Here is a 54640-nt window from a genome sequence, read left to right as displayed (position 1 = left end):
ACTTGTATTGTCTATTACCATCACCTCTTCTTTTTGTTGTGTTCCATACTTCCATATTGTTTTTGTCTTACACTAAAAAATTCCAAATCGAGTAAGTTTAGTTTTAAAATGGAATTACATGTTATTCCTTTTTTTTTTAAGGAAAAACGTCGAGTTAGTGCATTAATTAACATATAAAGCATCTGTGAGTACATATGGGCTAATGTCCGAGGAAAAGTGATTAACCCACACTTGTCACAACCAAACAACACTAACTTAGCAAGATGATGGGCTATAAAATTGTCCTCTTTCTTAACACGAGACCAAGAAAGTGAATTAAAAGCACTACTACAAGAGTGAATATCTCCAAGAACTATATCAAAATCTGTAAAATAAATTACAACGTTCGACAGCCTATTCACGAGCACCTTTAAAATAACTTCGAATTAGACCTATAAAGTACTTATGTAACTTTAGTTCATTTCTTTTAAAATAAAATGTAAATTTGTAAATTTAAAAAATATTAAATACATGTTTAGCTCAACGTTTTGAAATAACTTCAAATTAGACCTACAAGGGACTTTCTATTTTAGAAGTTACAAATTTGATAAAGATGTGGAGACTAATAAAGAACATAGTTTTTTTTTTTTTTTTCAAAAACTTTTGTATATACCCGGTTTATAATAATTTTAATGTACACCGAGCAGTGTTTGGCTAACTTTTAGCAGATTTTGGGTAACTTTTACCAAATTTTGGATAACTTTTAGCCCATTTGGGGTAACTTCAAAATTTATGCGGTTTTAATATAAATAGGCACCGGGATAAATTTTATAAGGGTAATGTAATTACTTATTATTTAATCTCAACCACTGTGATGTGATTTCAAGTCATGTGTAATTTTATCTCAATAAAACATATGTAACTTTTATATATAAGGGTAACTTTTATTCATTTCAAGAGTAACTTTTGATCATCTAAGAGAAACTTTACAACGGATGTACAATATATTTATTATACACCCGATTTTTATAAAAGTTTGTCATACACATAAAAAGAACATATAATTCTACCCTATGGTTTGTAGGAAAAATAATTAATTAACTTGTAAAATTAAAAAATAATTTTGGTTTGAATTTTCAAATTTGAAATATTTTCAAACAAATATTAAGAGTCTTACCCAACATTGTAACAAAGCATTTAATTGGAAATAAAACATGGAACACCCTATAAAACAAAAAAAAAATAGAAAAATGAATAAAACAAAAACAATATTTAGGGCTACTAGGACCAAAAACAACGTAGGGGGGTGTGTAGGATAAGAGGAGAGAGGAAAAGGTACACCACAGGCGCGCATGGAAGAATAAGCTCCTACTGTGGGAACGATGACACTTAAAAAATTGGAAACTAATTTTGTTTTTATCTATTAATCTCATTTTTATTTGTTCCCTTTATACCTTACTTTTGCTAGATTACGCCACTCTTGTACTGTGCTGATGCGCACCTTTCGAAATTATTTCTGGAAATTCAACCAATGGCAACGCGAGTATTCTTATTGGATTAATACTCCTTCAGTTAACAAATGTTTTATTTTCTTTTTAAGTTGTCCACTTTCTCTAGTTTCCTCTTTTATCACATGCAATTCTATATACCATCTCTGCTAAATATTATGTGTAACTTTTGTCATTTCGCGATGATCAGAATTATGTGCAACTACCTGTTTTCTTTCTATTTTTAGTAAACAAAAACCCTAAAAATTACATATTTACCCTTACTTAAAAAATTTAATTTTTTTAATTTTACCCTTATGTTAGTTTAATCACATTAATCTAAAACTAATCATATTACCCTAATTTAACTACTCCATCCATTTATTATCCCATTTCCCCCCGACTACTTACAATCACTCCCAATCCCAACCACCAACAATTAATGTGATGGCTGGTATTACTCTTTCGTTCTTCAGAATATTCCAGATGATCCCTAGTTCATGTTCATCCTCTTCGTCTTCCTCTCTCCTCTTCGTCCTTCATTTTCTCCAAACTCACTCTCTAGATCTAAACTTCAAACATTAGATCTTTGAAAAATCGAGTCCCATAACACCGTGTTAACCTTGATCCATTGCATGATGCGTATATTGCCACTAACGACAACGGGGAGGGGAAGTTGATTATCTCCCTCGTTCAATCCTTTGAGACTGGATCTCCATTTCCTCGCCAATTCTATGAGTCTGGTGAGGTCGGTCCTTACTGTAGTTCGATCACCTACAAAGCTTTAGGCAAGGTGCTTGAAAGCGTTGAGGATGAGGGGCGCGTGGAGAGGGCTGAGGGTTAGGGTGAGTCTCGTGGGAAGAAATCGCTAGATTTCAGTGTTGTGGCTGTAGATCCAACTTGTGATAGTGGTGAGGGTGATTTTATGCCCACCAAAAAGCCCAGATCTAAGAGGGCTAGGCCACCCACAAAGATCTGGGCTAGAAGGAAGACGACGTTGGTGGCTCATAGGCAGATCTATGGGTTGCCGGATCAAGAGTGGGTTATTTGTCCTCTATTCCTCTAACGATGAGCCTGACAAGGCGGAGACTTCATCGCCTCCTCCAAAGAAGGCTGCTTCAGGTGTCCCTCCATTTGAAGATGATGAAGTGAGGCGGATGAACCCTAAGGTTCAACCCTCCAAATGACTGCTTACGTAACGATTCCTAACCCTAACCCTAACTTATTTATTTTTTAATTTGAGTCCCATGTTCTCTGCTTAACTGACTGGTGCCGTTGTTTGATCTATGTTACGGTGATAAGGAGTCCCTTTTCTTGTCACGATTAGTGCTAGCTTGTTGGATATGTCTTCATGAGTGTGTTGCCTGATGATTTTTTTTTGGTGTTGTTGTTTAGTGATGGTTATGGTTGGTTACTGTTAGTTATTGTTGTTAGCATGTTGGAAGTCCCATGTTGCATGTCTTGGTTTACATCAGCTTCTTGTGTACCCTGCTGCCCATTGTCTGTCTCTTGTTCTTGTTCTTGCATATTTTCATTTTCTGATTCATATTGTTGGAGTTCTTCATCTTGCATTTCTTATTTGATCACATTAGAGGTCTGCCAGAGCTTGTAATTTGGTTGCTGCTGTTGTTTGCTCTATGTTGTGGTGATAAACAGTCCCTCTCCCTGTCATGATTGGTGTTGGCTTGTTGATTCTGCTTGCCTGATAGTGCTGATCGTTGGTTATTGTTTGTTGATGTTGGTTAGTTATGGTGAATGTTGGTTACTGGTGGTTATTGTTGTTGGCATGTTGGATATGTCTTCTTGATTAGGGGAATGTGATTGATGAGGCTACTTTGTGATATGGTTTGCAAGGGCTACAATTTCAGTCCCTTGGTGATGTTTAAAATAAGGAGTCCCAATTGGTTTTGTTTTGATACACTCAAGTTGTGAGTCCCCCATCTATGTTTTCCTAATACTTGAGTGTTGTTTTATAATCCAAATGATGAAGGGACTCCATTGAATTTCACTTCACACTAGAATTTTGCTCCAACAATTTCTTGTTTGAGATGGTTGTTGAGGTACCTTTGGTATGAAGTGTTGTATTCAACAATGTGATAAACTCTCCTGATGGATAAATTGGCCAGACATCAAAAGTCATTTTCATTTTCATTCCATTTTTGAATGTGGGTACAAAAGAACTTACATCTGACTGCCTTACATGGTTTCATAATCATAATCAACAAAATACACCTAACCACCTATTCATGCACATAAATTTTTTTTAAAAAAAACATAACAGAAATCAGATAAGTGGTTATGTGTGGCAGTCCATGTTGTTCATCTTCCTTGGGTTGGTTTGATGAGTCCCCTAGTCTGCATCTACCTCCATGTCTTATGCTGCATCCTGAGTCTCTTGACTGGCTAGCCTAAACATAGTGTTTAGGTACTCAACAACTTCCACCACAACTTCCTTCCTCACTTCTACTTGATCTGGGAGAATGCCCAGATTTTCAAGTTTCTTTTTGTTCATGTGTGGTATTTTGTACTTGTTCCCTCCTTGTGCCTTGAGAATTTTGATCATGCATCTCTGCAAAGTTACCCAAATGTACTTGTTCACTTGAGGCTTGAATGTGTTATAAGACTCAATCACTTTCTCCACAAGCTCATCTAGGTTCTTAGGGAAAGATTGATATTGTAAAGACTGAATTGACCTAAATAAGCCTAAATCCAACACATTTAAATAAGGTGACTATGCTGGTTGAAAGACAAGTTGAATATTGAACCCATTTGCTATTGTTGCTACAATAAACTCTTCATCCTTAGGAACTTGGTGAGGCCTTGCATTGTCCCATTGAATGATGACTTTTTTTGGCAGACTTTCTGGCCATTTAGATTAAATTGCTGGTATGACCTTTGTGAGCAACATCTCCCTAATAACCTCTCTGTTCACATTCTGGAGTGCCTTGGTTACCAATGTGCCAACTGGTCTGTTTTTGCTTGCTTTCTTTGCTAACTCTTTCACTGTGAATGGGAATATGTCATACTTCCCATCATGGAGTAGTTCCCCATTTGTGTCATACAATGGCTTCCCAATTAAGGCCATAAACATTGCCTTTAGCTTGAATCTTTTTTACTGTTGTGCCATATATGGATCTTCCTCACTTGGAAAGAGATAAAATCTTCTCTTGTCAGGATTGAGATCGAACCATTTCTCATCTATGTGCATGACATGGTTCATGTCAACAAAAGTGGTCCTCATTTGCTGTGGTTGGATTTATATGTGACAACACCCATTTCAGTCTAGCAACCTTGTGGTATGATGTGAAAGCAGGCTTGTTAATGCTTGTATGTAGCCTGACCCTTTTCTTCAAATTGTGTAGAGTTACATGAGAAATCTACAGGGCAGCTGCATAAATTCTCTCAGTCTGCCTAAGATACAGAGGGACTGATTTTAGGAATTCATCTGAAAATTCCCTTGGCTTTGGACCTGTTCTGCCATACTTCTTAGTCCTGACATCAATCGTATTCCCTTGTGCCATCTGCTTTTTAATGTCATTGAAAATTCTACTGATTGTTGACTTGTGAACTCTGAATTGGATAGATAATTGTTTCCTGTGTTCCTTAGGTATCTTGCCATCTTTCATTGTAACCAGCATTGCATCAACAATCTCCCTTTTCTTTTGCAAAGTCAACTGTTTTCTACCGGCAGTGTTAGTCCCATGTTCTGTCCCATGTTGCATGTCTTGGTTTGCATTAGCTTCTTGTGTGCCCTGCTGCCCATTGTCTGTCCTATGTTGCATGTCTTGGTTTGCATCAACTTCTTGTGTGCCTTGCTGCCCATTGTTTGTCCCATGTTGCATGTCTTGGTTTGCATCAGCTTCTTGTGTGCCCTGCTGCCAATCGTTTGCCTCTTGGTCTTCTTCTTGCATATTTTCATTTTTTGATTCATATAGCTCGAAATCTTCATCTTGCATTTCTTCATATTGATTACAAAAGAGTTTTGCAAGTGCTTCCTCGGTCAACTGTTGGTCAACATCAAAAAACAATCCTTCATCAAAATCTGCCATGTTTTCTGTTTTTTATGTGTTTGTTCAGATTTAAGAAGATGAAAAAGAGTTGGATGTTGATTTTTTTGGGAGAAGGAGCTTCCCCATGTGAAGATGTGGTCAATGGAGGTTGATTTCTAATGAAGACTGAAGATGTGCAACACTAATTGTAGTTTAGGGGCATTTTTTGTGAAGAAATCAGATTAGGAAGTGCTCGAAATTATGGTTAATCAACACCTTTTTTTGGATAAACTTTTGGTTTGTAAACATTGAATGCTTTGTGTTTTGGAGGCTGTATTTTATAGGCCTCATAAATGGTGTATGTCAACTATAAATGCCTCTTTAAAGGGGACTAAATTCAGGTTTGAATTTGGCAGAAAATTCAAAAAAAACAATTCAAATTTTGGTGAAATTTTAGTGAAAATATGAGAGGGAAAACAGGCTGCCCTCCATTTTCTGATTTCCCACCAGAAATTATTTGTGGGGGGTCCTACTTTCTCTCTCCTTCATTACTTTAATTACTATCCAACACTTTCTCTAATCTTTGCCCCTTATCTTTTGCATTGGCAACCGCACTCCTCCATTTTGTTGCACATAACATTTAACGGAGGTAGTATTTCTCTCTATTTAATACTCACAAATAAATTTTGCCTAAGAGTCTATATCAAGACCTAACGCATTATAGCATTAATACAAGAAAAATTTGAGCGAATGAAGAGCGAAAATGAGCGTCGAGCGCAAGGGCTATCAAGTGAGGAAAATGATCTTCTGAGAAGATCAAACAAGAAATTTTAGAGAAATTCTTCTGAGATTTCTCCAACTGAACAATCCCCTGACGATGAGATGGATTCTTTTGTGGCTGATTCAATGGAACAGGAGGCGAATAAGCCTCCAGAGGCCCCCATTTCATATATTCAGGCGGCCAAGGGTGGTCGAAAAGGGTTTGGAAATGATGTGGAGTAAAGGGAATTGGAAGAAGAAGAGGAATTTGATGATGATATTCCTCTTGATTGTGATTCTGATGATGAGAGTTGCCCAACAATTCTACTGACGAAGGAAGAGAAGAAACGGATGCGTGCCCCTTGGAAAAATGCCCTAATTGTCAAAATGTTTTACAAGAGAATGATCTATGAAGTTCTGATTAAGAGACTAAGGCTGAAATGGAATCTCAAGGGAGATATTGCTTTAACTGATGTTGGTCATGCATATTATGTTGTTCGTTTTAACAATATGGATGATTATGATTAGGTTTTAACTCAAGGACCATGAATGATTGGGATAGTTGTTTAACGATCCGTAAATGGGAGCCGAATTTTTTGGCGGGTGAAGCTCCGATTAAGAAATTAAATGCGTGGGTTCTTATACCGCAACTGTCAGTAGAATACTTCGATAAGCAATTTCTATCAAAAATTGGATCAAAGATTGGAAGGGTTATTAAAATTGATAGGAATACAAAATCAATGGATAGGGGTTAGTGTATCAGGTTTTGCATAGAGTAGATTTGTCTAAACCTTTGTTATCAAAATTTAGATTGAATGGGCGTGTGTGGAAAATACAATATGAAGGACTTCGTCAAATTTGCTTCAAATGTGGCCATTTGGGACACAAAGAGGATGGTTGAAACCTATTTGCAGTAGTAGCAAACTCAGGGGATGTCATTGTTCGAGAGCCAGCAGGGGATAGTGGGGTCAAAGACGCTTGTTTCAGGGTTTTCTGATGTCCTGCGGGAGAGTTACAATTCTGAGACTGGAACCGGACGCTTGTACCTGCAAAACAAACGGATGCTCCGGACGATTGGAGATCCGCCTCCGACGGTCAAGTTAGTACTTGATTAAGGAGTAATTAATGCGGAAATAAAAGTAATTGGGTCTCTCTAGGTGAGAGTGTTAAATGTGCGTAATCTCTCTTAATGAGGATTAATGGGCATATTTATATGCCTTGGGATGCGTGCCAGTACTAGGTTTAGGTTAAACCTAAGGCTGACTGGGCCTCCCACAATGATTGGGCCTTATTGGCCGGTTTTCCCATTTGGCATGGGTGGACACGTGTCACATTGCAATTGGTCCAAGGAGGACGAATCTCTTGATGACACGTGGTAGGCTCCTATTGGCCTACATGAAGGACACGTGGCGAAACCTGGTTGGCCCACGTGTCGGATGCTAATTGGTGGATAAAAATCCCCTAATCATTTGCCCCTCACAGGTGGCACGTGACTGGTCACGTGTTACCTGTGACAGGTGTCGCACCGTGACAGGCGACGGCCTGCTACAGGTGTCACTCGGTGAAAGGCCGAGAGATTCTCCCGCCCAAATTTTGAATTTTGGAAGTGACCCTTTGCCTTCTCACTTTGCCTATATAAGGGTGTGTTGACTTCAGTCATTTTCACACTTGAGAACTTTTTAGAGAGAACATTCGGACCCCTGAACTTGCTCTGACATTCCGGACTCTTTCTGCCTACCGCCTGCTCTAACAAGCCGGCTACTCAGGATTTTCAGAACTCCGTCAACTTCACTCGTTCAGGTAACTGTCGGTTCTCTTACTCTTAATTTGCTCTTTATTTTATTCTTTTTTGAAATGGCACCACGGAAGCACACGACACGACCTAGGTTAGTGATCAGCCGGTCACCGGGGACGGCTGAATCTAGGACTAGGAGTGCCGCCTGAGTGTGGCGAAAGTTTCTCGGAGGTCCGACAGATGATCTATCTGAAGCTTAGACTTGACAATCATATCATCAATGTATGCCTCGACGTTTCTCCCAATCTGATCAATGAACACAGTGTTTATCATTCGCTGGAAGGTGGCCGGGGCATTCTTAAGACCAAACGGCATGACCGTGTAACAGTATAACCCTTGATCAGTGACGAAGGTCGTCTTCTCCTGATCTTTCTTCCATAAAGGAATTTGATGGAAACCAGAGTAGGCGTCCATAAAGCTCATCAAAGCATGGCCGGCTGTTGAGTCGACCAGGTTATCAATTTTAGGCAGAGGGTAACTGTCTTTGGGGCACGCCTTGTTTAAGTCTGTGTAGTCTACACACATTTGCCAGGTGCCATTCGGCTTTTTAACAAGCACCACATTTGCAACCCAGTCTGGGAAGTAACATTGCCGAATGAACCCTGCATCAAGTAATTTTTTAACTTCGGCGCTGCCGCCTGACTTCTTTCTTCGCCATGGTTCCGCTTCTTCTGCCTTACCGGCTTCTTTTTCGGATCCACAGTCAGTTTATGTACCGCCAGGTCAGGACTAATGCCTGGCATTTCGTGGACTTCGAATGCAAAGATGTCCTTGTATTCTTTCAATAGTTTGTGAAAGTCGTCACCCAGGACTCTCAGAGCAGTCGTCCCAACTTTGACTGTTCGGTCAGGACGCGAGTCGTCTAATATCAGGTCCGTATGCTCACCAGCCGGCTGAGGGCGGAATTCATCCGACCGCTCCTCTGCCAATGATTGTTATTTTTTCTGTCTTTTCTTGCGGCCCCCGTCTGGGCTGCCTTTCTCTTCTTGCCGCCTGCTTCTTGAAAAAGCGCACTCTCCTTGACATTGTCAAAGTCTGTTTTTCCACCACTTGACCTAGCGGCCATAACAGTGGGCTTGATATCCGAGAGATAGAACTCTCGGGCCATCCTCTGATCTCCCCTTAGGGACCCGACTGTTCCATCATCCCTTTCAAACTTGAGCAACATAAGAGATGGGATTATAACAGCCTTGGAATTATTCAGGGTTGGTCGTCCCAGAATCATGTTGTAGGCCAAGAGTTCTTCTACTACCAGGAACCGGACTACCATGTGTCGTCCTTCCCCTTTTTCACCCAGGCGGATGGGTAAATCCACTCGTCCCACTGGGTGGACGACTCCTCCTCCAAACCCTACTAAAGGGTGGTATGCCGGATGTATGCAATCAGTCTGATATTTGAGTTTTGACAGACATTTGCTACTGATAAGATCTGAGGAGCTTCTGGTATCTATAAGGATTCGGCCAACTCTCTGGTTGGCCACTTTACATTCAATAACGATAGGGTCGTCATGCGGCCCCCTTACCCCTCCTAGATCTTCTTCAGTGATGACAATCTCAGGAAATGAATATTTGGAGGGCCGTTCTTGGTGAACGGAATTTATGTCTAGCCGCCTGATATTGTCTTTGTTGCCCCTAATAATGGGGCCGCCTCCTGAGAAGCCGTCTGCAATGGTGTAGACGACTGCATCATCTGTATCAGAGCTGTCGGCCTGTTGACTCTTTTTGGCCGACTGCTTTTTCGAGGAAGTGTTCCCCGTAGATTTCTTGACATAAGAGTCAAGATCGCGTTGCTCAGCCAGGCGGTCCAGATACCGCATGAGACTGATGCATTCGTTGGTGTGATGACCAACATCTTCATGATAATCACATAATTTTTCTTGGTTCCGGTTGCTTGCAGAACCCTTCATGGGGGTCGGCTTCTCAATTGAGATCCGTCCCTTGATTTCCTTTAGGATAGCTTGGCTATCCTTGTTAAACGCATACTTTGGGGAGTATGGTTTGAATTCTTTCCTCTTCTTCTGGGCCGGCTGTTTAGAGGAATCAGCCGCCCAGACCTTTTTTCTCTTCTTCTCATCTTTGTTCGACGACTGTTTCTGTCGTCCTTCTCTTTTGTCGAACCTTTTCCCGTCCGACTGTTTTCCCGTACTACAAAGATCAGTCGCCTGTATATAGGCTTCCGCTTCAATCAAGGCCTCTTGAAGAGTCGCCACCCTCTTTCGAACCAAATCAAATTTGAATGTCGACCCGTCTTTGAGGCCTCTGAAAAAGTCAGTATAGGCTACCTCATCCGGTAACCCTTGAATCTGTATTCTCATCAGGTTAAACCGCCTGATGTAAGAACGAAGCCCCTCCTTCTCGCCCTGCTGAATCGTTCCTAAATCAAGGGTCGTCTTCTTCGTAGGTATGTTCATGGCAAAGTTGGAGGTGAATAAGTAAGCAAGCGTCCTGAAGTTATTCACACAACCAGTCGGCAGGTTGCCAAACCATTGTTGTGTGATTCCTTTGAGAGTCGCTGGAAAACACTTGCACCAAGTGGGATCATCCAACCCTTGAAGGTACATCAGGTTGGTGAATGCCATCAAATGGTCTTCTGGGTTAGTAGTGCCGTCATAGGCGCCTACTAATACATTTTTCACTTTGGCCGGCTGAGCGGCTTCAGTAATTTCCTTGGAGAAGGCCGACGGCTGTTCCCCAAGTCTAAGCAACCGTAGCTGCCAGTCCATAGGTTGGACATTCTTTGCTGCATGCCCTCCAAACAGAGGTGGCTGCAAAAAATATTGTTGTTGCGGTACAAATGGTAAGTTTGGTACCGCCTGGTCACTATGAAAGCCGGACTGACGGGAGGTACCGCCTGACTGACTCTCATGATGCGATTGAGTATACCTCATCGAGGTATTACGTAGACTGTCTTGGAAGTCTGAAGTAGAGGCCGACTCTGACAATCGGTCATTCTTCTTCTGCTCTAGCAATAGCCGAGCATCTGTGTATGTTTTCTTCGACCCGTCTGCCTGAATATGACGAACAGGTTTCCTCTTTCCTGGAGTAGGAAAGCGGTACTTTGTGAAATCAAGGACAGGCGGCTCCCACTTCCTAGAGTTAGGATGAGGGGTCGCCTCTCGCCCTTGAACAGGCTTCCTCTTCCCTGAAGAGGAAGGTTTCTTAGCCGACTGCTCCTTGGCCAGAGCAGGCGGCTTCTTGTTGAGCAACTCTTGAATCTCTCCCTTGAAGCCCCTCATGAAGGTCATGAGTTCGTTTCTTGTAATGGGAGCAGACCCATCAGCCGGCTGTTGCTGAACAGGCGGTGCGCCGGCTGGATCACTGAGTCCAGTTTGAAGATCTTCCCGTTCTCTCCTTTCGGTATGACGGGTGCGTCGGGCCCTTAGGATCCCGTCTGAAGCTGTGTGAGCTTCAACTTCAAATTCTTCCTCAGTATCATGGTCCGACTGAACTTGAGGGTCGTCCAGGGGACACCTCTCTTCAGGAGTCGGTACAGACGTGGATGCCATCTCAGAAGTACTCTCCCCACAGACGGCGCCAAAATGTTTCGGGGTTTTCTGATGTCCTGCGGGAGAGTTACAATTCTGAGACTGGAACCGGACGCCTGTACCTGCAAAACAAACGGATGCTCCGGACGATTGGAGATCCGCCTCCGACGGTCAAGTTAGTACTTGATTAAGGAGTAATTAATACGGAAATAAAAGTAATTGGGTCTCTCTAGGTGAGAGTGTTAAATGTGCGTAATCTCTCTTAATGAGGATTAATGGGCATATTTATATGCCTTGGGATGCGTGCCAGTACTAGGTTTAGGTTAAACCTAAGGCTGACTGGGCCTCCCACAATGATTGGGCCTTGTTGGCCGGTTTTCCCATTTGGCATGGGTGGACACGTGTCACATTGCAATTGGTCCACGAAGGACGAATCTCTTGATGACACGTGGCAGGCTCCTATTGGCCTACATGAAGGACACGTGGCGAAACCTGGCTGGCCCACGTGTCGGATGCTGATTGGTGGATAAAAATCCCCTAATCAACGCTCAAGGGCATAAGGTTCGTCCGGAAGAGGAGGGCAAATATGGATCGTGGATGCTAGTTTAGAGACCACAGAGGAAGTATCTTCCTAAGAATAAGCCAAACCAATCAAAAAAGCAAGCTCGGGATAGCAGAATCAATAAACCAGTTAATGGTGGCAATACAAATGAAAAAGGTGTAGGAAAAAAAAAATCCATGGCTTTGAAGCCTAAGAATCTGGGATCGAGGTTTGATGTGCTTGAGCAGCAAGGTGACATGGAAGTGGAAGATCCTATTTTGGAAAAAAATAATACCGTTATGGAAAAGGATGAAGTGATGGAGGAGGATAGTGGTATAATTGGCAAGAGTGCTATGAATTTGGGGGAGGATGAAATTAAGGAGGTTAATTTGGCAGAAAATAAAATTATTCAAGGGAATGCAACTGATTCTTTGGCTAGTGATCAATTTGAGGGATACTCGACAGCTGAGTTGGGCAATTCTATTAAATTTGGCAATAAAAAGATAGCACAGAATATTTTCAAAAAGAATTTTGACAAATTTAACTCAAAAGATAAAGCAATTAAATCTTCTGAGATAAATCTTGTCAATAAGAATAAAAAAAAACCTCCCTTAAAAGATAATAATGTGATAGATATTTTAGATTCTCCTAATTCAATTAGAGATTCTAAAAGCTCTGGATCGTCCATAATCCCTACTGGCAAAGAAAATTTCTTTGAAGTAGCTTTATCAACTCTTACAGTTTTTCGACAAGAGAGAATTGGTTTGAGTGAAGGCAACAATGAGTTATCAAGTTCCAATTACTCTGGTGACCAGAATTCCTCGTTCATACGAGACATTCTCGATTACCAGACGGAAGGGCCTACACTGGTGTGTACCTACCCATTGGCGAACAAGATGTGCTTCGAGGTGAATACGTTTTTGCCCCCTCAGCACAACCCGCCAGAGATGCTTGCACGATTCTTTCTCCCAATCAAGACGAATGCCCCGATGAAGGCGATCAGGGATGCATATCTAAATTTGCTTCCTAATGTCCCTTTAGATCTCTATGACAGGTTCCCTATTTTTCCAGAATTTTTTATGTCTTTAAAAATTTTAATTTGGAATGTTCAAGGTGTGGGAAATAAGCTAAGTTCGATTCGAGAACTTGTGCGTATTAATGATCCTATGGTAGTGGTGCTTGTAGAGACTCACATAAGTGGTGAACAAGTTGATAATATATGTGCTAGATTGGATTCTTAGGTCAAAGGAGAATTGAGGCCTAAGGTTTTAGTGGAGGTATTTGCATGGTTATTTTGGCGTAGAGATTAAGTTACTGTGACTTCCTATGATGAAAATTCGTAGCATATGATAATAGAAATTAAGAAGATTGGGGATGACCCGTGGTTGTTCTCGGCAGTGTATGCAAGCCCCGATAGTACTTTGAGAAGAGATTTATGGAATGCTTTAGAAAACATTTGAAACAACTACACTAGTCCCTGGCTACTAGGTGGTGATTTCAATGAGACGATGTCAATTAGTGAACGAAATGGGAACAACAATTCAGAAATGCGGAGGAGATACTCAGAGTTTGCTAATTGGGTTGAAAATAATGGCTTAATTGATTTAGGGTGTTCCAGAGCATACATGGTTTCGGGGTTTGAGTCTGGATACTTTCAAGTCAGCTAGACTCAATAGAGGTCTAGCTAACAAAGCATGGAGGTTGCTTTTTAAAGAGGGGGTTGTACGAAATCTTCCCAAAATAAAATCGGACCATTGTCCGATTCTTATTAGTAGGAATGGGTTTGCACCAATCTCAATGGTCAATAAGGCTGCTCCTATTGTTCCGTATTTGAAGGAATTTGCCGTGAAGCTAGAGTGTTGGAACAGAGAAGAGTTTCATAATATCTTTCGCAAAAAGTCAGAATTGTGGACGAGGCTAGAAGGTATTCAGAGAATTTTAGCTCAAAGAAGACAACCACACTTGCTAAAGCTTGAAGCTACATTGAGAAAAGAGATGGATGCGGTGCTAGATCAAGAGGAAACGCTGTGGTTTCAGAAGTCAAGGGCGGAAGCTATTGTGTACGGGGACAGAAACACGAGGTTCTTTCATCTTGCCACTGTGGTTAGAAGAAAACTGAATAGAATTGAGACTTTGCAAAATGGACAAGGTGATTGGGTATCGGAGCTTGAACAAGTGCAGGATTTGGTTCTTAATTTCTGGAAAAATATTTACCAGGATGAAAGGGTGGGAATGAGGCAGGAAATTTAATCCTTGATTATTTTCCTTTGATTAGCGATGATGAGTGGGAAAAGGTGAGTCGCCCGATAGCAGAATGCAAAATTTACAAGGCCTTGAAGAGTATAAAGCCTTTCAAAGCGCCAGGCCCTGATGGCTTTTAACCAATTTTCTTCCAACAATACTCGGATTTGGTGCGGCCTAGTGTGTGTGAATTGGTAAAAAATGTGTTGGAGGGTCGTAAGTTTCCCGAAGGCTTGTGTAATACCCCGTATTTTTGAAAGGTATTTTAGTCTCGTATTTTGACGTATTTTTCTAAATTAATTATTTTCTAAAGAGTATTTTAGTTTTGGAGCCAAAATGATATTTAAATTTTGGCGCCTAAATCATTATTTTACAAAACTAATTAAAATGGATAATCCAATAAATGAAACTATTTTATACCTATGTGATAAATAGTATTTTTGATTTCTCAAAAATTAAATAGATAAACCGAAATTATATTAATTCGGTTAAAATAAATTAATTAAATTAATTTCCTTAAACTAATTAAATTGTATTTTCGGATTTCATATAAAAAAAATCTTAATTGTTTTAATACCTTTCCAAATTAATTATTTTTAGGAAATATACTTATAAATTAATTAATAAAATTAATTTCCTAAACTAATGTTATTTTCGGATTTTTCATAATGAAAATCTAATTTTATTTATTTTCATAAAATAAACTAAATAAATGTTATTTTTGGATTTTTACAAAATAAAAATCTGATTTTATTTAACATCCTTCTAAGTAAATTATTTTCATGAAATAAATTAATTTTCTAAACTAATTAAATGTTATTTTCGGATTTTTCATAATAAAAATCTGATTATTATTTAATATCTTGCTAAACTAATTATTTTTATGAAATAAAATAATTTCCTAAACTAATCAAATGGTATTTTGATTTTACATAATAAAAATATGATTTAATTAATTATTATAGGCCACATTTTCGGCCACCCTAATAATTTAGTAAGAAAATTGATTTTTATTCTTCCAAATATTTTAAACTTTATTGAATCATTAATTTTAGACAAATAACTTATTTTACAAAATCCCTAAACTAACATAAGAGGACCGAAAATATTGAACAATATTTAGCTCAATATTTTCGGCCACTCATGAATTTTCTAAAGGATTTTTAATTTACTTTATTAAAAATAAAATCCTTTAAATTTCCTTATTTCTATTCTTAAATCTAAAAATTATTTGATCCTATTCTATACTTGCACTCCAAGCTCAAAACCTACCAAATTAAATTTCATGATCAAATAAAAAAAAATATCCTTCCATATATTTTAAAACCCTAGTTTCTATTCTTCAAAACTTCCATAAATCATAAACCCTAAATTGTCATAAACCCATCACCTAAACACCTATAAATACCCCCCTCATACCTCTCATATTCTTCACACTAAAAACTCGATTCCCTTCTTTTCTTTTACTCTTCTTTTCCCTCAAACTTTTCCTATTTTTCTTTTCCTCTTTTCTAAAAGGAAATTTGCCCGTATATCTTTGGAACCAATTTTCGAGCACTTGTGGTCAGTTTTTGGATTTTTCTATTTCACAGAAAATTATTCCTCTTGAAAACTCCTTGAGGTTAGGCTCAAGAATCACCCAATTCGGAGTTATCTCAAAGGAGTTATGACCTCTGCAAGTTCTGCCTATCCTTTCCAACGCAAATTCAATTTCCTTTAATCTTATTCCTTTATTTTCTTCATGGTTAGTTTTCTAAAATATAATTACCTATTTCACAGTTATTAATTTATATTAAAGTATTATTTTTAAAAGAGTTTTATAGTCCATGCATATTAGATTTGGGTTTATGTCTAAAGATGTTGTGATAACCGTATGGTTATGTTAATTGCAAGGTGTATTCGTGATTGAACTTTGAAAGTGCGAAGTGTTGATTGATATTCGGAATTAAGGTACGTTATGTGGTTTGATGCCTTCGAAAGTTGACTATGAAATTATGTTTTAATATAGTTCTTATGAAATTATGTGCCGTATGAAATTATGTTTTACTATATGTTGAAATTAATGATTTTGGTTAATCAAAGAGGCTTTGAATTGCGATTAAAATTATTAAAAGGATTGGATTAAAAAATGATTTACAAGTTTATTGATGTCCAAGTATAACGGATTTTTTTTTAAAGGTGCTTTTAAGCAATCAATCGATATGGTTATGAATCCCACTTAGGGAATGGATTAGAGAAGGCTATGGACTTTGCATGACCTAGCCTTTTCTCAAGATTGGCCTTTGTTCATAAAGTAAACCACTTGGGGGTGTGCACACTTAGTGAGGAATTGGTTTTGGAACGTAATCGATTGAGTTTTTAAATTTGTCTTGAAAGAATTGAATTGGAAAAACTCTTACTTGAGTACGGCATTGGAATTCTTATGAATTAAATATAAATTATTTAAATTATGTTTTACTTATCTTACACATAATCTACTTAGCATAATTTGCTAATACGTGCTTTTGTTTTGGCTTTGCCCTGTTTACCATTTATGGTAAGCAGGTGAATGTTTCAGGTGGAAGTTGATTGATGCATATGGGAGTCCACGGGAATTTCATCTAGCTTAGGAAAAGTTGGAGTCGTTTTTGTGTCACAAATTATGAACAAGTTTTATTTAAAGTTTCATTAATAAGAATAAAGAATTTTCCGCTGCAAAAAGTATTTTTAAAGTATAAGCCTTGCGTTATCACGCGGCGGTAATACGCCTAAAACTATCTCTACGGTATTTATACGTATTTTGTACATATTCCGTAGAGGGAGATTTGGGGGTGTTACAGCTTGAATGATGCTTTCTTGGTTCTTATTCCCAAAGTTGAAGTTCCTCAAAGTGCTCAGCAATTTCGCCTGATTGACTTGTGCAATATTGTTTATAAGCTGGTGACGAAAGTCATTGTTAACCGGCTTACAAGTTTGTTGCCAACTTTAATCTCTTTGACTCGGTGTAGTTTTGTTCCTAAGAGGCAAATCACAGATAACATAACTATTATGCAAGGATTGTTGCATTCTATGAGGAATAAGCAAGGAAGGATGGGGTACATGGCCGTTAAGATTGATTTTGAAAAAGCCTATGACAGGCTTCGATGGAGTTTTATTAGAGAATAGCTTATGGAACTTCGTCTTCCGATGCCAATGGTGGAAGTAATAATGCAATGTGTGACATCGGCAAGACTTAATATTCTTTGGAATGGGGAACCAATGCCACATTTTAGTCCTATTCGTGGGATAAGACAAGGAGATCCATTATCTCCTTATATTTATGTCATATGTATGGAACGTCTCACTCACTTGATTGACAGAGAAGTCCGCCTTAAGTGTTGGAAGTCGGTTCGTGCTAGTAGGAATGGACCTCCAATTACTAATCTTACGTTTTCAGACGATCTTATTCTTTTTTGTGAAGCAACAGTTGACCAAGCGAAGCTAATGAAGGCAAGCCTTGAGAAGTTTTGTGATGCGTCGGGTAGCAAAGTGAGCATTGATAAGTCTAGGGCGTTTTTCTTTAATAACACCAATTTTGATATTCGAGACTCTATATGCAGTACCTTAGGCATGGAGGCAGCGGAGGATTTTGGTAAATATTTAGGGGTGCCGACTATTAATGGTCAGATTTCTAAAAAAGAGTACCAATATCTTGTTGATAGACTGAATGGAAAAAATTCTGGCTGGAAAACAAAAATGCTATCGATGGCAGGGAGAGCTACTTTGGTTCAATCTTCGATGAGTTCCATTCCATTTTATTCAATGCAAACGACAAAATTGCCTAGGTCTATATGTGATGAGATCGATAGAAGAGCTAGAAAATTTTTATGGGGTGAAGTTGAAGGCCAAAAGAAGGTGCATATGGTGGCGTGGAATGCTATCAATAAACCCAAGTATGTGGGGGGTTTGGGAATCCGTTCCATGAGGCAAGCAAACACTGCTTTTCTTGCTAAATTTGGGTGGAGAGTTCTTGCGGAGCCCAAATCACTTTGGTCTCGAGTGCTTCGTAGCAAGTACTGTGATGATAGATGCGACATGTTTGTTGATAAGAAAAATTGCTCAAACGCATGGAGGGGCATTATGAGTAGTATAGATGTAGTTCGAAAGGGCATCAATATGGCTGTGGGAAATGGTGCTCTAACTTTCTTTTGGCATCACAGGTGGGCGACGAATAAACCTTTGATGGAGATAGCCAATCCAATTCCGCCTTTGCACAAACAAGATGTTACAGTGAAAGAGCTTTGGGACCCAAATATAGGCTGGAAATAGGATGAATTCTCAACCTATTTATCGGCAGAAAACCTGAAGAGTATAGCCTCGTTTGAATTGAGTAATGATTCTGATGATGTGGATGAAATAAACTGGAATGGAGCTCCGTCAGGAGGTTTCACAATTAAGTCTACTATGGAAATAATTCGTGGCGAGGAGAATGAGAAATTTGAGGTCAATTGGGAGGCTTTATGGAAGGTTCAAGCTCCTCAAAGAGTCCAAATGTTCTTGTGGCTAGTTGTACAAGATAAGATCATGACAAATAAGAATAGATTTATTCGAAATTTGATTGATGATCCAAGATGCCAGGTTTGTGGAGCAAATGAAGAAACCAATGACCATATTCTTCAGCGATGTCCTGTTGTATCGATGGTTTGGTGCAAGTTAGGGGTTGGAGATAGAGAAAGGAGTGAGCTGAGCTTACAAGATTGGGTAATAAAGAATGTGGACAGCTCGCAGCATAGAGGAGAAGAAGGATGGCCTTTGATGTTTGCTATGACCTTGTGGTGGCTTGGAAGTGGCATAATGCTAGAAGTTTCGAGGGAAATGCAGCTAATATCCCGATTAATCAATTATCTTTCATAATTTCGTAGGTGGCAATAGTGAAAAGAGCTTGGGAGAGACGCTACAAGATTCATGTGCCAGTGAAGAGAAAGCGTGAGGAGATCTTAATTAGGTGGGTACAGCCGATAGTGAGTTGGGTTATGCTCAACACTGATGGAGCAGCACGTGGTAACCCGGGGGATGCTGGTGGAGGTGGTCTGATTAGATGGCATAGAGGCGAATTATTTGAGATGTTTGCTATCAATTGTGGCAAGTGTACTTGTACAAAGATGGAACTGTTGGCGGTTCTTCGAGGTTTGGCCATTGCTTGGAATGGTGGCCATAGGAAGGTGCAACTCCGTATAAATTCAGAGGTAGTAGTTGATTTGTTAGTGGATCGGAGCACAACTCCCCTAACTCTCCCTATATTCACTTAATTAGAAAGTGTCAAGCTCTTTTATCTCAAGAGGGATGGGAGATCACTATCGGACATTGTTATCGTGAGGCCAACCGTGCAGCTGATTGGCTAGCCAACTTTGGTGTGACGGCTCCTCAACCTCTTGTTATGTTCTCGACGGTCCCGAAGGATCTTCGTGCGGTTTTATTGGAGGACCTGGGAGGTGCTACGAGAGCTCGCACGGTGCCAGTTAGGGACTAGTGTGTTCTTCGTAGCTACTTAGTTTTAGTGCTTTAGTTTAGTTTTTTTTTTTTCGTTTTTCTGCTTCTGTTACCTTTGTTGTACACCGTGGTAGGAGTAGTAAAATTAATAATGAGACAAACTTTAAAAGGATCTTGCTAACAAACGTCCCGGGGCATTAGATAACTACTTAATATTACCTAAAATTGTATTAAGTTCGGAATGTATGACAAAATTACGCGTCGATTGGTGTAATTAATGTTAATTTTCCTTTAATATTTCCACTTTTAGTTATCTTATCTAACGCCTCGGGGGCGCTTGTTGGCTTTTGCCCTTTTTTAAGGGGTTGTTCTTAAAATTTTGGCATGTGGCCGATGTGGATACATGGCTACGTGTCAACCAAAGAGATGGCGCGTGAGCTTATGGTGAGAGTAGAGATGTTTTGCTTAGAATGTCACGTGAGTTGGCATAAGAGCCGGCACGTTACCAACAAACCAAGGAACGATGTTTCGGTTGTCGGTTGTACTGCCTAAGTCAATGAACCCAAATGCCTCTGTCACTCCTAAATTCTAAGTAACATCATTATTCACTAGGCAATTAGGCATACATAATGGAGTTTTATGAATACTATCAATTTTTAATTACTTAATTAGAAATGGTATTGCACTAATGCTACCATTCTCATAACTCCCATTAACCTATGATAGCCTTGTTCGTTGTTATTATTAGCTACTCTAATTGCCTTGTTTTCGGTAATCTTAAACAAACAAAGAAACAGTGGCGGATCTACGATTTCCGAGATGGTGAGTCACCATCAATTACTGATCACTTGTGAAAGTACAAATTTTTTTTCCAGATATTATTAATAATTAATTTCAATCCAAAAATTATACAACGTATAGAATATATATATATATATATATATATATATATATATATATATATATATATATATATATATATATATATATATATATATATATATATATATATATATATATATATATATATATATATATATTATATTTTACCAAATTGATTTCAATCCAAAAATAGGACACAAAAATTCCATACTACAACCAAATAGTACTTAAAAATTCAATCTTACAAGTCCAAAGTACTACAAATAACATGTTTCAAACAAATGGTACTATAAAATTATTACATTAACTATGATTTTTTACTTAATTAATAAGCTTTGGGAAAGATATTAAAATTGGTTGCACACATATAAGATATAAACAGAAGCAAAAAAAAAAAAAAAAAAAGGTTGAGAAAACTTAAGTGAACGGTTATTAAATATAACCGTTCTCTTTAATTATAAAATAAAGCAGCGCAATACTCATGAAAATGCAATAGCAGCATCAAAGATAACCGGTCTCTTTGATATTTAAAAAAAAAACACTGACAGCATCAAAGAGACTTGTTATCTATAATAACAGGTCTCTTTGATATTTTTTTTTAAAAAATAAATAAATAAACTGAACATTAATTTTTTTTTTTTATTTTTACCGACGTGCACAACTATGCACATGAATAGGTCTACCCTTACAAAGAAACAATCAAAGAAACAATCAAATAGTACTACATGTTAATGAATAGAATTGTATGTTAACAAATTTAAAGTTGTAAGGGTAATAATTTAACAAATGAGGAAGCATATGTTACATACGGAATTTAATTTGGTCTACTGATGATTGATCATTGTAATGTCTCTAAGCTTTGAATTTTCATCCTCAATAAGAGAGTAACAAGTTTCTTTCCGGTGCATGGGGAAGGAACCAAGGCTCATAATCATAATTGAGTATTTGTAGGTTATTGTATTAGTACCGTGACAATAAGGTTATTTATAGGTCCAAAACTTGTATGAAATTATCCATTTTAGATCATCAATTTTGGACAGATAATATGATCCTAGACACTTAGGAAAAGTTACAATGTATTTCATATATTCCAAACACTATGTAAAAGTCAATGATGTATACATCCAAATTTTACAGCTTACTTGAACACAAAAAGAAGTTAAACCTAACCAAAACCCAAAATCGGACCAAAATCTCTCAATTGAGTCCAAACCCAATCCAATCCAATTCAATCGTTTTGAATTTTACATACCTCTACATAAAGAAAGGGTCAAGAACTCAAGCTCAGAATGTCGCCCAATATTGAGTTACAAAGTCCAGGCCCACTAATGCTTCAAATGGCAGCCTTTCAAGCCTGATTGAATGCAGTCCACTTATCTTTTGCCCATTACCCGATTGAGCTGAATTAGCAACTAGGTGGCAAAATTAATGTAAGGAATACTGTATTGTTTAGCATCACTTTATCTTAAAATCATTCCGAGTATACGAGTTTAATTGTTCAGATAAAATAAGTTCGGGAAAAAAAAAAATCGTGTATTAAAAAAGGTTGAATAAAGTTCATATTAGATTTCCAAAGTCTCACGTCGTCAAAAATAAAATAAAATTTAAAATTTAGATAAATTCAATTACATAAAAATCAGGCTAACCCACCATCACTATATTAAAATTTTAATTTCTTAGTAAGTGTAGTCAAAGTTAACAAGAAAATGATGAATAAATCCAATTAACACAAAGTATAACAAACTACTCTGTAACAATTAATTGCCAAACAAGATCATTGTGTATTAAATAAGTGAAACACGTCTTCTTATTTTAGTGCTCCGTATCAAATTGTTTCTTAGGAAAAAGAAATATTCCGATTACATCGAATGTAACCCCTATCTATGGTTTCCCTTACTTAGCTTGTCATATAGCACCCATAAAACAATAACTGGTCCAAGATACAACAATTTTTTGTTGGCAATCCCACAAATCTTTACGGCCATTCCTTCTTGTCGTGGAAATCATATTCTTATAACGTGTACTCCTTTCTTTTTTATTTATCTTTTGCATTCATTTCATATGTATTTGTACACTACTTTTCTCCCCTTTCTTTTTTGAAAAGATGCCATGTGACATTCAAAAAAGATAAATCTTTTGATTTCCTTCGCTTCGAAAATACTCTCTTCATTTTCTAATAGTTGCAATTCGAACGTGTTAAAATCTTAAAGGAACAAATAATATGGAGCATAACATAGAGTAACCTGTTTAGAGTATTCCTTCTATTCTCTAAAGATTGTTTTATTTAATATTTTATTGTTTTTAAAACATGTCTTAGAATTTATATAGTCCTAATTTCATAGACTTAAAATTATCATACAATTAAAACAAAGAAAATCTCAAGCTAAGTGACTATAATAAATCTCATTGATTACAGAGATTTTATATGAAGAGTTTTTTATAATTTGACCTAATAAAAAAAATTGAATGGGACAATAATCTTTAGGATACAAATTAAAAGGAGTATATATATATATATAAAAATATATAATACTTATGCATTTTGCTCTGTCTACAAATTTGTATGGTGCATAGAATTTTATGATTTGGTTGACTTTTGATTGTTCAGAGGATTGCTTTGCTTTAGAGTTCAGACCAATTTTTGCACACTGTCATGTGGCAAGCTTTTACAGAAGTATATTTTTCGTACCGCCAATAATATTCTTCTACTTGTACTCGTATGTAAATAATAATTTAGTCAACAACTCACTTTAATTAATTATCGAACAATAATATAATTGTTGTGCGACAGCGGAAGCAAAGGTCGCACAACAATTGGTATCAAGAGCTCAGGTTCAATCCTTGGAGAGTTTCTTGAAGATAACAATGGCAGGAGATTCAACAATAAGAATTGAGAAGTTTACCGGGAAAAATAGTTTCGGGCTATGGCAAATTAAGATGAAGGCTCTGTTAAAACAACAGCAGATATGGCGTCCGTTGGCTCCAAAGAGTACTACTTCGGAGTCAGGAGACGGACCGACTGACTCGCAGTTAGAAGTTATGGAAGAGAAGGCACACTCTACCATATTACTTAGTCTTGATGATCAAATCATCACGGAGGTTGCTGATCAGGAAACGGCGGCTGGATTGTGGCTGAAGCTGGAGTCATTGTATATGACTAAGTCGTTGACCAACAAATTATTACTGAAACAGCGGTTGTTTAGCCTCCGGATGCAGTCAGGTACTTCCTTACGGGAACATCTAGAAAAACTTAACTCTATTTTGCTTGATTTACGTAATTTAGATGTTAAAATTGATGATGAGGATGCTGCGTTGATTTTACTTGTATCTCTACCGTCTAGCTTTGAGAATTTTGTAGAGTCTTTTGTTGTTGGTAAGGATTCTATAACCTTAGAAGAAGTGAAGGCAGCACTTCATACTAGGGAACTCAGAATGAAAGCTACGAGTGATAATGGGGATAATGGTAGTGGGTTGTTTGTTAAGTCCGGAAAGTCTAAAAAGAATAAGGGGTTTAACAAGGGGAACAATGCTGGGTCGGGTGCTGGAAACGGCAAGGATGGATCTAGTAAAACTACTACTAAAACATGTTATTACTGTAAAGAACCGGGTCACTTTAGGAATAATTGTCCGGTGAGGAAAAACAAGTCCCAGGCTGCTGTAGTTGAAGAGAAACCGAATGAGAGCTATAATTCAGAGGAAGATTTAGCATTAGTCAGTTATGCTAGGTCTGATGATTTATCTGATAACTGGGTTCTAGATTCAGGGTGTTCGTTCCATATGTGTCCACGTCGAGATTGGTTTGATACATATGAACCTCGCAATGGGGGCATGGTTATAGTCGGTAACAATGCTCCATGTAAGGTCACAGGTATTGGTTCCATGAGGTTGAGGACTGTTGATGGGCGGAGGTTAACTTTGACTAATGTACGGCATGTTCCTGCTTTAGGAAAGAATCTGATTTCATTGGGTACCCTGGATGACTTGGGGTACAATGGTGTGTTTTCAGATGGGGAGTTGTGTATTTTCAGAGGTTCGGAGTTGGTACTTAAGGGTATCAAAAGGAACACCCTCTATGTTTTTGAGGGTGTTACACTGCCTAGTTCTGCGGTTTGCGCATCTGTATCTCACCAGGAGATGACTAAGATTTGGCACATGAGGCTTGGTCATATGGGGGAGAAGGGGATGCAGCTATTGTCCAAGAGGGGTCTTCTATCCGGGGTCAAGGTTGCCAACCTTGAATTTTGTGAGCATTGTGTGTTTGGTAAGAAACACAGGTCAAAGTTCAGCAAGGGTGCTCACATTACTGATGCAGTGCTCGATTACATCCATTCAGATTGCTGGGGTCCATCTAGAGTTGAAGGTATGGGAGGTTACCACTATTTTGTGTCATTTGTTTGATGACAAGTCCCGATACACATGGCTTAGGTTGCTTAAGTCAAAGGATGAGGCCTTCAAAGTTTTCAAGCAATGGAAAGCTTTGGTGGAAAATCGACAAGGAAGGAAGATCAAGAAGCTACGAACGGACAATGGGCTAGAGTTTTGCAAAGACGAGTTTAATCAGTTCTGTGCAGATGAGGGTATAGGTCGGCATCATACTGTCAGGAAGACACCACAGCAGAACGGTGTAGCAGAACGGGTTAATCAGACACTGCTAGAGAGAGTCCGATGCATGCTCTCTAATGCAGGGCTTGGGAGGAGGTACTGGAGTGAAGCTGTGTTAACAGCTTGTTATGTCATTAATAGGGGTCCTCATTCTGGAATTGATTCCAAGATTCCGTTTGAGATCTGGAGTGGTAAGTTGCCTAATTTTTCGAATTTGAAGATTTTTGGTTGTGTTGCTTATTATCATGTTATTGAGGGTAAGCTGGATCCACGAGCCAAGAAGGGGTGTTTTGTTGGGTACGGGGATGGTGTGAAGGGGTTTAGAATTTTTTCACCTTCGGAGGGTCGGGTCATTCTTAGTAGGGATGTTACTTTCGATGAAAACACCATGTATTCAATTAAAAATGCAGAGATTTCAGATTTGAGAAGGGAAGGAGACAATTTATTACAGACAGATGGGGTACTTGAGGTACATCAGTCTACCATTGCTGATTTACCTCGGGTACAATATATTGATGATGATGCTGATGTTCCAGTGCCGGGTACTCCTGAACCTGAGATTACTCCTACTCATTCTAACTCTGGGGATGAGGTGGAGCAATCTAATCAGGGGTCATCTAGTCAACCTGACACCATTCTTGAGATGCCTAAACGAGTTATCAAGAAGCCTGTTAGATTGATTGAAGAGATGGAGGGAAGAAATTGCTGTGTTGATGCGATGACAGGTTATGCATTGAGTGTAGCTGATGATGTAGAGTCATTTGAACCTGCCACATATAAACAAGCAATTAGTTGTAGTGAGTCTGCGCAATGGCTTGCCGCAATGGGTGAAGAGATGCAGTCTCTTTACAAGAACAGAGTGTGGGAACTGGTAAAGGTACCGGAAGGGAGGAAGCTTGTGGGTTGTAAATGGATTTACAAGAAGAAAGAAGGGTTGTCGGAAACTGAGCAAATACGTTTTAAGGCTAGGCTAGTTGCTAAGGGGTTCAGTCAGGTAGAAGGGGTTGACTTTGTTGAGATATTCTCACCTGTGATTCGACATACTTCTATCCGTGTGTTATTGTCAATTGTAGCACATTTTGATCTTGAGCTGGAGCAGTTGGATGTTAAAACGGCTTTCCTTCATGGCGATTTGGAGGAGGAGATTCTGATGAAGCAGCCCGAAGGATTCGAAGTTCCTGGAAAGGAACACTATGCCTGCAGATTGCTAAAGTCATTGTATGGACTTAAGCAATCCCCCCGACAGTGGTACAAAAGGTTTGATTCTTTTATGGTTTCACAAGGTTTTGACAGGAATTCATATGATTGCTGTGTGTATCATAGTAAGCTGGATAATGGTTCCATGATTTATCTTTTGTTATATGTTGATGACATGTTGGTTGCCACAAAGAATAAATCTGATATTGCTAGATTAAAGGAGATGCTTAACTCGGAGTTTGACATGAAAGACTTGGGTGCAGCTAGGAAGATTTTGGGTATGGAGATCTACAGGGATCGGGCTAGAGGTAAGCTTTTCTTGACTCAGAAAAGCTACATTGAAAAGATTTTGTCTCGTTTTGGGATGGAAAAATCGAAGCCTATAAGTACGCCAACTACTGTTAGTTGTAAGTTGTCTTTGTCTATGTCACCTCAATCAGAGGAGGAGTTGTCTTATATGTCTAGAGTTCCATATGCAAACGCGGTTGGTTGTTTGATGTATGCTATGGTCTGTACTAGGCCGGATATTGCGCATGCTGTTAGTGTTGTAAGCAGGTTTATGGCTCGACCTGGGAGGGAACACTGGCAAGGGGTGAAAAGGATTTTTCGCTACCTGAGAGGGACAGCTGATATTGGTCTTGTGTACGGGAATGGTAAGGAATGCTTGGTCACTGGGTACAGTGATTCTGATTATGCAGCTGATGTGGATACCAGGAGGTCTGTGACTGGTTATGTGTTCACTTTGGGTGGTTCTGTGGTTAGTTGGAAGTCTACATTGCAGTCATCAGTTACGTTGTCAACTACTGAAGCTGAGTATATGGCTCTAACTTCTGCAGCTAAGGAGTCTATTTGGCTCAAAGGCCTAGTAGGTGAACTGGGTATTGCACAGGATTTTGCTACAGTGTATTGTGATAGTCTAAGTGCGATTTGCTTAGCTAAAGATCAAGTACACCATGATCGGACGAAGCACATTGATGTCAGGTATCATTTCTTACGTACTGACAAGAGGATTAAGGTGAAGAAGATTGGGACTGCTGACAACCCGGCTGATTTCTTCACTAAGCCTGTTCCGTTTAGCAAGTTTAAACATTGCTTAGACTTGCTAAATATTGATTACTACGTGATGTAGTAGGCCCTGAGGGGCGAAGTTGGGGAGCTCCTGGTGTAGGTGTGTTGGCCTTAAGGTGGAGCTTGCCCGGGGCTTGTGATGCAGGTGGAGCATTATGAGTTGTTATACTTGGAGACGAGTATGTGATGGGTCTTGGTTGAAGACTTATCGGGATGTATGGCTTATGCATGAGTCCTGCATCGGGTTTGGCTTGAGATGTTTTTTCACTATGTCTTGATGGGGTTGTTTGCTGACTACGAGTTCTCGTCAAGGTGGAGATTGTTGATAAGTATATTAGGTGACTCGTACTTCGTAGCTTTGTCCGCCGATCGGGCGGACATTGCCCGGTCTGACCGGGCGGAAGAAGAAGAGGTGCCTGGCAAATTCGTTGAAGAAGCTGCTCTCGCGCCCGACCGGGCGAGCCTTCGCCCGACCGGGCGAGCCTTCGCCCGATCGGGCAGACCTTGCCCGGTCTGACCGGGCGGTGGGGGTTGGATACGTTGAAGCATTCGTATGGAGTTTTCTTCTCGCGCCCGATCGGGCAGACCTTGCCCGGTCTGACCGGGCGGAGAAGGAAAAATACGGAACGCGGATTTTGCGGTTTTAGGTTATCTTATTTTATTATCTTTTTGCCCAAGTATCTTTTAATTAGGGATTAATATAAAACCTCCCTAATATCAGTATTAGGGTTAAGAGAGACAGAGTGAGAGCCGTTCTTGAGAAATACAAGAATCATCTTTGTAATCTTTGCAGTTTATAGTGAAATCATTCGATCTCGGTGCCCGTGGACGTAGCTATCACATCGATAGTGAACCACGTAAATTCTTGGTGTTGTTCTTATTGTTTGCATTGAATTTCTTTATTGTTTTCTTGTTTGTTTTCGACCTTTGCTTCCGCTGTCGCACAACAATAATTACTTTCATTTCTATTATTGAGAGGAATAATGTTAGGTGTTTTAAGGTTTACTTTATAAGAATAATTGGTTTTCTTTGCTGAAAATTATATTTAATGGTATATATAAAAAAAAAAAAAAAAAGTGCACTAAAATCAAATTAAAGCTAAGCTTCTTGTAAGATGAGAATAATTTCTGAAGGAATATTGCCAAGAAAGTTACAAGCCCATGCTTCACTTTGAATATTTGCTTTTGTAAAAGTTTTAAAATGAATTGCTTTATCTTGTTTTGCATTACAACTTACTTCTAGAAAATATAGATAGATAAAACTGTTCCCATTTGATTCCAAAAATTTTCTACTTCGTATAGTATTAAATTGAAAATTTCTGTACTAAAAACCTAAAACATGTATACTGGCATAGTAATTGAATATGATCTGGATGAAATTGATCACACTCGCCTTTCATACATGTTTAATACGAAATAATTAAATATAGCTTATATTGACTTAAAACAATCTTATAATACACATACTCCGTATATAGAAGCCTTAAATATTGTCCGACCTGATCTGACTTGACAGAAACACAATCCATTTTTTGACTTGTACAATCATAATAATTTAACATGAGTAAAAGTTGAACTAAACTCGACCCGACTTTTACATGTCTAGATTTATGGATGTACTTGTATTTATTTTTGTTGCATGCGTAACAGAGTAAGGTCAGAAGAGGGAGAAGGCTCAAATAGCTGGTTAGATTTAGAATAGTTAGATTATAGACATTTCCCAAAGGAGCACGCATTCTTCACAGTGTTGTGCATAATGTGATGTAATGAGGGACCGATTATAGAAAGAGTTGGAAGATAGAGACAATCAATATATGCTAATTCATTTTTCCCCAAGTCATTATCTAATAAAGTCGGATTAAAAGAAGTGAGAAGTGAAACTGAAGATCACTATATTATGCCTTTCAAGATTGAATAATTTTCTATCTTTCACGTGTTAAACAAACTAGCTAAATAAATTCCTTGGACAACGCTTGAGATCGATTATATACTCTTATACATTTATGGTAAGATCGAGTGCATCAGGACATGCATTTTCAGTCCCATAATTGTATAATTGAAGGTTTACAAAATTTCATAATTGTTAGGCTATGTTCCTACAGTTCAACTAATTTAAGTTGATACTTTGTATATTTTGATCAAATTTGAAAATCAGATCAATAAAATTCAACTTAATATGAACTAAACACAGCCTTACTCTTACTCTGAAATTTTTTATATACACAAGTAAAACACACTCGTACTTAAGCATTTTACAGTATTTGTTACACAACCAACTTCAAACCGCAGCACAAGAGAACTCTTTACAAATACAGTAGTTGCACTTGTTAGTTGTTACTCCAACCTTTTAGGTCTCGTACCACAATAACAAGACATGACAAAAAAAAAGACCAAGTTAGAAAACAAATCAAAAGGATAAAAAAAAATTCAAATACTCGTACTTGTATTTTCTCCCATTTTATTAACAAAGATAAATATAAGTATATAACAAACCAAAAAAAGGGTAAAAAAATATAAATCCAAAAATAGAAGCAAATTAGTTACCTGTCTTTTACTCCATTCCATGTGGGATATCTTCACATCCCTAATCTCTATTTCTTTACCCTCCCTTTCTAATACCTAATCACATGCTATATAATTTAATTTTAACCACCATATCACACCAGCTAAATTTAATAAAAAAATAAATTAAAAATCTAATTAGAAGAAATATCAAGCAACTCAATCAACTAATCATAAAAAATAAAATTAAAAAATTAAAGATTGAAATTTATTTCTTCTTGCTTCTATCTTTGCCAGTAGAAAAAATAGAGCCCAACCCAAAAACTTTGCCAGTTGGAACATTAAGAACAGGGCTTACATGAATTACACCAGAATTAAACGAAGACCCACCAAAATTCTTCTTCAATGGAGGTTTTTGATGATTACTGGAGCTTGAATTCTTCAAATAACACTGTTTTTCTTCTTTCGAAATCAATGATCTTTTAGCACTTGTTGAAGACCCAGTTGATTTACTTCTTGATAAAAGAGGTAAAGGACATAATCCTCTTTTATAAATACTCCCACAATTCAAACTTTTGCTTCTTTTGAATGTCCAAAATGTTGATTTGCCAGAATTGTTGTTGTTGCTCTGTTTTTCCTCTGTTTCCTTTTCGCTTTCGCCGCCGTTGTTTAAAACAGAGGACGGCGGCAATGGTGGCAAGAATGCTGAATACAACGATGAAGATGATGAAGAAGAAGATGGAGAGAATGATTTTGATTTTAAAATTGTGGGTATATTTTTTTTCTTGATTTGAATTGGAAGAATTATCCCATTTGCAAATAATTCATCGGCTAATGTAGGTTCTTGATCAGAGCTTTTTCGAGTGACACAAAAGTCGAAATCGTAATCAAGAAGAGATGATTTTAAGGGTTCAATTGGAACAATTTCTGAGTTTTTAAGATCATGAGAGAATGAAATTCTAGGACTCATTTCTCTACTTGAAGGACTTTCTGTATATAATTCAACCGCCATTTTTAAATTTTTGTTTTTGGTGATGATGAAAAACAGGGGATGATGTAAAGAATGAGGTTTTTTTATGGCTGAAAAATGGAGTTTTTTGGTATTTGAATTTTTCTGAGTTTTTGAATTGTATTGGAAAATGAATTGTATTGGAAAATGTGTTAGTTGGGAAGCAAGAAGATTGGCTATTACCAAGAGTCTAAGGAAGACTTGGACTTTGTAAAATAAATGAGACTTGGAATTTTTTTATAGGAGAAGTTAATGACCAGCACGAATAAAGAGAGAGAAAGTGTTAAAAGGAGTTGGTGAATTGAAGATGATTATTGGCTAATAATTTCATTTTGGTATGAGTAAGGTTTGATTATAGGTGTAGCAAGTGGGGCATACTAGTAAATTTGTTTGTGATATAGAGGTAATTTGCTTAAAGTTTTATCACTTTGGCGAAACTTGATCTAATTTAATGAATATAAATTCTTGTAAAAGGCGGGCTGATAAGATTTTATTTGTCGTACTATGTAATTATAAATTTAACAAAAAAATAAAAATAAAAATCATGATTCTAAAATGCTAAATGTGTTAAAGGACCATATCATCTCAACCAAAATGTTAAGTTGATGGTTGAAGTTCGGGGATATGTTAAGCTGGTGGTCAAGCCTAGGGTTATGTTTTATACTCTATCAAAATGGTCTAACCAAATATTATACTCCGTAGTTAGAATGTTTGATAGAGCACTTATTCTTTAATAAAAGGAAAATTTGTTAATTGCTGCCGTTTAAAGTTTGTATTTTATAAATTACAGCCATTTAAAAAAAAATTACAAATTGCAGCCCAAAAGTACTAATAAATTGTAAATTGCAACTCAATTCAATTTTTCATCGATTTGCGTGTCGAAAAAATATTCCATTAACGTAAGTGCCTCGTTTTGCGTATCAAGAATGTATCAATTTGTATGCAACTATTTTTTTCCGTGAAAACGAGGCCCTTATGATAATCTTTTGTCAATTTCGAGCTCATTTTGGACCCATAAGAGTTAAAATGACCCCTAAAACCTTAATGAAATAGTTTTTAACACGCAAATCGATGAAATAAATGAATTAGGTTGCAATTTATAATTTATTAGTACTTTTGGACTGTAATTTGCAAAAAAAAAAAAAATAGCTGTAATTTGCAAAATACAAACTTTAAATGACTGTAATTAACAAATTTTCCTTAATAACATGTCCGCTCTATCTTTTCTTAAAATAATTTTTTTAAAAAAAATTGAAACAAGTAGGGATGAGTTTTACACAAATGGGCCATGCATAGTGATTTGCGAAAAATGATATTTATATTAAGTACAACAACTTACAAACAATTTCAATCAAAATCTCGATCCCTTAATCCAACATATAAATACAAGTTGATTTCTCTAACTCATTTACTAATCTAGTTGAGAGGTGAGCTCCAAGACTTTTTTGGCTGTTTTATGTTGTCAACAACTTGATCATTAATGCACTTTACGTGTATTTAAAGTATAATGATTTGTTTAAGTAACGTACACTTTGACCTCTTTTTTCTTCAACTTATTTAGAGAAATTGCAGGAAACATTAGTTTACAATAATCATTAAAAACAAATATAATATTCCCTCCGTCTCTTATTGATAGTTCTTTATGGTCAATTTTAAGTCCCAAAATGATAGTCTCATTTGCTTTTTTCAAGTACCATTAATATTAATTTTTTACCAAAATTCCCTCCAATTTGCAACAACATTTGTGCAAATTTAACTTTCATGTAAATTTTGTTTTTCTATGTACTTTTATTACTTTCTCTCTCCACTTTTTTGCATACCTAGTGTAAATTTATCTTTCCAATGTACTTAAACTACTTATTTATGTTTATTAATTCCCGTGAAAATTGCTCATAAGGGACTATCATTAAGCTAAGGAACGAAGGGAATAGATAGTTAGTAAAAATAAATTTTAATAAAAAATAATAATTTTAGGTCAGAAAATTTAAGCTAAAGAGAAAACAATGTTCACCTCTAGAATTAGCCCAAATAAATTAGTTTGGAAAGGTAAATGAAAAAGGGAATTGAATATCAAACCTAATACAAGTAATCGCATGACAAATTCTTAAATGTCTTTAAAGCACCAATTGGTACATCAGTCTGATAATTACACTTATTTCAGTAATTTATTCTCCCCGATTTTAAAAGTATAAAATCAAACTTGAAGCAACTAATAAGAGGAGCGCATATACATTAGTCCACTATAAATGAAGACTTGAAATGAATGTGATGTCGGTGAATCTTTCATCATTTTACCGTCAAAAACATAAATGTGAAGGCTTGACTAATATCCTGCCTTCTACGCTACTAAAGTACTAAGCTGCCATATCTTCGTGTATGAATTATGAACATGGAGTTGTGGAGCCATGGAGTTACTAGAAGAATCAATAAAAAGACAAAGAAGATAATTGCACTACTAAATAGTAATTTGACAAAAGAAATCGCTTTCATTTTCAGCTTTTTGTGCGGAAAGAACCCAAAGACAATGATGTAGATATAATTTGTAAATATTTGTGATATTTAATTTCTCAATTAACGAGGTTGCAATTGACGTGTAACGTTAATCAATTAATGAAAAAAGAGCAAATAACTTTTTTTAATATATTGTTTATAGTTCTCTATAGAAAAATATGAGAAAAATATGAGAATTGTGTCTAAATTAGAGTTTATCAATAAGTTGTGCCTAAACAAATCTAGTCCACAATTTCGAGCTTGAGCCGAGGATAGATTAGCTTGAAATATTTAGTATTATATATGGGCCAACCAATCTAATTCAAGCCACAATTAAGTCGAGCCTCTTTTTTTTTTTTTTTTTTTTTTTTTGGCCTATAGCCAGTTTATCAATACACTTCCAAGTATCTTGTGACATATAAATAGCAACAATAATTAGGAGCTCATGATCAACATTTGGCTATGTTTAGGGCAAAATTTTTGGATGTGATATGGCCTAAATCACATGTTGAACATATGATTGAAGTAATGCTGATGATCAAAAAGATAATTTCCAAAGAGAAATAATCTTAGTAATTTTGCTTATTGCTACACAAATATGATCTGTGTAGATACAGATAGTTATTACGGTGTAGATAAAGAATTAAAGATCGACAAATTCTAATACTAATGCAAATAAACTCACATTACATTGTCAAGTTATCATGTCGGATCAACTTTTACCTATTACAATTGAAGTATATTTGCGAAGTGTTATACTTGAGAATCGACCAAACTATATACAAGTCGGACCTGAGTTTGCCTGAATTACCCTACAAAGTGTACCATACATAAAAGAGAGGCAAAACAAGTCCAAATAATACGCTGGCAAAATTGATCGTTGTTGGTTATCTTTGTTTCACTCTTGTTAGGTTGTAGTGTCAAATATAATTGTCAATCTCGACATAAAAGAGGAATCCACCAACTTTTGCAGAGTACAGCCATGAAAGTCCAAATTACTAAAAGCAATTTTTTTTTTTTTTTTTAAATTTAAAAAAATTGGAAAAAAAAAAAGAAAGAAAAAAAGAAAAGGAATGAAAAGGGAAACTTTATTATCCGATTGTTACTCTCTATTTAGCTTTTATATAATTGCCCGAACATGCCTCGTGATGTAGGGCCCAATTTGGATAATGGACTTTTCCTTAAGATCAATGTCCATCTGTTGGCCATTTGGCCCACTTTTTTAATGGCCCATGACTTCGACAAAATGAAATAACCGCATAAAGATTGTTCTATTCATTTCGCAATAATCGCAACAGTAGAGATTGCACATAATTTTAGGAAATGTATAAGGTATGGACTATGGATCATTGGATGAATTTTATAATATAAAATATAATGGATCTTGCTAACGAACGCTTCCGGAGCGTTGGATAAACATTTAAAATATTTCCTAAAGTAGTATTAATTTGGGAATACATGTCAAAATCACGCGTCGATCGGTGTAATTAATGTTCATTTTAATTTAATAAGTCTACTTTTAGTTAGCTTATCCAACGCCCTCGAGGCGTTCATTAGCTTTTGCCAAATATAATTAGTGCTTGTTTAGTTGGAAGATATTTCTCTTAGAAATGAAAATTCCTAAGCAATATATAAAATATATTGTGTTTGGTTCGAAATTTTCTAGGAAATGAAATTTCCAAGGGGAATGTAATGGGAAATACTCATCAAGCCTTCCCTAGTTGAGTGAATTCCTACAGTTTACAATGCATAGGATTTTTTTTTTTTTTTTGTTTTTTTTTTTGTTGTTTAAAGAGCCACAAGGGCGAGTGATGAGAATCGATATTAAGATCACATGAAACTGGGAGGGAGCTCTAACCACTTGAGCTATCTCTCACTCTCAATGCATAGAAAGTTATTTCTTAAAAAATACTAATTTCCATAGTGTCAAACAAACACTTTTGCACAATTTTTATGCAATTAGTAAGGGAAAAAACTTCTCATGGTATATAATTAGTGGAAATAAAATAATAATGGATCCTTATTAAATTAGAAAAAAAATGTTGCAATTATATATTATTAACTCCACTTGAAAGAAGTAGTGTTGCGATTATTCTAAAACGGAGGGAGTATTGTTTAGGTCCATGGAGTATCCCGTGGTTTTGGTGCGTTTCATTGTTACACCACATCTCCGCCACAAACATGTTGGATGTTCGAAGTTCACTTGACTATTGCATGGTTACAACTTTATCAGCATTCATCTTTCGATTTCTATCCTTAATAGAAATACAACATCAAAGATCAAAAACATTGTTTCTGCAATTGTGCTTATTGTTTGTCAATGGCATATTTTCTGACTTCATCTCCCACTTTTCCACTTCCAAACAAGGTAATACTCTAATCTAACTCATAGTAATATTTATGATCATTTTTGTGTTGCGCTAATTGAGTGTATTTTGTGCAAATGTTTATTGCTTTCTTGCGATTCTGAGAAGAATTGATGGATTAAATTCTGGGTTTTTTAAAGTTTCTACTAATTTTTATCTAGTTGCTGAAAATTTATAAGCTTGAAATTATAATTATAAACCCTAATTGATGAATCCAATTGTTCCAGTTATGTATAATTGCTTGGTTGGGGTTAGTGATTGTGATATTCTAATTTCTGGGTTTACTCATGTTTATGAATTTTGTTGCGGAATTATTTGATACTGGGAAGGTTTTTCAGAATGTGATTAATTAAGGTTATTTAGGATTTAATTTCCAGAATCAATGGTTGTAAACTTACCAGTGATAGTTATTTTGGAAAATATACTTAGTGAAACAAACTTTGGCCCAACACCAAACTTTAAACCTTTGCAACTTTAGATAATTAGTAGCACGATGGTCGTTCGAGTTTGGAAAACATCTTAGAAGTCATCCCATATCAATTTACTCCAACTAACACGGCAAATTTCCGGTTTTTCCATGCTATCAAAATTGCCAAGTTTGGATTCCCAAGCTGAATTCGACTAGTGTAGAATGTCATTAATTCATCACAAATGCGCAATGATCTTGAAAATTTCATAACCAAGCAAGGGAAGAGTTAAGAATGATTAATATCGAAATGGTTTCCTGTGATTTCTCCTACTTTTAAATGTACAAATGTTGTCCTTTCGTTCAAGGATTGTAAATGTTTCCGAGAAAAATATTTTCATTTATGGATCTGTCTAATGATGTTTCGGCTTTTCTGAGGAATTAAAACTTCCTCTTAATTTATGTGTTTATTTGCTTATTGTCGATTATCTCCATATCAGATTATATATCACGGTGAGAAAATTCCACTCACTACCTTATCTGTATCAACTTCAAGCCCATCTATCTTAAGAAGGGATAGAGGCTACGGGAAATGTTCAGTATCAAGAGCTACTTCAATTGAAAACGATGTTATTCAAAAGGATGCCCATGGGGTTGATGAAAAGGATGGTATGTCTTCCTACTAGCATGCACAGATAGTTGAATATATACAATATAGTCCAGTAGGTGTTGTCAAATATAAGCATGCAGGCACACATGGCTGAAAAAGTGTAGGTTCAAAGTTTATCAGACACTACAATTCAAAATTATGTTCTTTATCCTCTTCCTTCATGATTTTATATTGAAAATGTGTGCTTCTTACAAAGTAAGTATAGAGAATAAAACCATAGGTTTGAATTTTGCGGTTACTTATTCAGTAAAGTTCATGATAGCTCTAGCCTGTTAAACCTCAATATTATGGAATTGTCGAGCTTGATTTTTCTTTGTTATTCTTTTTCCCTTTGGGTGATGAGGAAGCGAATTGGCACTTCCCCATTCTCATTTCTTTCAAAACTTTGTTTGTCTATCAACAAATAATTTCCTTTGCTTCAAACTGTGTCATAAACAGATGAGGCGCTTTGTAAATCAAATCGAATCGCCTCTTGTTTGCTGTAGTATCTTAAACAGTTTTCTTTATTGGTGTTGCCTCATCTGTACTGAGTTGGAGCTATTGATACAGATTTTGGAGTAGTTGGTATGCACCATGTTGGCATTCTTTGTGAAAACCTTGAAAGATCACTTGATTTTTACCAGAACATACTAGGTATGTATATTGCTATGTTTGCAAGGACACATTTTTTTATGTCTCATTTTCATTTCAATGCTTTAATACACCCGTATCTTGGCAGGTCTGGAGATAAATGAGGCAAGGCCACATGACAAGCTTCCCTATAGGGGTGCATGGTTGTGGGTTGGCTCGGAGATGATTCATTTGATGGAGCTTCCAAATCCTGACCCATCAACTGGGAGGCCTGAACATGGTGGTCGTGATCGTCATACTTGTATTGCCATTCGGGATGTGTCTAAGCTTAAGGATATCCTTGACCGAGCAGGTAGATATATATTTTCCCTATCGGTTCAGGAATGAACGGCTTAAATAATATTTTAGAGTTTTAGCCTCTGCCATGATCAAGGGAAATAATTTTACTAATTGTAAGTATTCAATCTGGCAGGTATACCATATACCCTCAGTCGATCTGGAAGACCTGCAATTTTCACTAGAGATCCAGATACCAACGCACTAGAATTCACGCAAGTCTAATTGTGCATTATACTTAATTTTCTGTTTTGATTCCTTGATATATATATAGGTTGTACATAATGTTAAACGAACAGTTCTATTTTGATACCTGGGTTTTCAAGTTTATATACTAATTTGTGCCAGATTACATGGTAATAATCATATGATTTCTTTGCATGAATTTGTATGTAATTTTGCAAGTTTATTATTATTATTATTATTATTTTTTTTTAAAAAAGAAAGAATGAAAGAAAAGGGAAACTTTATTATCCGACTGTTATTCTCTATATAGCTTTATATAATTGCCCGAACATGCCTCATGATGTAGGGCCCAATTAGGGTAATGGACTTCTCCTAAAGACCAATGTCCACCTGTTGGCCATTTGGCCCACTTTCTTAATGGCCCATGATTTCGACAAAATGAAGTACCCACAAGTGTCTATTCGCTCATTTGATCATCTCACCAAAAATCTCCAGTCCCTAATTATTTGCCACATTTTCATTATCTGATAAGAGGGAAAAGTGGTGAGATTCTATGTAGTTTTTGTGAAAGTAAAGTTGCGATCTTCATGGAAGAGTATGAGATTCAAGAAAAACTCAAAATGTTTATACGTTCGAGCACAAGTGTAAAGTTGTTGTCGATAGTGATAGATCTTGCGTTATATCATAATCTTTATCCGATTACTATAAAACAACATCCATATTAGCCTTGTTATTGTTTTGTTTTATAAACCATATAAAGATTATTGTTTAGGTTCTCAAAATAACCTTTTCATTTGTAGGCGTATATTTATATATCCTTTAAGCTCGTGTAATATATAAAATAACAAAAATGATTACAACATGTTATTTTATGATTCATGTAGAGAGAACTTGTGCAATAGCGAGAAATTGGCTAGACTTGAACTTTATTACGAGTATGAGTCACAAGTCTTTACAATACTTGTGGATAACTTTGTGCAATAATAGGCGTGGCCAGCAATATTAAATGGTTGGAGTTGCACTTGATTTACAAATCTAATGTTCTAGTAACAATCATTGTCAAATTTGTTATAATCATCAATCATAATATCATATGCATATCTATGGACACTTTTTTTAGTAGGTGAAACAAGACTCTTATCTTGGGGGCTTGGGGCCTCATTACCTTCATCACCATATCAACATTCTAGGTGCCTCATCAATTCAGAACCTTATAAGCTCCCAAAGACAACTTGAGTGTTTAAGAAAATCCACTTTGATCCTTACCTATCAATATAGCTCATTATAGATAAATTTGCCGTCACTTTGAATACCAACATGAACCTTTTTTGTGACTGATTAATAGACGTTTATGATTCCAAAAAATAAGTTTTATGACTTTTGGATGCATCCTTCATCATTGCTTGATATATGGACATCGAGAATCTCAAAAAAAATGGTTCAATTTCATGAAATAAAATATTTCATTTAGCCTCTGATGAGCATTTTCAAATCCAAGAATATTTTATCGACATGACCAACTCATTCATGTGTTATTATTTATAAAAAAAAAAAAAAAATCAAACTAGGAACGATTAAATTATGAACAAGGGAAATCATGTGAATACATTAATTGAATATCATTTGAAAGAATTGACACTGAATGACATTTTGGAATTTTAAAGCCCAAATTAATACTCGTAAATTCAATGAGTTTCATACAGAAAGAGCCAACTAGGCAACTAGGCTACCTTTCTTGAGAAGTTGGTACCTGACGCGGTTAATAACAGGTCAAATTCAACAACTAAACAAATTCTGTAACTGCAAATTTGATTCATCCACTGTCTTATTTTTTTGTTTCTTCCAGATTAATTAATTAAAAACATTAAATTCAAATTCAAAAAAAATTCTGAAACGTAATTGGCCTTTCTGGGTTTGACCTTTTCCACCAAACACAAAGCAAGAAGAAAGGAAAGTTTAAAGCTTTTTCTTCCTTTTTGCTAATTTTTTTGAAGTTTTAGAGAGATAAAGTTGTAGAGAAAGAAAGATGAATCAACCAAATTGGGAGCTGAAGGGTTGCTGTAATCATGATCAAAGAAATTTTATGATCACCATTGGCATCTTCACAGTTGTTATTCTTGCGGTTTGTTTCTTTTTACTGATGCCCTTTAATTTCTTGATGATTTATGCCCTTTAATTTTCTTCATAATTTTTCATGAAACCCAGAAAATAAAGTTTATAACTTTCCCTTTGATCTATTTTGATTGTACATTTATATGCAACTTTGAATCTTGGGTTTTATCAGTAATGTATTTTCTGGGTTTTTATGGGTTAACAGGATCCTAATTTTACTAGTTATCCACTTGAATTTACTCTTGATTATTGTAGAAGAACTATTTGATGTCATAGAATTATGGTAATATAATAGATTTTGGATCAATTTTGCACTTTCAGCTTGCAGCTTAGGGGAATTACTTGATAATGCATGGTAGAGTAAAGTTTGATTTACAGCAAATTTAAGTTGTTAAGTTTGTAATTTGAGTGTTGATGATACTCAATTACTATGAGAATTAGTCATAGTTTTAGTATGTGCTTATTTACTCACATTCTGCATTAGGGTTTCTTCTAATATTTTCAATTACTGATATGAACTCAATGGCTTATAATGAGTAGTGATGCCAAAATTGCCAACATTGCTCAAATGGCTATAAACATGAAATTGAGCACGGGCATTCTTCGCAGATGATTTTGTAATTAGTATCATTGGGGCAGTAATGTAGCTAAGGTCAACATGTTTTAGCTGAAGTGTTGAACTACCTGAAAGTTTGCTAGGATAGTTGAACAATATAACTGCTTGAATATTTTTAATCTTTATTGTTTAGACTTGTATGATCTTATTATACTCGACGTGTTAGTTGATTTTCATGACTTACTTGATTAATCTGCTGAGTGACATAAGTTCTCTCTTGATTGACAGCTATGGAGGACATTTTTGCTGACACCATTTAAGCTCATTACCGTCTTTCTGCATGAAGTCAGTCATGCTATAGCATGTTTTACTTGTGGTTCGGTAAGTTATTTCTTGCTTTCTTTTTGCAACTTTATTCACAAGTTTTGTTTAGCTATAGAGAATAGACAGGATAACCGTGACACTTGGCTAAGCCCCTACACCTCCTCCAATGCCTGTCCCCCCCTTCTGGTATGTAGAAAGGTGAATTGACTGAAGACCATTTTTTCGAAATTTACAAATTATTTCTCAGATTAGTTAATTAATTTTGCATTGCAAAGAGCAAATCGTAGAAAGTAATGTCTGGAGCCATTTCTTATGAATTAGACAATCAGTTCATTAGGTCAAGTTCATGAAATGGATCAGGAGTGTCCTTAAAACAATCAGAATATAGGGTGCAAAAATTGTAAATGTTGCAAACCATCTTTTTAGGAGGCACATCTCTTCCCCCCCCCCCCCCCCCCCCTCTCCTCCTCCTCTCTATTCCTGAGGCATTAAAATTTTCATGAAATGAAAACGAGCCAAGTTCCATACACTTGAATACGTCAATATCAAGTCCGATTTGTTTCAACTCTAGAGAACAAGCCAGCCCAACATTTAACTGTATATATTGTTATAATGAACATAAAACAAGCTTAAACTGAAGTCTCCATGGCTCTAGCTTACCTACACAGATCTTAGAGAACTTCCTAGGCTCCTAGCACGAGTAGATAGTGTGAAGTTAAGATATGAGATTCAGCAACATTCAACAAACAGAACTCCTAAGGCAATATTGTATTACAGTGTTTGAAATTATATTACAGACTGAACAGTATGCACTTTTAAGAAAAAATGTTAATTAACCTGTTTATGGTTGCGTTTTTCGTAAAAGCGGCCTTGGGAAGGTGGAGAGGATATTGAGTGGAATGTACAAGTCAAACACATCAGAGCATTGCAAATAGAAATTGATACATTTGCTTATGAATAACTTTGTTCAAATACTTAGGTTGATCATAGCATAATGACAAGTAGGTCTCCAAGTTCTTAGTGAAGTAGGACGTCAGTCAACCATCTTCTAGATCAAGATTCTTGTTGGGAACAGTAGAGCCATAAGGGTAAAGCTACAACCTACAAGCTACAGAGTAAAATTTTTAGTTATACAGGTAAAGATATCTGTCTCCTAGGAATTGGGTGGCATTCGATTAGGGGCTAATGGTATGGCGTGTTACCTTGTTTATGTGTCTATTCATCTGCAGTTCATTTGCACCAACTGTAATCTATGCAGTTCAACAATTGCTGCCGTATTTTGGACCATGACATTTTAAAATTTTCATAATAATTCACCTGTGTCTTTGTGCTTAAGCAGCTTAATGCTTAGATTTTAGCTTCCATCCCACGTAATTAATAGACAGTATTCTGACTGAATTTTGACCCAGGTTTAATAAGATTATGCTGAACTATACATTGGAATTTGTTTTAAATTTTCTACTACGTATTACAATTCCATGTTACTCAGAAATTATAAACTCAAGAGAAATTATCGATCAAAGGTACTTCAGGTCAATTCCTGATTAATGATTATGATTGCTTGTTCTATGCTAATCTCTAGGTGGAGGGAATTGAGGTTCATGCAAATGAGGGAGGTTTGACACGAACGCGTGGCGGTGCATATTGGCTGATCTTACCTGCTGGATGTAATTTCCTGTCTAATGTTTCTATTTAATGCCATGTATTTTACTTTTCCTGCTCCTTGATCAATCAAGCCTATCTGAGGATTCTTGCTTTCATGTTATGCTTCACGTTCACCTTTTACTTCTTGATCTGCTTATTTAGAGCTTCATCTTATCATATCATTTGGGCACTCACACATCCAATGCATCTTACACATTTAGATCTCGGCTCTTCATTCTGGGGAATGCTTTTGGTGCTTGCCTCCACAAATCTTCTTACAGCAAGAATCGCTGCTGGCTGTCTTGGTGTAGCTCTGATCGTTGTGCTATTCATTGCAAAGAATGTAAGGGATTTATGATTGATTTTACATCATGGTACCATCATTTAGCTCCAATTTTGTCTTAGATAGATCTGACTTTTTAAAAATTTGCTTGGTAACAAACAGTGGACACTTCGAGGACTTTGTATTGGTGAGTCTTTGTACTAAATCTAATCCTCAGTTTTCCTTTCTAATTATTTGTTGTGTTAATTTACTTAACACTTGATGATGACAATACAGGATTTATTGTTTTTCTTGCTGTAATTTGGATCTTGCAAGAAAAAACGGATATACATATCCTCCGGTATGTCATCCTTTTTATTGGTATGTGCTTACAATCCTTCTTTTCCATTTGATAATACGTACGTGTTAGCACTATCTTTAATTCCATAAAATCTCAACAAGAGATTTTGCATGAGTCACTAAAAGCATGTTTCGTTTTTGCAGGGGTGATGAACAGTTTATTCTCAGTTTATGGTAAATTCGTTTATCCTTATCCAGAAATCTCTGCTTGCATGATTTTCAGTTAAAGTTCTGAATTTTATGCTATGATGTAGATATCTATGATGATCTAATATCTCGAAGAGTAAACTCTAGTGATGCTGAGAAGTTTGCTGAGGTTTGCCCTTGCCCATGCAATGGGTTTGCATGGGGGTTTATTTGGTGAGTTTTTGGGAAGAAATAAATGCAATCACACCTATTTGTTTTTGAATTTGACAATAATTTTTTTTCATCTTGAAATTTTTTCTTGCAGGGGAATTATATCCTTTGCATGTCTCTGTGGAGCCATGTATTTGGGCCTTGTCATCCTGTCATGACCATGAGTACAACAATGCTTCTCTGAACATACTTTCCAAGGTGCATTTCATTGCCTGAACGATTGTTAAAAGCGGCTCCTTTTCTAATCAGTAATGAATGGTGGGAATGGTAGTACATTTGTGTGTAGTAACTACTAAGTTAGGAAATTTCTATAGTGTCTATGGTTATGCAACCCTATTCCCATGTAGGCGTTTTGTGCCACTTTAAAAGCGGCATTGAGCATTAATGAATTATTTAAGCATAAAAACATACTTGGGGATGGATCTGCATTACTATAGAATTGTAATTTTTTTTACTTTCTTTGCAAAATTACACAGAAATGCATTGCAAATTTGCAATTGGCCAATTGCCATCAGTTATTACCGCAACTCAACAGACAGAAAACATGTTCTTCCTCGTGATTTATTGACAGTAGCCATGACCCTTGTTTTCGCAGGATTTTGCATATTACGCTCCGGGATTGAATTTCTAGTTTCAGCTGACGTCGTGGATGAATAGAATTTCTTCATTCTTTCGCCGTAATTTTTGCTATCTACATACCAAGGGTGGCTTGTACATTTAGACAGAATGAACCTATTGTTGTAGACAATCTAGACATACTACTGACCATGGAAAACAATTTATTGGAGTTATTTTTTCTTCTAAATAGCACTTTGTATATTTGAGATGTTTCTGATTGCAACGGTGTTGCCAAATGACTATAGAACTTTTAATGATTACTGCTGACATTACTGCAGTTTGAAACACATTTTATCACAGCAACAGCATCATGCTGCTACTAACTGAAGCGAAGGTTGTGTCAATGCGCTATGGGGATGGATTTCAGAGTATATCGACTCCACTCCCTCACGCACTTATACATAACAAGATATTATTAGGTTATTTAGAACAATACACGCACACAACCCCGGTCTGTCCAATTACCCACCCTACACGGCAAACACCTATGCAAAAAGGCTGTATAACAATCGGGAGCACGGATGACAGGATGAAATCAACCTTATATTCATATTTTTTACAACTTTGGGGTATTATTTGTGAGATATAAAATATTCAAAGTTGCAAAAAATATGAAACGGAGGTAGTATATAGTTATACGGTACCATGCAAATATTCTAGAGTGCAAACTAAGTAACTTCAGAAATAAATGTTCAAGTTATAATTTGTCAAGAATTTTTAATTGTCTTAATATAAAGTTTTCCTCTTATGGGATTATTAAAAAATGAACTTATATTGTAGTGTATGAATGTAAGATTCAATGAAGTGTCAAAAAAATATTACAAAAAAAAGGGAGACAAATTCGCACGATATGATGCACGTTTAGAGAGTTTCATTCTTCAGCTGGTTTTTTCTTCCTGGTATTCTCCATTTGAATTTTGACTTGGAATATTTCTTGATTCTAAATATACATATTCCAAATTATATACTCAAATGTAATTAAGATGGTAAAATTGATAAGAATATGGACCTTTTTTTTACTGTGAAGACCAAACAAGTCGTGTCGGGTTACAAAATAAAGCCTTTTAGAAATTTGTGTAAGGCTCAATAATTTTACAGAACAAAGCTATATATCTAAGTCATCATCAGGATCCTCATCAGAGTCTGGTCTTTCATCATCTGAATCACGGAGATAGACTATCTCACCTCTGGAAGATTTTTCAGTAACTCCTGTTTTCTCAGCTTCAGTTGCCATCCCATTTTGCGACTCCATGAGAGATCGCCGGCCATCATAAATTTGGTTTGCTTTATCTGCTTCTGAAGAAGTAACAACAAAAGACATCATCAAATGTCACAGATACCATAATGACTGTCTTTGGTGTTTTAATATAAAGAAGCTCAGATATAACCAAAACAGCCTTTTGCATTCAGATGCATCAGTACCTTGGTGTTCAAAAGGAAGAATTACTTTTGAGCGATCAATTTGCTCTTTCTCTGACAGATCTAGATTAAATTGCACCTGCAGAGATTAAAATTGAAATTAGGAATATGAAAATAGGCACAAGTTATGTTCAAGTGTTCAACCAATAAGTTCATTTAGTCCAGGTAAATTAGATGACAGGGTTTTTTTTTTTACAGTCTTTTGCCATGGGAATTGTGGAGTACAAGAAGAAAAATAATGCTATTGTGTATGCGCAGATTACTAACCTTTGGTACTAGTGTCTGTGCCATTGACTCCTCTTCGGAAGAAATTGACTTGAAAGTAATTCCTGATTGATCAACATGAAATTCTTCAGACTGAACAAAGTTAAATGTATCAGCAAAGGAGATCTGGACCACTGAATCCAGTAACTATAACGAAGTAGGCAAGTAGCATTTATCATAAAAAAAGAATACCATCTTTCTCAAAATAAATAAATAAAAAAAGAAGAGAATACCATCAATCTAACTCTTCCATTTCTGCGCTTGAGGCGCACCCTTAACTTTGCTCTCCTAAGATTCTGTTCAAGCAGGCCTTGTTGTCCATTTTTAAGTTGAGTCGAGCCTTCCACACTAGCCACGATAGAAGACGTATACTCAAGAGCAGCAATTGTACTTGCGTGATGAATATCTGAATGCAACAGCCAAAAGGTACTGGAAACTTGTCCTGAATCATCACAGATGCAATAAGAGGTCATATAGCATACTCCACAGAAGATCATGATGAACATGATCCATGAACAAATTAGTTTTTGCAATGAGATCATTGGTATAACCAACTTAAAAGACTATCACTCTTCAAAATGGCAGGAAACATTCTAACAGTAGGAAATTTGGACTATAAGCTGTAAACTAGAGCAGCTAACTGTGTGCTTCAATGTTCTGCTTGATTCCACATAATAGAACATGAATGAGAGGTCAAAGGGAAAAATGCCATATCCCATTAGAACAGTAGAGCTGAGATTCATGGACAAAACTTTGCAACAAACAAACTGTACAAATAGATTATGGAGAAAAAATTTCCGTGGCCATAACAGTAATAGAAAATCAAAGCATGATGGTATACACAGAGAAACAAATTCCGTGGCCATAAGAATAATGGAAAATCAAAGCATAATGGCAACACAAGAATGTGCAAAAATCTTTGATAAACCTAGTTGTTAGCTTGTATTAGACCTAACTAATAACCCTAGGGCCCAACAAATAAAATAATGTTTCCAATCAAAACTGTAAAACAATAGTGTTGGACTGATTTATTCTGTAAAAGAAGTCCTCTTCCAATATCGTAAATATGTTGTACTTTCTTCTTTCTTTTTGCAGAGAAAATCATATCACAAAGCAGGCAGACCGTCTACTACACCAAAATAACATCTTGGTAGAGTATAAGCAATGTGCAAAGTCAAGCTACTCTTTTAGGGGGGTGTTCATAGTTACATTATGCTTTTTAAGCAAGGATTGAAGGATGAGATATAAGGATTTCAGGACTACATAAGAAACCCCAATCTTTTGAGGGTTTGAACAAGTGTAGAATCAACACAAATATCCAAACTAGTAAAATTTGGGGTGGGAGTACTTATGTTCATAGACCCCATAGTTCTAAATGGAATCCATGTCAGATAAAAAGTTGCTGAACATATTGCCCAATTAGCCAAAGCAGGCAGACCAGACAAGTGATAATATAATGATGAACTGTTGCACACCTAGGCAAAGCCTTCTGTTATCAAAACAATAGGCATACATGTCTTAGGCCAGCTGCAACAAGGAAAAGGCAAAATGTAATTGATACCCTCTCATTTTAAGAAGGGAATCATTGCATAACGTATTCTATACACTGATTAACATATACAATAAGTTGCACACATTTAGTTTAACATCTTATGCATCATAAAGAAGCAAAATATTCAATCTAGATGGAGAAACATACCATGACAGCGAATATTACTAAGAAGACTCGCAACAGATGACAATGGGACATCTCTTAGTAACTCAGTTGCCTGGGAAAATATTAAAATACCTGTTAGAAAGAAGACAATATATAGAAACTATTTACATACACAGATTATAATATGATACATTATAAAAGACTGATGCATCAGGCATTTTAATATGGAAATCTGTGACGTGAATATTCCAAAAAAAAAAAAAAAAAAAAAAGGCAGGACGAAATAGAAAACAAATATTCACATAATATGCTATATGAGTGATGAATGGGAGGCTGTTTGCGTAGAGCACATCAAATATTTTGGAGCCTTTAGGAAGTTATATCACTTTGACCAATTGCGTGTCATATTACTCAAGCTTAAATTGACACTGAAACCATACAATCAGGTTGAACAACCACAACTCTAGCTTATTGCTTATACTTCAATATCTGAAGTTTCAATAGATATGAATACAAATCAAGAGAATATATTATGCCACGTACTGCCAAAAATGTTTTCACATCACAGGCACAATAAATTATCAAGAAACATAGTATACTTCATGTGTTTGTATGAACGGTGAACATTTCAATTCAGTGCTTGCCAAAACAATTTATAGCTAGTAGCAACTTATATTCTTAAATCTAAAAGGCAAAAAACAAAAAAAATCGTATAGTATCTAGTTTTTTTAGGGAGAGGAGAGCAGAAACAAAATATTACCGAGTCTATTGCTATGCAATATTGATCCTTTCCTTGTCCAACAATTCCTGTGGCACAAACATGTAGAATGTTACAGAACAGTCTTTCATTTATCTACCACTGGCTAAAGCTAGCAAATATTCACATTAATATCACTTGCCTGAATGGTACATAACCATAAAAAATAATCAACTCTCTTTCCATACCACAAAGACGCCAATTTGTCAGCTAAAACTTTTGATTCTCTCTCTCTCTCTCTCTCTCTCTCACACACACACACACACACACACATGAGATTTCACAGTTGATTGCAACAGTTAGATAAAAACATCATAGGATTTTATAAGTTTAACCAAAATTCTGAACTGCCAATAATAATGCTCTTTCTCCATATAAGTTTGGACAAAAATAAGTTGAGTTCCTCATTAAGAAAACCTCACTAAAAATAGTTTGAAGTAAGAAAAAGTTCGGCAGCACAAAAAGTTAAGTTGAGCTATAGTAAGTTAAGCAAAACAAAGTTTTTTTTTTCAGCAAAAATAACTTGGGTAGAACAAAGCCTAAGGCATATCTCTAGCCACTTGTTTATGCACAATCGTCAACTATACTTATCGATCTCAGCTTTATTAATATGAGAAATAAGAGCACAATGCGAAGCTATACCTTTTCCCAACTCAAGAATCCCAGAAAGCAATTTCTCCAAATTTCTTACATCCCTGAAAACTGTCACCCCAAACGAAGAATCTGGAGAACTGCCAATCCGCCCACTTTCCTTAAGCCTATGCTTCCAACCAAGTGGATCATTATAACAATCTAGTATCCGAACCCTACACAAGAATTTCCCAAAGTCAGAATATTGCACATCATAACCAAGAGTAGACCTTGGCTAGGTAAGGTACATTTTCTTGACTGATTATGTAAAACCATGAAAAAAAGATAATAAACTAAGGAAAACTGGAAATTCAAAAAACTACACATCCAAAGTAGGTGAATACATTGTAAAATATTCCCAGGTTGGAAATAGTTATCACATGTCACAACTCCTCAATCACTCGTAAGGATAGGGCATGATATACAAGAAGAGCCTTCTATAATGATCGAACCACTCTCACGCTCTCCTCAACACTCAACCAAGTCTGTCGCAAAATCCAATCGTAAACCATCACTATCTTAAGAAAGGTTACAACTTTCTGATTTGAAAGTCTCAACATGTACTTCTATATGTTACAAACTAAAACAATACTACGGCCTCATTTCCTTAGTTTATGATCATATCATGTAAATTTGTGAAAAAAAAACATAAAACCCAGAATACAAGATAATTCAAATCCAAATATATTACCATAACATCTGCACCATTTACCATCAATATATTCACTCATTTAAAAATATAATAAAGAAATATTAACTTCAAAAACAAACAAAAATAGCGGAAAGTAAATACATGCCATTTATCCAAAGAAACGCCATCGATTCCACTGCTCTTCAGCAAATCAATATAATACGACGGGCTTCGAGCAAATGCGACGATCACCATACCTCTGTAAACAAATTAAACACAAAATTAAAGTAAATTTTAATATATTGGAGAAAAAAAGAATGAAACGGCGTCGTTAGGGTTGTAACCTGGATTGTGATTTTCCCGCCAAAATGAAGGAAGAAAGCTGAGAGAGAACGTAATCGAAGACATGAAAGGCTAGAGGAGAGAGAATGGAGTCTTTGATAGTGAGAGCTGGAGCTAATTCTCCCTCTAATGCTCCGTCTCGAAGAACTCTGCAGGTTGCTTCCGCCATTGTTGACGATGATGAAGCTCACTCTAAAACCCTAGATTTTGCAATTTGGGGTTTTGACCTCTTTTCGATTTTGATTTTTGGTTGACGATTGGTTGGTTATGCTTGCTGGCTATACGTCGTCGTTTCATTTTTATTTATACTATGTACTTGTGACTTTAAAATCACAAATACGAGCCCAATGTTATAATAATGGCTAATGAGGACTTGTTTAAGCTCAATTTACAGCTAAAATTAGTTTGGATGTTTGAAAATCAGGTAAGTGATGCATGAAATACATAATGTCTAGAAAATAAGAGAAATTATTGTATGAGTTCGAATTCACAATGATACGTACATATATAATTTATTAGTTTTTTCACATCTAGAGTTTTGAATTTTAAAGGTAAATTTTTAAAAATTGCATACAAGTATATGATACTTGGCATATCAATTTATGAAATTTTATGTATTGGGTGGGTTACGAGTGAACTCATGATGAAACGAACTAAACCCAATACTAAGTGGGGAAACAGAAATTTGAAAGAACTAACTAGTTGGCATTGTCGCATTAAGACATTAGTTTAAAATATTTAACTTCCGACAAAATGAAAAAATTACTTACATATTGTATCCTAGGTAAATTGAACTCTCCATCAATTTTCCTATTGATAAGTGATGACCAAACAATTTTACTCATTTATTGGGAACTAAAGCTTTAAAACTTTATGTTTTTAAAGGAAGAGTGATACTACGTAACTTGCTACATGCAACTAAAAGATCAATTATTTGAAAACTCGAGACAGCGATACATGCGTTCAAAAGAAATTGGCAGTTTTGTTTTGTTCTTTATTTTTATTTTATTCGGAAATACATGTGTTATTCTTGAATTCGTGCTTGCTTGTTTGGTACTCATACGTAATTATACTCAGTTTCCATCAGTTTTTAACTTAGCATAACAATCTAACAATCACTCGTACATAATCCCTTGTGCGTGGCGGCAGGCGGAGACAATCATGTGAACTCCATCAAACATGGGCCAATCTTGTGATGTCATGATTTGCAATTGTAATGCAAAATTGTAGGAGAAATAAAGGGGACTACTACTATACACTACAAATCTATAATGCATCCATAATTTACATTTAGCAAAAAGAAATTAACACACTTGACATTACAATTCACGTGTTTTTGTGAAATTTAAATTGATTATACAACTATACAAAAAGAAAAAGGTCAACTCGTGTATATGTTGGTGGAGTTTGTATGTTATAGTACAAAATATAATCATAATTATATGATGTGATATTTTAAAATTAAAAAAGAAAAAAGCAAGATCCAAATAGTGAAAATAATAGTGGTTGTGATCTCAAAATTGTGTTAGTTGTAAAGGTATAATCAATCAATAATATCATGAACTCTTCTCACCTTATACCTGGGAAAAAAATTTCCAAGACTGTCGGTTACTATGTTACCTTCATTTTGACTAGTAACTATATTAAGAAAGGGATTATGTCAGAGAATTTAAGATTTTGATGTTTCTAGTACCTTAATTACTATTTGCGGTTAAATATAATAAGGAAATGGTGTGTCTATTCAGTGGATGATTTATTATTTTATTTTACAAAAGGATACAATAATCGATAGTTTGTATACTATACTTCCATATATAATGAGTTAGCTTCTACCATAATATACACGGGCACAATATAACAATTACTTTAGTTAGGTACTTCATCCGTTCTAAATGTTTGCTTCATATTGGTATGTCTTTTTGTGTCTCGTATATGTTAAAGTGATACATTTGTTTGTTTACACACAATTATTACCTCACTACTTCAATTCTTTATTTACTCTTATTAGAAAGTGTATTAAAAGTGCAAACAATAAAGAATGGAAGGAGCAGCATCCGAAACATGTTTAGATTAGGATAAAAAAGAATCGAATGACAAAATATAAGCATGTTACCAACTCATCATGAAGATTTAGTATATTGTGTCATTGTCCTTTTAATATTTAAGCAAATAAGTTGAGCTTTATGTGGACTATTTCATAAATAATTAATAAGTGGGTCAAATGAGATTATTGAAGATCAGACATTATACCAAAAAAATAAAATATTATTTAATGAGCTTTGAACTCATCAAGACCTCATTGAACTAGATAGGCTAGTTGTACTTTGAATGTAATTTAGGGTACCTAAACTAATTGTTTACAATATATAAATCATATAAAAGACCTACTAATTAAAATCATACGAAGTATATATTATACTTTCAACCATTTAAAGGGAAGGAGACACATACCTTGATGTTGAAGACTAAAGAGTCATTTATTGGAAGACATGAGTTTTGGTGTGATTTTGTTAGTAAAAGGCAAGAGTCTCACGTGCATAGTAGTTTGAGAATTGAGAAAGCATCCTTTTGTCACTTGGCAAATAAGCAAAATGTTCGATCTTTAGCCCTTTTCTTCTCTTTCTCTTTTTCTTTTTTCCAAAGCTTAATTCCACTTTAATTTGGTCATTAGGCAAGTTTATATATGATGTAAGATTGTAAAGCTTTTGTTTGATTAACATATCTAGAACCAACTTGTGAATCAAGGTATTAACACTATAAAAAGATGGAAATCAAATTAATTGGTCTGGGTTAACTTTAGTTATTACATCATTAGTAGGGCATTCACAATGTGACAATACCACAAATAATGAAAATTAATAGAGAAAAGTTGATTAAACGAATATTTTTTAGACTTTGTTCTAATCAAATTACTACAACCAGTTTCGGTAAAATCAATTTTGATTACATCAACAAATAAATTCATTTACATTCAAACTTAAATCAGTTTAATTTTAATTACTAAAACCATATCAATATAACTTTGGTTGCAAATAAAGAACCTAATTTTAGATGAGAATTATCTTAACTTTCGATTAATTAGCACCAAATGATCAAGGTCCTAATCAATCTATTCACCATATTTCTGTTTATCTTAGGACATTAGAACTTGCACATTAGGCATAATAACGATAAAGTGATAATGTAGCAAATACTGGTAGAAATGTAATAATGACGTATAGATCGAGCAAATTTTTTAAAAAAAATTAGAAAAAAAATGAGTGAGAATTGGGAAAACAATTGTATGAATTTTGAACCAGAAGAAAAAGGGGGATTTTTTTCTAGAAAGTGATTGGGATGTAATTGGGGGGCTAGAGTTCCTTCTCCATATACTGAAGAAGAAAGCCAGTAAAACCACACCCACGAATAATAATGTCTTATTCATTGAAGTCAAAGTGCTAACTGAATATTGATTTAATTACTATTATGACTTTAATTTGTAAGTAAGGGTAGATACAAATTTATACAATTTATTTTGACATATGCAAATTTATACAACTGATACCCTTAAATTTGTATAATTAACACATAGACTCATATAAAAGAACAAATTAAACTTTGGAATACCACATTGCGTATGTTGTAGTTATTGAATGAAAGCCTTAACAGTGATACATAAAACTTAACATTAAATTCAGTCTATATTATTATTCAATTTTTAAGAACTCTTTACGCAAAAAATGTAAACAGTATTTTTTAAAAAATTTTGAGAACGAAGGAAAAACACATTAATTAATTGATACGTACTCCGTATTTTTTTGGACATATGTTTATAAAATCTTTAATCCAAAGCTCTTTTCCGGAAAGTAATGTTTCTAGTAACAATCAACAACTATGCATAATTAGAAAATGGAGATTGTAGCACCTTGATTTGTCAACATCTTTTCCGTAACTATTTTGTTTTGATCTTCACAAACTTGTCATTCTACCCCATAACCCACGGCATACAAGATGTCGAAGTCATTGTATAACTTTTGCGTATCTTAATATATATATTTACTAATTTACAAACCACATAAATTCCAACTTTTTTTTCTTTATAATTTACACTGCATTATTTAGCCCTTCTCTAAGGAATAAAAAATTACTACCATTTCCTTGTCTATTTTGATTTATTTTTTTTTAAATGAAATCTTAAGTACGTGAGAAAAGGGGTGTCCAAATTTGGATAATTAGTGGAATAACGATTTTTTGTATTAGGGTTTAAGAGAGTTGTGATAACAATCTATATATACGTAGTATTAAAAATAAATAAATAAACCTTCTCTATTATATAATATGATTTCATTATATAATATTTTTGTGAATTAATATCCATTCAAAAAGAAAAAAAATAATAAAAAATTGCGAATTAAGAAGCACTTGTCTCTTCTTGGTGAAAGGTTTTTTTTCAATTACAAAATTGATTCGGAAAATTACAGTCAATGTTAGTTCAAATGCCTAATAGCGTAGTTCCAAGAATCTTAGTAAAAGACAATCAAGGTTTGATTTTGTGGTTGTTACAAAGATAATTTTTGGTTTACGAGTTACGACATTATGTGTTTAGTCCACGCATGTCATTGTATTTTGAATTGACTGGGAAAGTGTGAATAGGGATGTTCGTGTTCGCTGATTCAATCGCCAATTGTGTCGAAGACCGAGAGGCCAGATCCACACGGACAT

General features: G+C 35.8%; 4 protein-coding genes across 7 annotated transcripts; 2 read left to right on the top strand and 2 right to left on the bottom strand.

The window, feature by feature from the left end:
* Positions 1 to 29650: 29650 nt before the first annotated feature.
* On the bottom strand, positions 29651 to 31678 carry LOC110728221. Of its 4 annotated transcripts, none has more exons than XM_021907888.1 (2): positions 30364 to 31678; positions 29651 to 30101 (listed from the first exon to the last, which is right to left on the bottom strand). In XM_021907888.1, the coding sequence occupies exons 1-2, from the start codon at positions 30983 to 30985 to the stop codon at positions 30091 to 30093; spliced, it is 633 nt and encodes a 210-aa protein (XP_021763580.1). In that variant the 5' UTR covers positions 30986 to 31678; the 3' UTR covers positions 29651 to 30090. The 4 variants fall into 4 exon arrangements, with proteins under 4 accessions (XP_021763580.1, XP_021763578.1, XP_021763579.1 ...); XM_021907886.1 differs by having other exon boundaries at positions 29651 to 29824; XM_021907887.1 differs by having other exon boundaries at positions 29651 to 29815.
* A 3885-nt stretch (positions 31679 to 35563) lies between these two features.
* Positions 35564 to 38205, top strand: LOC110728220. The gene is made up of 5 exons (XM_021907883.1): positions 35564 to 35840; positions 36745 to 36913; positions 37464 to 37547; positions 37633 to 37836; positions 37957 to 38205. Exons 1-5 carry the CDS (start codon positions 35793 to 35795, stop codon positions 38043 to 38045), a joined length of 594 nt encoding a protein of 197 aa, XP_021763575.1. The 5' UTR covers positions 35564 to 35792; the 3' UTR covers positions 38046 to 38205.
* A 1483-nt stretch (positions 38206 to 39688) lies between these two features.
* Positions 39689 to 44426, top strand: LOC110728219. Its single transcript, XM_021907882.1, has 10 exons — positions 39689 to 40128; positions 40963 to 41055; positions 42581 to 42665; positions 42864 to 42985; positions 43088 to 43112; positions 43202 to 43285; positions 43409 to 43438; positions 43519 to 43624; positions 43716 to 43819; positions 44217 to 44426. Exons 1-9 carry the CDS (start codon positions 40033 to 40035, stop codon positions 43777 to 43779), a joined length of 705 nt encoding a protein of 234 aa, XP_021763574.1. The 5' UTR covers positions 39689 to 40032; the 3' UTR covers positions 43780 to 43819; positions 44217 to 44426.
* An 805-nt stretch (positions 44427 to 45231) lies between these two features.
* LOC110728218 (elongator complex protein 5-like) lies at positions 45232 to 50218 on the bottom strand. The gene is made up of 9 exons (XM_021907881.1): positions 49942 to 50218; positions 49764 to 49856; positions 48979 to 49142; positions 48340 to 48386; positions 47622 to 47691; positions 46156 to 46364; positions 45926 to 46015; positions 45662 to 45737; positions 45232 to 45535 (listed from the first exon to the last, which is right to left on the bottom strand). The coding sequence occupies exons 1-9, from the start codon at positions 50106 to 50108 to the stop codon at positions 45345 to 45347; spliced, it is 1107 nt and encodes a 368-aa protein (XP_021763573.1). The 5' UTR covers positions 50109 to 50218; the 3' UTR covers positions 45232 to 45344.
* Between the last annotated feature and the right edge of the window lie 4422 nt (positions 50219 to 54640).

The sequence above is a fragment of the Chenopodium quinoa genome, unplaced genomic scaffold (genome assembly GCF_001683475.1).
Source record: "Chenopodium quinoa cultivar QQ74 unplaced genomic scaffold, ASM168347v1, whole genome shotgun sequence".
NCBI classification, from domain to species: Eukaryota; Viridiplantae; Streptophyta; class Magnoliopsida; order Caryophyllales; family Amaranthaceae; genus Chenopodium; species Chenopodium quinoa.
This window is presented reverse-complemented; position numbering and strand designations above follow the sequence as displayed.

What these genes read in the sequence shown, in the direction of transcription:
- LOC110728221 (XM_021907885.1), bottom strand. Translation starts at nt 30,985, where the DNA reads ATGGCGGTTGAATTATATACAGAAAGTCCTTCAAGTAGAGAAATGAGT.
- LOC110728220 (XM_021907883.1), top strand. Translation starts at nt 35,793, where the DNA reads ATGGCATATTTTCTGACTTCATCTCCCACTTTTCCACTTCCAAACAAG. An exon ending in CTTTTCCACTTCCAAACAAG is followed by an intron (nt 35,841 to 36,744) that starts GTAATACTCTAA and finishes TCTCCATATCAG; the next exon opens with ATTATATATCACGGTGAGAA. An exon ending in TTTTTACCAGAACATACTAG is followed by an intron (nt 37,548 to 37,632) that starts GTATGTATATTG and finishes GTATCTTGGCAG; the next exon opens with GTCTGGAGATAAATGAGGCA.
- LOC110728219 (XM_021907882.1), top strand. Translation starts at nt 40,033, where the DNA reads ATGAATCAACCAAATTGGGAGCTGAAGGGTTGCTGTAATCATGATCAA. An exon ending in CAGTTTATTCTCAGTTTATG is followed by an intron (nt 43,439 to 43,518) that starts GTAAATTCGTTT and finishes GCTATGATGTAG; the next exon opens with ATATCTATGATGATCTAATA. An exon ending in TTTGCATGGGGGTTTATTTG is followed by an intron (nt 43,625 to 43,715) that starts GTGAGTTTTTGG and finishes TTTTTCTTGCAG; the next exon opens with GGGAATTATATCCTTTGCAT.
- LOC110728218 (XM_021907881.1), bottom strand. Translation starts at nt 50,108, where the DNA reads ATGGCGGAAGCAACCTGCAGAGTTCTTCGAGACGGAGCATTAGAGGGA. An exon ending in ATTGCATAGCAATAGACTCG is followed by an intron (nt 47,692 to 48,339) that starts GTAATATTTTGT and finishes ATATTTTCCCAG; the next exon opens with GCAACTGAGTTACTAAGAGA. An exon ending in CACAGACACTAGTACCAAAG is followed by an intron (nt 45,738 to 45,925) that starts GTTAGTAATCTG and finishes TAATCTCTGCAG; the next exon opens with GTGCAATTTAATCTAGATCT.